The 69,562-nt window shown below is 47.3% G+C and overlaps 1 protein-coding gene across 1 annotated transcript; it reads right to left on the bottom strand.

Moving 5' to 3' along the window:
* Nucleotides 1-10,781: 10,781 nt before the first annotated feature.
* Nucleotides 10,782-59,304, bottom strand: kcnj3a (potassium inwardly rectifying channel subfamily J member 3a). Its single transcript, XM_056289170.1, has 3 exons — nt 58,627-59,304; nt 57,749-57,965; nt 10,782-11,377 (listed from the first exon to the last, which is right to left on the bottom strand). The coding sequence occupies exons 1-3, from the start codon at nt 59,302-59,304 to the stop codon at nt 10,782-10,784; spliced, it is 1,491 nt and encodes a 496-aa protein (XP_056145145.1).
* Nucleotides 59,305-69,562: the final 10,258 nt, after the last annotated feature.

Raw genomic sequence — 69,562 nt, 5'->3', positions numbered from 1 at the left:
TGTCCAGCACCATGCCTGTATTGTCAAGCACCATGCCTATGCTGTCCAGCACCATGCCTGTATTGTCCAGCACCATACCTGTACTGTCCAGCACCATGCCTGTATTGTCCAGCACCATGCCTGTATTGTCCAGCACCATGCCTGTATTGTCCAGCACCATGCCTATGCTGTCCAGCACCATGCCTGTATTGTCCAGCACCATGCCTGTATTGTCCAGCACCATGCCTGTATTGTCCAGCACCATGCCTATGCTGTCCAGCACCATGCCTGTGTTGTCCAGTGTGTTGTGAGCCGTGTGATAATGACGAGCAAGGAAACATTTGTTGTTGACTGACGTTGACAGTTTCTTCTGCACCAAATACGGTGGCTTTTCTCAGCCAGGAAAATGGCAGCAGCTCAGATCCTTTGCAGTTCATCTTGTCAGAGAGCAATATTTTTGGCAAAGGAGGACGACAGTTGCACACTGATCTCAAAATAAACATGAAATGCAAGGGAGCCGATAAAGACGGCATCAGGCAAACAAGCTGGGTATTCCACAGAGAGTGGGCTTGGAGTGATTAGGCTTCACCTCCCTTTCCCTGCGTTGCTGGCGACCAAGGCAGAGATGGGTTCTGACTCAGGTGCAGACAGAGCTGTTTTGCAGACGCCCACACCAGTTATCTTACAAACACAATACACCAGAGAGGAGGCATCTGGTCGGCTGTTTCTGCATGTGTGCGCATGTGTCCCACTCTGTGTGTGTGTGTGTGTGTGTGTGTGCGTGTGTGCGTGTGTGCGTGTGTGTGAGCTTGCATGCTTACAGTCCATGCAGTCTGTAGTCTGTGAGTATGTGTCAGTCAGGACCTTTACATGATGTTGGGAAAAGTGGATTTATCGTGTTCGTGCGACGAAAACTGGACTTTTAAAACACATGTAAACGTGTTGGTCAGACTGAAGTGGGACTAACACACCCAGATGACGCGGTTGGACACGTGTTACGCTTCAATCGGGCCCCGAGCTGGCCCGGGCGTTCTGCGCATGATCCGTAGGTCCCGCGGCGGCGGTCTTTCACCCGGAAGTGGAACAGCGTAGTGTCAACATGGCGAGTGCTGCAGCGAGAACCAGGCGTTCCTGGACAGACGAGGAGACAAACTTGACGTTGTGTCAGCTGGAGGAGCTGAATATCCGGAAGGACATGGATGGAAGGACAACGCGGAATGGCCAACTATTAAGGAAGTGGTGGACAAGTTGGACGAAGCGGGATTTAGAAGAACCCCCGAGCAAATCCGTGTAAGTGACGCAATAGGTCAACCGGAAATAGGTCCAATAGCAACCAGCTAAAAAGAAAGAAAAAAAGAAACCAGCTGAAAGGGGCGTCCGGGTAGTGTGGCGGTGTATTCCGTTGCCTACCAACACGGGATCGCCGGGTCGAATCCCCGTGTTACCTCCGGCTTGGTCGGGGGGCAGCGTCCGAGTGATGTCACAGCCTCGCTGTCGCTATGGACGCGTCACAGGAAGTCAGACATGCGGAGCACGTTAGACAGTACAGCATGGCAGCGTTTACAACACCAACTCACGCTTCTGCTGCCATGTGTCCGGTAATATTAAATTACGCGAAAAAACAAAGAACACGACAACAAACTGCTTACTTCTGATGTAGTCTAGTGCATCCGATGTCTGACTTCCGTTTGCTGCGAAGCTTCCGCTTCCGCTCGGGAAGGGCTAAAAATAGCTCATGGACGCCTATCCGTCTTGCATCCACGAAGTCGGATGTGGGTGTTTGTCCTGGTCGCTGCACTAGCGCCTCCTCTGGTCGGTCGGGGCGCCCCCCGGATCGCTAGAGAGGGGGGCGCCAGATACAGATACAGTTGGGGGAGAAAAGGGGGGAAATTGGGGGGGGGCAGCAACCAGCCGAAAGGAGGCATATCGCCACCTACCGTACCGGGGTGGGACACACTTCCGTCGATAAATCGATTCTCCCCCGGCTCTTGTACACTGGGACACCGACAGCAGTGCAGTCACACGGTGTAATCGAGCCCTAACCGGAGCTCCTCTTCACCGTGCATGTAAACGCAGTCCGTGTGCTGTGCTTGTGTGCGTGCGTGTATGTTTGTGCGCTTGAATGCATCTATTAAAAAGTGCTGTCCACAGACAAACCGATGATGGAGGAATATTCAGCATAATTTGAGCCTTCCTCCACCTTTCTGTTTCCATGCATAATGCAAACCTACACTTTATATAATGTGAAAAATTACAACGCAAACAAGGGACAGTCAGACTTCACCACTACATAATTAGGTTATCGAACCTGTTTATGATGACACAACACGGATGGGCTCAGGGAGCTGGTGGGGAAAAAGTGTAAATGCAAAACAAGCTATGACACATTCTGACAAGAGAGAGAAATACCCCCCCCCACACACACACACACACACACTCGCTGACGTTCCCCGTTACACTCTCTCAGCCATTTTAATCTCCCCCTTAATACCATCAGTTGCAGACGAAACTTTGATCACTGTCATTTTGCAAACTTACAGAAATGGGAGGAATTGAGACGTATGCATTATTCATCCCACAAACCACTTTAGGTCTCCCCTGCTTCCTGTAAATGCACTTCGCTCATCTGCCTGTCAGTTTTACCATTTGTTCGTTTGCTTCGTCATGAAATTGTACGGATCTTTGGGACTGCAAGACTCGAACAAAATCATGTAGTATTATTTTGACAAAAAAAGAACCATCTCATAATATTGAGGCATCATGCAATTATAATCAAGATTAGTTGGCTTAAAATAGCAAAGACTTTTTTTTACCAATTGATCACCATTCAGATAACCACACCACAGTTTCTTCTATTCCCACAAGTGCAGCAGGGCCTTTGTAGTGTGATCAGTGTGTGAACACACTACAAAGGGAGGGGGTGCAGGCTTCCTCTCTGTCCCCAGAGTTAAGAAGAAGTCTGCAGGCTGCAGAGACGTCTCTTACCATGCCCCCTTTCTTTGGAAGAGTCTCCCAGCCACCATTAGAGCGTCTGACTCTGTAGACTCTTTCAAATCTAAACTGAAAACCCATCTGTTCTCATTAGCTTTCAACTAGTTGTCTTATTTCTTCGGTAGCTTGGCTTCCTTCTGAGCTTTGTCACAACTCTCCTCTTTCGGGAGGGTCTCGGTGTATTTATAGCTGTAGGTCTTAGCAGTAATCTCTCGGGTTTATCCTGCTGATGAGAATATTCCTAAACTTTCTGAATGCATCGCATCATCCCCATCTTCTGTTTGAGTCTCTGAGCACATGTTTGCATATGTTGTGCTCCTGTCCTCCCCCCTTTCTTCATTGCTCTCTATCTCAGTTTGAGGACAATATTTCTTCCTGTATGGACTGTCTGATGACCATGGATCATCTCTCTCACTGTCTTTTGAGCGTCTGATGACTTCAGAGCCTGTTCGCACTGCGTCCTGTTTTCCCTTGGTCACGTCTGCCTCGCCTCTTGTGTGCATGTAGAGTCTGTTCTCTCTGCAGGGCCCCACTGAGCAGAGCTGGGTTTGTGGCGCAGGGTCCCGCTGACTCTCGGACTGCATCTGTGGGGTTCCTGATGTTGTCTTGGATGGACACAGATTCAATAAATTTGCCTTGTACGCTTTTACATTTTTACTACCCAGCACTTTGAAATTTGCTTAATCTTATGCATTAACTCCATGTATTCTACATTGCCTCGCTCTGTGTAATCTATGATGCTACATTATAATTCTGTTATTTTTGTGTATTTTATGCATTTGACGCCTGTTGCATGTCTGTCCGTCCTGGAAGAGGGATCCCCCCTCTGTTGTTCTTCCTGAGGTTGCTCCCATATTTTTTTCCTGATAAGAATTTTCTGATTTTTTTTTTACTGGCGCAGTGGTGCAGCGGTTAGCGCGGTCGCCTCACAGCAAGAAGGTCCTGGGTTCGAGCCCCGGGGTAGTCCAACCATGGGGGTCGTCCCGGATCGTCCTCTGTGTGGAGTTTGCATGTTCTCCCCGTGTCTGTGTGGGTTTCCTCCGGAGGCTCCGGTTTCCTCCCACAGTCCAAAGACATGTAGGTCAGGTGACTCAGCCGGACTAAACTGTCCCTAGGTGTGACTGTGCGCCCAGAGGCATGACGGAGCAGGTATGCTGAAGCGCGGGGACGCCCTCCATGGAGGAGGCGGGTAGTGTAATGACCACAGATGACTAGACTCGCTAGCCCTTGGCTAACAGGTCGGACCCTTTAGTCGAGTGGTTAACATTGTCGCCTGTGATGCGGGAAAGCTGGGTTTGCGTCCTGGCTGCGGCGGTTCCCCGCTGGCCCCCTGAATTCGCTACATTGGATTTACATTAGAACAGTGTTAAGTGAGTGTGTGGGCCCTGTGATGGACTGGCGGCCTGTCCAGGGTGTCTCCCCACCTGCCTCCCAATGACTGCTGGGATAGGCTCCAGCATCCCATAACCCTAAGTTGGATAAGCGGCTTGGATGATGGATGGATGGATTTTTCTTGTGGGGTTTTTCCTCATTCGTGTCTCGTGTGCAAGGATAGAGGGTGTCGTATGTCGCATACTGTTGTATATTGTCCTGATTGTGAAGCCCTTTGGGACTAGCTCGTGGATTTGGGCTACACATGACTTGTTTAAGCATAGCGTGTCAGACTCGCCAACCATGCGAAACAGCGGACGACATAACCAACCTCCTAACTCGTCCTTTCTGCAGGGATAACATGCGCTTACGTGCCAGTGCCCATGGCCACCCCTACACCTCAGTAAGTGGTATACAGCATGAATGGTTCACGGATCCTATAGCTGTAGCGCTGAAATAAACACGGCCCTTAACACTAGCTGCAGCCTTTAACAGGCGATTCCATTTCTAGGCCAATGGATTTTACACGTATCTGCACATTGTAAAGTCTCTTGATATTTCCCTATATGAGTAACAGGTGCATGCATGTATGTGTTAAATAAAGGTTCCCTGAAAAGGCATCGGGAGCTAACAGGTCAGCGGGAATTGGCTGTCTAAGCAGGCTGCATGCTAGGCTAAAACTAGGTGTGTGAATAAGAAAACCCGGTCTTCAATACCCCAGCAAACACAAACACATTTACATGTTGCATTTGAAATGGCAGACCACGCAGGTCACATTACAATAGAAAACTAGAAAATGATGGGAGATGTGTGAGGGGTCTTCCTTTTTCTTGCGTCAAAGCGTCTCAATATCCATCCTCTGGCATTTCTTTCCTCGTGGAGGGACATTCTTCATATTTGATGCACCGTGAAACATTCCACGTTGAGGACGATACATGACATGGAGCAGTCGCTTCACTCCGCTTAGAGGAACGTCAATATTGAAGCAATTTTCCAAACCCAAGTGTTTTTTAATCAGGTAATTGGTGAAAAAGGTTTATATTCAGCAGTCATGAAGTGTCTGTTAAGCTGTCAGATGGAGATGTGTGCACACAGACGGTCATCTCAACTCAGCTCACAAATATCGAGCTTGGAATTATTCAGCTGTGTGCCGGCGCCATCGTGGCTGTGTAAACACAGCGATAACATGAATACAAATATCTGGAACCTGTCCGTCTTCTGACACACCAATACTACATGAAGGCGTGGGTAGACGAGCCACCTGGAGCCCAAAGAAGTTCTCTGCAATCAAAGAACGCCAACTTGTCCTTGCCATAGGCCACTTCTGCATCAGATTTTGAATCCGAAGAAGCTTGATGATCAACATAATCATAACATCTCAATTGTCTTCTTTTTTCTCCAACACGGGGTTTCCTCCGGGGGCTCCGGTCTCCTTCCACAGTCCAAAGACATGTAGGTCAGGTGACTCGGCCGGGCTAAATTGTCCCTAGGTGTGTGTGTGTGTGTGTGTGTGTGTGTGTGTGTGTGGGCCCTGTGATGGACTGTCGGCCTGTCCAGGGTGTCTCCCTGCCTGCCGCCCAATGACTGCTGGGATAGGCTCCAGTATCCCCATGACCCTGAGAGCAAGATAAGTGGTTTGGATAATGGATGGATGGATGGGGATCGCCTGTTCGAATCCCCGTGTTACCTCCGGCTTGGTCGGGCGTCCCTACAGACACAATTGGCTGAGTCTGTGGGTGGGAAGGTGGATGTGGGTGGGAAGGTGGATGTGGGTGTGTCCTGGTCGCTGCACTATTGACTCCTCTGGTCAGTCAGGGTGCCTGTTCAGAGGGGAGGGGGAACTGGGGGGAATACATGACATGACATTACATGACATGACATGACATGACATGACATGGCATTACAGTCATTTAGCCGACGCTTTTATCCAAAGCGACTTACAATAAGTGCATCATTTAACGTAGGAGGTCAGGAGAACTACTAGTCATCAGAGGTCATAAGTGCATCTAAACAAGCATCTAAGAGCAAATCCAGTGCTAAAGTAAAAGAACAAGAAAGAGATTTTTATTTGTTTTTAAATGAGTGAATACAATAAGTGGTAAGAACAAGTAACAGGGTAGTAGTTCTTGAAGAGGTGAGTTTTCAACCTGCGGTGAAAGATGGGCAGCGACTCCGCTGTCCTGACATCAGTGGGGAGTTCAGTCCACCACTGTGGGCCAGGACAGAGCAGAACCAGGACCGGGTCAATCGGCAGCAGGGGCCTCTGAGGGACGGGGCAACCAGGCGACCCGAGGCAGCGGAGCCAAGTGGTGGGGCGGGGGTGCAGGGCTTGACCATGGCCTGGAGATAGGAAGGAGCTGTTCCTTTCACTGCCCTGTAGGCCAGCACCAGAGTCTTAAACTGGATGGGAGCAGCTCCTGGGAGCCAGTGTAGGTACATGAGAAGGGGAGTTGTGTGGGAGAACTTAGGGCGGTTCAACACCAGACGAGCTGCAGCTTTCTGAACAAGCTCCAGAGGTCTGATGGCCGACGCCGGGGCCCCAGCAAGGAGGGAGTTGCCGTAGTCCAGCCGGGAGATGACCAGAGCCTGGATGAGCACCTGTGCCGTCTCGTCGGTGAGGAATGGGTGAATCCTCCTGATGTTAGAGAGGAGAAACCTGCAGGAGCGAGCAACCAATGCAACATTCGCAGCAAACGACAGTTGGTCGCCCAGGATCACACCCAGATTCCTCACAGTCCGAGTTGGCGTCATCACGGTGTTGTCATGGTGATGGCCAGGTCTCGATGCGGGCAACCTTTCCCCGGGAGGAACATCAGCTCTGTCTTGTCCAGACTGAGCTTCAGGTGGTGTGTCGCCATCCACTCCGAGATGTCAGTCAAGCATGCAGCAATGTGTGTCTCTACTTGTGTGTCAGAGGGAGGGAAGGACCAGATCAGCTGGTGTCATCGGCATCAGAATAGCGTGATCCTCCCACGCGCTACGTCCCCCTGGTGAAACTCCTCACTGTCAGGTGAAAAGAAGCGGCTGGTGACTCCACATGTATGGGAGGAGGCATGTGGTAGTCTGCAGCCCTCCCCGGATCAGCAGAGGGGGTGGAGCAGTGATCAGGACGGCTTGGAGAGCAGGGTAATTGGCCAAGTACAATTGGAGAGAAAAAAAAGGGGGGGGGTCCAAAAAAAAAAGGCAATTATCTTTTTTTTCCCAGCCAGAATGCAAACGAGACTTAAAAGTGGAACTAAAAATGTCCCTGGCTTGCTTTTCCCCGGAGCGGGCCGATACGGCCTGCTCTCTCTAGTGCGCTGGAGTCCAGCAGGGCGGCAGCGAGATGCTGTCTCTGGGAGGATGGGGAGCGCCTTGCAAGATACCACCGCTCTCAGGACCAACGAGGAAGGCCAAAGGACATCTGGAGCAAGGATCTGCTGGGTGATAAAGGGAGATTGGCTCTGGCGAGGTAAGTACCGGTTTCAGGCGCACTAGAGGGATTTACACGCTCTCTTCAAGACGTCGGGGGAAAACGCCATCAGCAGTTTTAATATTCTGATGCATCCCATCGGTGTGGTGGAGAGCACTCAGAACAAGGGCTTCTCTCTGGATAAAGACAGCACAACCCAGACCTGAGCCAGCTGCCTGGGATACCTGCGGTGCCTGCTCTGACTGGGTCTTCATTAAAAGCAACTCCCGAAACACAGTTCGGTTTTTTCTTTTTTCTTTTTGGACAGCGACAAAGTGTGTACCAGGAAACGTGAGCTGCGGGGATTACACACAGGGTATGATCAAAATAATGGAAACACCAGAAAGGTTTCTCTCGCTGGGACTGGCTCCATAACCGTGTGGGATGGTTCTTCTGGCATGGATTTATTCCCGACTTAGAAATACTGTGGCTCACATCATTCCACAGGCCTGCGTGTCTTCCAAGTGAAGAGCCACGAAAGCACGAAAGAAAATGGTCAAAGCAATTCACTGTGAGTCTTGTCTTTCAGGGTTTTGTGCTGTAAATAATCTGCAGAAGGCAAGACCAACAGAGACTCTCGCAGAGCTCATCTGAGACCATCATCTCTTCTGCATGAAGTCATCCTGACAGCTCTGGTCAGATGTGCACACGGCTGCTTGTCTCACAGGGACATGAAAAGGAGTAAAACTCCTTATCTCACTGTCTGTGACATGCTACTTGGATATGGCTGCTTGCTTTGACTGAGATTTAAATGGTGTCAGTGCGTCTGCTCCTGCCTTGCAAATAACAACAGCGTTGTCCTGGGGGATACCACTTTCAGGGCCTCACAATAGCAACCGCTTCTTTATGTTGGAAATTAGAGTATGCCTTGCTCCACGCAGTGTCTGAACCTAAACCGGGACCAGAAATGCATCCCTAGTTCTTCACAGTGGATGGCTGATTTTTTATTTTTTTTTTTAATTTTGGACCCCCCCCCCCTTCTCTCCCCAACTGTACCCAGCCAATTACCCCACTCTCTGAGCCGTCCCGGTCTCTGCTCCACCCCCTCTGCTGATCCGGGGAGGGCTGCAGACTACCACATGCCTCCTCCCATACATGTGGAGTCACCAGCCGCTTCTTCTCACCTGACAGTGAGGAGTTTCACCAGGGGGACGTAGCACGTGGGAGGGTCACGCTACTCCCCCCAGTTTACCATGGATAAATGTCACCGAGGTGCACAGAACTGTCGACAAACTTTCACCTGCACCTACCAGCACACGGGTGAAAAGTTTCAAGTTGTACACATCAAGTTGATATGTACAACTTGAAACTTTTCGCCCGCATCGTACTCGCCTCGTGTGGTTGACATTTACCCATGGTACATCTTGCAGGCATGGCCAAAAATATGCCCTTGTCAGTAGCACACGCCAACAAACAGGACACTGGTATGACCGCTGCAGTAGAAACCGGAAGTCAGGGGACTACAGTTATGCACAGAGTTGATTGTGTCTGTAGGGACGCCCGACCAAGCCAGAGGTAATGCGAGGATTCGAACCGACGACCCCCATGTCGGTAGGTAACAGAATAGACCGCTACACTACCCAGACACCCGCTGATTTTCATCATGTAGACCACACCCTGCATGAAGCGCATTAGTTCCATTTTATTAGTTAGAGTGGCAAAAGGTTGTGTTACATGTAGTCAAAAGTGGCAAGATGGTCATTAGTTGTCTTAGATCTTTATTCCTGAATAGGTCGAGTATCACACAAGGTCTCTGATGCATTGCGAGGAACCAGATTTCATGGAATGGGCTGAGGAAAGAAAAGGAATATGGGGCCATGGTAGATCCTAGGGCTGTATAAAGATTGTAGTTCTCATATTATTGCTTTCATCGAAGATGAGGGAGCACATAGACTTTTAAGACAAAGGTGATGACTTCTTTAATGCTGCAGGCCCACCTTGAAATCGCTGAGTAATCAAGAAATACTTCACTTAAAATTTTAATTCACATGTTGAAATTAAAGCATAAATCATCATTTTGTGGCTTGTAGCGTTCCGGTCGAATTGCTTCTGTAATGGACCAACGTGAGTGGACAGTACTGAGCAACTGCGCTGAGTCGTACATTTATGATGAAATGCCCATAAATGCATAATAATAATAACAATAATAAGTAATTATATAATGATATTTTTGTGCTTATAAGGCCAAGGTATTATTTTGTTCAACTGAAATGTCTCTTTAATACATGAGTTGCCGCTTCCTGTTTGTCATATGATGTAGACGGTGCATTTATGATTGTAAAATGCATAATCCACCAGCATATGTCAACAAAGAAATTCATAAAATGTGCACATAGTAAAACAACCTATACATGAAAATCCCCAAAATACAGCTGTGAACAAACATGGAAATGGAAACAAGGTAATATAGTTAAGGCTAAACATTGTTGTCTATTACCTTTGTCTAGCTAAGTCAATAAGAGTAGCATGCAATCAACGTAACATTGGCACAATCTTACATTAAACAACAAAAGCAATCAACTCAAAACAAATGCATGTGTCCTTCGCCACCACAAATTAGAACCATGTAATGCAGGTTTTCCACGTCGTAAAACCATATGGCTTTGTGCAACTCTTCACCGTCATTAAATTCACTATTGAAATCATCTTTGTAAAATAATATATCAGTAAAGGTCATGCCATAAATTACTGAGGTTCTGTTCTACATGCGCTAAGTGTTTCTTACATGCCAGATTGTGCTAATCATACATCGTCCTGAAAAAAATATCCGAGGTCTTTTATCGTAGCATGTACACTTACATCCAGGAATAAATGTGCTGTATTCCATCACCCTAGTTTATATAAGGTATATGTGCACATATTCATAGACTACATTTCCTTAGATATAAGAATATTGTCCATTAATAAATTAGGAAAAGTACAAGGGTAAAGGGGGGGAGGCGGGGGGGGTGAGTGGGCGGTGTAATAAGTTAAAATATGCCGGCTGTTTTTACGTGAAGCGGTCCGAATTCATCTTTCTGAGTTTTGGAGGCAGATGTCCATCCATCCTGCCCCCTCCCCCCCCAGCCAGCCGCTGCAGCTTGGGAGGTAAGTCCGCCACCGACTTGCTCATGGGCTCCGTGCCGATCTTGGGTCCCTTGCCGGCCTGCTTGTCCTCGGACACTCCCGGGACGGAGCTGATGCGCTGCAGCTTCATTGGCAGGTCTCCGAGGCTGTAGGTCATCTCCGAGGTGGTGGAGCTCATCCTCAGCAGCTTCTTGGGCAGGCCGTCGCGACCCGTCATCTTCTGGAGCTTGGTGGGCAGCTTGGTGGTGCTCTCCATGTCCTCCAAGGTCTCCAGGCAGTCCAGAGAGCTGTTTTTCTCCCCGCTGTTGCACAGGGATGGTGCCATGAGGGGCGAGGAGAGGAGCAGCGCCTCCTCCTGCTCTTTCACGCTGTACGGCGGGGTGGGCACCTCAAATGTGGCGTGGAATTGAGAGTAGTCCACCTTGAAGAAGCCTTCCTCAAGGGAGATGACAGGAAAGAAACGATGTCCCCAAAGAACCTCGTCCTCTGTGTAAGATGTCCTCGCTTGGCAAGTCATCCCTGACAGAAAAAAAAACATACAAAAAGATCATGCATCACTTGATGAATTGTCTCACTGCTATTACTGCAAATTAACTTCAAGGCTTCAATTTCACATGGCAAATTATGTGTCATTGTCTTGTCACCGTGCAAAATGCAAGAGGCTAAGGTTTTAAGATGAAATATTTGACGAACATAGTATTAAAAAAATGCAGTCCTGATTCAATTATATCCCGGCACGCTGCCATAAAAACTCAACAATGCAATTTGGCCATTTTCAGCAAATAAACAACACCAAATACAAAAGTGCTTTGATATTCCAGCACTGACGCAGCTGCCTAAATGAAAAGCTTAATTTATTTCCAAATTCCAAAAATAAGGCTTATGAGCAAGATCCAGACTAATTGGGGAAAGAATCTGAAGCACATCTGAGTCAGTTGCTGCATCTACAAGGTTTCATATGAATGGCTGATCAGTAAATTAGTCAAATGCACCTTTCATCCAAAAATAACTGTGAAAGAATAGTTCATAAAAAATCCATTAATGTCCAACAATGCCCTTATTAGACATTTGCAAAAGTCACTTTCATATTATTTGGTTGGTTTCATTTTCATAGTGACTGATTTCCCAGATTGTGCACATTGGACCCGTTACCTAGTTAAAGGGAAGGTTTACAAGATGGTAGTGAGACCAGCTATGTTGTATGGTCTGGAGACAGTGGCGCTGATGAAAAGACAGGAGGAGGAGCTGGAGGTGGCAGAGATGAAGATGTTAAGATTTTCACTGGGAGTGATGAAGAAGGACAGGATTAGGAACGAGTATATTAGAGGGACAGCTCAGGCTGGACGGTTTGGAGACAAAGCAAGAGAGACAAGATTGAGATGGTTTGGACATGTGCGGAGGAGAGATGCTGGGTATACTGGGAGAAGGATGCTGAATATGGAGCTGCCAGGGAAGAGGAGAAGAGGAAGGCCAAAGAGGAGGTTTATGGATGTGGTGAGGGAGGACATGCAGGTGGCTGGTGTGACAGAGGAAGATGTAGAAGACAGGAAGAGATGGAAACGGATGACCCGCTGTGGCGCCTCCTAACGGGAGCAGCTGAAAGTAGTGGTAGTAATAGTAGTAGTAGTAGTAGGACCTGTTACCTAGCCTACTAAGTTTATAAATACAATTTAGACCTGGCTTGACCTAATGACCAACAAACAAGGCAAAGAAACCAGTCTTTCAGCATGAAGGTCACCCATTAATAGATAATTTCATGACACTCTCGACTAAAACACTGTAGGAAAACCAAGGCCAAGGAAATGATGGAGAACCTCATCAGGAGGGAAAGTGATAACTTGGTCAGGACCCATAATAACAAAACGTACAGGTTGACTCCACCTCCTTGCAGTTCAGTTCACTGCTGACCTTGCTGAATAAAATACAAAAGCTGGATTAAGATAATCAAATGACTGTAGAACCCCGGATAGCAGGGTGGGCTCTGTGGATCCCCGGATAGCAGGGTGGGCTCTGTGGAACCCCGGATAGCAGGGTGGGCTCTGTGGAACCCCGGATAGCAGGGTGGGCTCTGTGGAACCCCGGATTGCAGGGTGGGCTCTGTGGAACCCCGGATAGCAGGGTGGGCTCTGTGGAACCCCGGCTAGCAGGGTGGGCTGTGTGGAACCCCGGATAGTAGGGTGGGCTCTGTGGAACCCCGGCTAGCAAGGTGGGCTGTGTGGAACCCCGGATAGCAGGGTGGGCTGTGTGGAATCCCGGATAGCAGGGTGGGCTGTGTGGAACCCCGGATAGCAGGGTGGGCTCTGTGGAACCCCGGATTGCAGGGTGGGCTCTGTGGAACCCCGGATAGCAGGGTGGGCTCTGTGGAACCCCGGCTAGCAGGGTGGGCTGTGTGGAACCCCGGATAGTAGGGTGGGCTCTGTGGAACCCCGGCTAGCAGGGTGGGCTGTGTGGAACCCCGGATAGCAGGGTGGGCTGTGTGGAATCCCGGATAGCAGGGTGGGCTGTGTGGAACCCCGGATAGCAGGGTGGGCTGTGTGGAACCCCGGATAGCAGGGTGGGCTGTGTGGAACCCCGGATAGCAGGGTGGGCTGTGTGGAACCCCGGATAGCAGGGTGGGCTGTGTGGAACTCCAGTTGGCAGGGTGGGCTCTGTGGAACCCCGGATAGCAGGGTGGGCTGTGTGGAACCCCGGATAGCAGGGTGGGCTGTGTGGAACTCCAGTTGGCAGGGTGGGCTCTGTGGAATCCCGGATAGCAGGGTGAGCTGTGTGGGATCCCGGATAGCAGGGTGGGCTGTGTGGAACCCCGGATAGCAGGGTGGGCTGTGTGGAACCCCGGATAGTAGGGTGGGCTGTGTGGAACCCCGGCTAGCAGGGTGGGCTGTGTGGAACCCCGGATAGCAGGGTTGGCTGTGTGGAACTCCAGTTGGCAGGGTGGGCTGTGTGGAACTCCGGTTGGCAGGGTGGGCTGTGTGGAACCCCGGATAGCAGGGTGGGCTGTGTGGAACCCCGGATAGCAGGGTGGGCTGTGTGGAACCCCGGATAGCAGGGTGGGCTGTGTGGAACTCCAGTTGGCAGAGTGGGCTCTGTGGAACCCCGGATAGCAGGGTGGGCTGTGTGCATTCCCGGATAGCAGGGTGGGCTCTGTGGAATCCCGGATAGCAGGGTGGGCTCTGTGGAATCCCGGATAGCAGGGTGGGCTGTGTGGAACTCCAGTTGGCAGGGTGGGCTCTGTGGAACCCCGGCTAGCAGGGTGGGCTCTGTGGAACCCCGGATAGCAGGGTGGGCTGTGTTGAACTCCGGTTGGCAGGGTGGGCTGTGTGGAACTCCGGTTGGCAGGGTGGGCTGTGTGGAACCCCGGATAGCAGGGTGGGCTGTGTGGAACCCCGGATAGCAGGGTGGACTCTGTGGAACCCCAGATAGCAGGGTGGGCTCTGTGGAACCCCGGATAGCAGGGTGGGCTGTGTGGAACCCCGGATAGCAGGGTGGGCTGTGTGGGATCCCGGATAGCAGGGTGGGCTGTGTGGAACCCCGGATAGTAGGGTGGGCTGTGTGGAACCCCGGCTAGCAGGGTGGGCTGTGTGGAACCCCGGATAGCAGGGTGGGCTGTGTGGAACTCCAGTTGGCAGGGTGAGCTGTGTGGAACTCCGGTTGGCAGGGTGGGCTGTGTGGAACCCCGGATAGCAGGGTGGGCTGTGTGGAACCCCGGATAGCAGGGTGGGCTGTGTGGGATCCCGGATAGCAGGGTGGGCTGTGTGGAACCCCGGATAGTAGGGTGGGCTGTGTGGAACCCCGGCTAGCAGGGTGGGCTGTGTGGAACCCCGGATAGCAGGGTGGGCTGTGTGGAACTCCAGTTGGCAGGGTGGGCTGTGTGGAACTCCGGTTGGCAGGGTGGGCTGTGTGGAACCCCGGATAGCAGGGTGGGCTGTGTGGAACCCCGGCTAGCAGGGTGGGCTGTGTGGAACCCCGGATAGTAGGGTGGGCTGTGTGGAACCCCGGCTAGCAGGGTGGGCTGTGTGGAACCCCGGATAGCAGGGTGGGCTGTGTGGAACTCCAGTTGGCAGGGTGAGCTGTGTGGAACTCCGGTTGGCAGGGTGGGCTGTGTGGAACCCCGGATAGCAGGGTGGGCTGTGTGGAACCCCGGATAGCAGGGTGGGCTGTGTGGGATCCCGGATAGCAGGGTGGGCTGTGTGGAACCCCGGATAGTAGGGTGGGCTGTGTGGAACCCCGGCTAGCAGGGTGGGCTGTGTGGAACCCCGGATAGCAGGGTGGGCTGTGTGGAACTCCAGTTGGCAGGGTGGGCTGTGTGGAACTCCGGTTGGCAGGGTGGGCTGTGTGGAACCCCGGATAGCAGGGTGGGCTGTGTGGAACCCCGGCTAGCAGGGTGGGCTGTGTGGAACCCCGGCTAGCAGGGTGGGCTGTGTGGAACCCCGGATAGCAGGGTGGGCTGTGTGGAACTCCAGTTGGCAGGGTGGGCTGTGTGGAACTCCGGTTGGCAGGGTGGGCTGTGTGGAACCCCGGATAGCAGGGTGGGCTGTGTGGAACCCCGGATAGCAGGGTGGGCTGTGTGGAACTCCAGTTGGCAGGGTGGGCTGTGTGGAACTCCAGTTGGCAGGGTGGGCTGTGTGGAACTCCGGATAGCAGGGTGGGCTGTCTGGAACTCCAGTTGGCAGGGTGGGCTGTGTGGAACCCCGGATAGCAGGGTGAGCTCTGTGGAACTCCAGTTGGCAGGGTGGGCTGTGTGGAACCCCGGATAGCAGGGTGAGCTCTGTGGAACTCCAGTTGGCAGGGTGGGCTCTGTGGAACCCCGGCTAGCAGGGTGGGCTCTGTGGAACCCCGGATAGCAGGGTGGGCTGTGTGGAACCCCGGATAGCAGGGTGGGCTGTGTGGAACTCCAGTTGGCAGGGTGGGCTGTGTGGAACTCCAGTTGGCAGGGTGGGCTGTGTGGAACTCCGGATAGCAGGGTGGGTTGTCTGGAACTCCAGTTGGCAGGGTGGGCTGTGTGGAACCCCGGATAGCAGGGTGAGCTCTGTGGAACTCCAGTTGGCAGGGTGGGCTGTGTGGAACCCCGGATAGCAGGGTGAGCTCTGTGGAACTCCAGTTGGCAGGGTGGGCTCTGTGGAACCCCGGCTAGCAGGGTGGGCTCTGTGGAACCCCGGATAGCAGGGTGGGCTGTGTGGAACTCCGGTTGGCAGGGTGGGCTGTTTGGAACCCCGGATAGCAGCGTGGGCTCTGTGGAGTTGGCTCTCACTCATTTCTCTTTGAAGAGGACGAACTTTCGGAAGCAACGGAGGTGGATTTAATCCCAAATTACAAAAAGTTACATTATCCTGTTCTGTGAAATCCTGCAGCTTGATAAATGACAGACAAGTGCAAAAATCATTTTGAAAGCATTAATTTAATTTTCCACAAAAAGCCTGTATCCTGATTAAAATTAGAATCTGTTTACTGTGTGTGTGTGTGTGTGTGTGTGTGTGTGTGTGTGTGTCCTCCTTGGTGTGTGGTACTCTGTTAACTGTGTTATAGAAATCAGCACAAGTGGATTATGATGGGCTTGACACAGGGACACTGAATTAAAGTCATGCTTAAACACTCCACTCGCACCCTCATAAACAACACAACACAGCTAGAGAGAGGAGGGCATTCGGTAGACCCCCGCCAGGCATGTCTCCCTTTCTCCGGTGCTTGGACTTCAGTGAAAAACTGGCTGAGGAGTTAGCACTCAATCACGGTACAAAACGCAGTTGAATCAAGTGCAGCTGGACTTGGCATATATCCGTGAAGACGTTTCGCCTCCCATCCAAGAGGCTTCCTCAGTTCCTGCCTTTCTGGCTAGACCAAGCTAGTCTGACTGGCTGCTGATGAGACTCAGAATTTATCCTCTAGGAGTCGTTGTCAGAGCTATAGATGTGAACTAACACCCCCAACGCCCGTCGCTGCTAAACAAATGCAAAGCAACAGCTCCGATGGTGACGGGCCCGGCTGGACATCGGGACACAAAGAGCCATGGACACCTGTGGCTCTGACAACGACTCCTAGAGGATAAATGCTGAGTCTCATCAGCAGCCAGGCAGACTAGCTTGGTCTAGTCAGAAAGGCAGGAACTGAGGAAGCCTCTTGGATGAGAGGCGAAACGTCTTCACGGCTATATACCAAGTCCAGTTGCACTTGATTCAACTCCTTTGGAGAACCATGACGACCTGGATGAAGGGGAACATTCACAGACATGTATAAAACGGGTTTTTCAAAGGTTTTGAATCACCACAACCACAACAGGTCCTTGATCCTGCAGTCATAACTGCACAAATGTCACCTAGCTGACGGGCTCAGCAGTATGCCAGATCAGCAGCGGACAGAGACTCGAACACACGGTGTGGGTTCCATTTCTGCCCGGGTACAATGTCGACTCGGGGTCCTTCCAGTGGCGCCCCCAGAAATTTGTCATGGGGGTGGCCAAATGGGGCCACTGAAAAGCTTGGGGTGGCACACCAAAACCGAAAGCCATGACTGAATTCAGGAGTAGTGGTGTACTGTATAGGCGGGTTGACAACTGTCAATATGAGAGTTAAGTTGAGCTGCTGGCAGAGGCAGACTGTGCATGAGGGAGGGAGTGTGACGCAGTGACGGCTGGCTGGCTGGCTGCCTGGCTATGCATTTGTTATTTCCTTTGACATGAATTATTATGAAAAATATACATGATTGATTTGAATGAACAGCACCTAATGTAAAATATCAGATAGAAGCATATTCTGCATATGCCACTCGTGGCTGGGGGGGGGGGCAGGGATAGTATCAGGGCGGCCGTGGCCACCCCTTGGGGGCACCACTGGGTCCTTCGACTACATATGACGTCACAGAGTATGTTGCTAGCTAGCGTTGTTTAATGCTAGCTTTACAGTTATTTAGCTGTGGGTTGTTTACAACCCGCGTTGACAGAGTTGGTTAGTAAAGGTGCGAGGCCGCAGGCTCAGGACTGGATGAGGCCGAGCTGCGTCTAACGTCAGTCTGCTGTTTCCCGCTGTTCCTAAACTGCACTAGCCCCTACCCGAGCCCCTACCCGAGCTCCTACCCAAGCTCCTTCACGAGCCCCTACCCGAGCCCCTACCCGAGCTCCTACCCGAGCCCCTACCCGAGCCCCTACCCGAGCTCCTACCCAAGCTCCTTCACGAGCCCCTACCCGAGCCCCTACCCGAGCCCCTACCCAATCATAATGCGTGAAGTAGTGACGTCATCGGTAGTGGCAGGACCCCGAGCAGGGCCAGTATACCAAGAGCCGACAGCGGACAGAAAAACCTGTGTTTTTCCTGCAATTATAAGACTTGTGCGCTGCGCCAAAGTCGACTGAACGGGAAATAAGCAACCCGGTATCACGTCTTTTCGGGCCAGAGTCCCGACTGATTAATCTGTGGATTCGTGCTGTGCAGCACGCCAGCAGGAAGTACGCCGGTACTCCAGCTGGAGGGCAGTTTCCTGTCTGCGCCATGTTTCTTTCTCCTGCCAGTCGGGACTCGGGAGCGCAGAAGCCGTGCAGGTTAAGGGTTCGACCGGACAGGGTCGACCTGCGGAGTTTAAAGACATCTTTAACATTTCTCTTTTCTTTTATTTATATATATAAATTTATTTCTGATTTTTCCCTTTTTTCTCCCAATTTAGTGGCCAATCGATCCCTATTTTAATTCGAACACCCACCCTCGTACTGCATCATGCGTCCTCCAACTGCGTCTCTCCGGCCGGCAGTCTGGGAGGAGCCGCCTCCCCACTTCCGGGACAAGGCCACTCCGGGCCGAACCGCTGCTCCAGCGCTAGAGCTGAAACATCTGCCTAATAATAAAAACGTTTAACCTGTCAGTCTGAGCATGTGCGGCCTCCTCGGTGGACCCTCGCGTGTGACCACGTGTGAGATGAACGTGCACTTCCCAAAAAGAAAAGATTTGCTATGCAGCCATTTCGGTCGAACCCTGACCCAGTCTTTACTTTCATAATGTGACAAAGCTGAGTAAAGCGTTTACGCTCACGCATGCGCGACTCACATCTACGGTTGACTCAGATCAGGCAGCGACAAGCATATGCAACACCTCCTGTTTTGACTGCAACCTAGAGGACGTTGTTCCTTTATAACTTTCCCATCTTTTGGATTATCAAAATTCTTTTAATAACTTTTGATCATGTCGCTGCCTGATCTGAGTCAAGCTTAGACGCGGGTCGCGCATGCGCACCGTTGACTCGGATCGGGCAGCGACAGAGAGCAGCGTTGGCGGAGCGAGCTGGAGGGTGACTGAAGAGAGGGAGCGGCGGTAGCGAGAACAAAGGTTTTCAATCACCGCAACCACGAGAGCTTCTTCATCATACACTCATAATAACTGTGCATGAAGCACTTTGGGCTGACGGGTCGAGAAGTGTGTGAGCTTAGCCGCGGACACACACACACACACACACACACACACACACACACACACACACGGACACATCTGACCACACGCATAATTGATCAAATTAGTTGGTATGATTTAATTACATTACATTTACATGACATTCCAGTCATTTAGCCGAGGCTTTTATCCAAAGCGACTTACAACAAGTGCCTCATGTAACGCAGGAGACCAGCAGAACTACTAGTCACCAGAGGTCATCAGTGCATCTAAACAAGCACCTAAGAGCAAAACCAGTGCTACAGTCAAAGTGCAAGAATGAGATTTTTTTTAAATTTAATGAATAACAACATTAATTTGTAGAAAGTTCATGGATTATTAACAAGGGGTAAAGTGATCACTCCTGACCATTATTTGGCAGCCAACGGTCTAAACGTGAGCAACGTGAGCATCTTTATGTATAGCACATCTGTCTTAGCAAAATCAACAGTCTTCAATCAGCATTTATTAAAAATGCTTTGATTGTTCAATTTGCCATTTAGTCGGCATAAAAGAAATCTACAGTCTAGATTTCATCAAAAATAAACTTCTTAATTTGACTCATACTACTGAGATATGGGTCCAGTACACTGCTCACAAAAAGCCCCCTATATTAATTTTACTGTGAACTACAGTCATGGCTGATAGGAAGCTGAGGGCAATCAAGTTGAATTTGGTCGAAATCCACCGGGAGCTGAGCAGCCGCGGAACATTATTACCATATGCTTTAATTAATGCTTTAATACTTTTTCCTGCAGCGGAGAACAAGTCCTGACAAAACCAAAGCACTCGGTCCCAGCGAGGGACCACTGCGGACGGCACATGTATGCTCGTCTTCATCCAAACCAGAGGCATCTGTGTTTACGCAGAATTCCCAAGGTCATGAAATAATTCAGCGATAACAGCTCTGTACACAATCACAGATGTGCAAGAGGACTGAACATCAAGAGCGATTTGGGCATTCAAAGCATTACTTCTGCACTGTCGCTTCAGAGTGCAGCGTGCTTCAGGCATATGGAAGTCTGACGCGACGAGGAAGGCAGGCAGAGCTAATGAGAACTTCAGGCTGCAAAGATTGAGAGGAAGTGTGAATGGAAATTGCATCACATTGAGTCTGCAAGACTCCTTCCAGCCTAAACAATCACCATTTGTCTCCCACCACACGTGTCCTATGCTGAGAGAAGGGTAGTGGAAAACCACGCTTGGTATTTCACAGTGTCACAGCTACTTTTTTTTCCCCAAACATCCATCCATCCATCCATCCATCCATCCATCCATCCATCCATTATCCAAACCGCTTATCCTTACTCAGGGTGGCGGGGGTGCTGGAGCCTATCCCAGCAGTCACTGGGCGGCAGGCGGGGAGACGCCCTGGACAGGCCGCCAGGCCATCACAGGACTTACTGAAGAATAACCACTAAGCTTTATAACGCTATAGCTACAAACATGTAGTACTCTCCATAAAAGAACACAAGGAAGAGGGTGGACGGCGAGTTTCGGACTAATAAACAATCCAAACCGGCCCCAAATATCGGCTGCCGGCCTCCGTAACTTACCAGTGATCGGTATCGGCCCTGAGTAAAACATATCGGCTGACCCCTAACTTATACACAGTTTTTTTCAAACTCCTACTGTATTTTACACCCATGTACAGCTGGCCAGATGTGTCCCTCTTCCCCTGTCTTATGGAATACCAATCAACCATCCAAACACCCTCAACACTGTTTGAAGACCACCACTCTTATTGGGCTGTGAGAAGAGAAACACTGAAAAGCTGAAACCGAAGCCGTGCCCGAGGCAACAGCAACAAGAGAGAGAAGCTCTCGATAATACAAAAATAGCCCCATCCTCCATCAATTAATAATGCTATGTTGTTTCTGCAGATGGTGTGGGAGTTATGGTGCTACTCCTTCCCCTGGATTCACATTTCCCCCCGCTGGCCTGGAATCGACTCCTTCCTGACCCCCACTGATCCCAGGGCACCCCACTGCCTCATTACAGACGAGGAAGTCAGGGTAACGCGCATCCCACTTCCACTCACATTTCAGTCACTTAGAGACGTAGGACTGCTTTCAGAGCACTGTACCCCAAAACAAGCAGTTCCTCCCCTCTGGTAGGCGCTACAGAGCACTGTACCCCAAAACAAGCAGTTCCTTCCCTCTGGTAGGCGCTACAGAGCACTGTACCCCAAAACAAGCAGTTCCTCCCCTCTGGTAGGCGCTACAGAGCACTGTACCCCAAAACAAGCAGTTCCTTCCCTCTGGCAGGCGCTACAGAGCACTGTACCCCAAAACAAGCAGTTCCTCCCCTCTGGTAGGCGCTACAGAGCACTGTACCCCAAAACAAGCAGTTCCTCCCCTCTGGTAGGCGCTACAGAGCACTGTACCCCAAAACAAGCAGTTCCTCCCTTCTGGTAGGCGCTACAGAGCACTGTACCCCAAAACAAGCAGTTCCTCCCCTCTGGTAGGCGCTACAGAGCACTGTACCCCAAAACAAGCAGTTCCTTCCCTCTGGTAGGCGCTACAGAGCACTGTACCCCAAAACAAGCAGTTCCTTCCCTCTGGTAGGCGCTACAGAGCACTGTACCCCAAAACAAGCAGTTCCTCCCCTCTGGTAGGCGCTACAGAACACTGTACCCCAAAACAAGCAGTTCCTTCCCTCTGGTAGGCGCTACAGAGCACTGTACCCCAAAACAAGCAGTTCCTCCCCTTTGGTAGGCGCTACAGAGCACTGTACCCCAAAACAAGCAGTTCCTCCCCTCTGGTAGGCGCTACAGAGCACTGTACCCTAAATTAACCAGACATAAAAACAGTTTCTTTTCTGCGGGCTGTCATTCAAATGAACACTTCACACTGTCAAATAAATCCAACCATGTTGTATATACTGTACTGTACATGTAGTATGTACTGTACTGTACATGTTGTATACTGTACTGTATATGTTGTATATACTGTACTGTATATGTTGTATATACTGTACTGTACATGTTGTATGTACTGTACTGTACATGTTGTATATACTGTACTGTACATGTAGTATGTACTGTACTGTACATGTTGTATACTGTACTGTATATGTTGTATATACTGTACTGTACATGTAGTATGTACTGTACTGTACATGTTGTATATACTGTACTGTACATGTTGTATGTACTGTACTGTACATGTTGTATATACTGTACTGTATATGTTGTATATACTGTACTGTACATGTAGTATATACTGTACTGTACATGTTGTATGTACTGTACTGTACTGTACATGTTGTATATACTGTACTGTACATGTTGTATATACTGTACTGTACATGTAGTATGTACTGTACTGTACATGTTGTATACTGTACTGTATATGTTGTATATACTGTACTGTACATGTTGTATACTGTACTGTATATGTTGTATATACTGTACTGTACATGTTGTATGTACTGTACTGTACATGTATATACTGTACTGTATATGTTGTATATACTGAACTGTACATGTAGTATATACTGTACTGTACATGTTGTATGTACTGTACTGTACATGTTGTATATACTGTACTGTACATGTTGTATATACTGTACTATATATGTTGTATATACTGTACTGTACATGTTGTATGTACTGTACTGTACATGTTGTATATACTGTACTGTATATGTTGTATATACTGTACTGGACATTTTGTATGTACTGTACATTCAATTCAATTCAATTCATTGTCATTAAAAACAATGTGCAGGCACATGTTAAAAATGAAATGAGGGCTGTGGCTTCACCAACCAGTGCAAGACAGACACAGACAAACACAGCAAACACAGTACAAGATATACACACATGAAGACCAGAAGCTAAAATAAGTTAAAAGAGAGCTGGAGTACAAAATATTTAAATATATCTACAGACATTCAGTGGGTAGCAAGGTTCAGGTGGGCAACAGCTTGGGGAAATAAGCTGTTTTTTTCTGGTAGTGGCTCTGAGGCTCCTGTAGCGCCTCCCAGAGTGCAGGGGGGAGAACAGTCCATGGTTGGGGTGGGTGGGATCTCTGCTGATCCTCAGACCCCTTCGAAGGCAGTGTTTGTGATAAATGTCTTTTATGGCCGGGGGCTGGGCCGCCTTGATGACCCGCTGCAGAGCTTTCTGGTCTACTGAGGAGCAGTTGCCGTACCACACTGAGATGCAGATGGTCAGGATGCTCTCTATGGTGCAGTGGTAGAAGTTGGGGAGAATTTGGGGGGGTAGACGGGTGCTCCTCAGCCTCCTCAGGAAATGCAGGCGTTGTTGGGCCTTTTTCACAAGGGCCTGGGTGTTTAATGTCCAGGAAAGGTCCTCGCTGATGTGGACTACAAGGAATTTAAAGCTGGAAACACGCCCCACTTCCACCCCATTGATGTGTATGGGGGAGTGGCTGCAGCTTCTAGACCTCCTGAAGTCCACAATCAGTTCCTTTGTCTTCTGCACATTAAGGACAAGATTGTCCCTGTAGGCCATCTCGTCATTGTTGGTGTTACGGCCAATGACTGTGGTGTTATCAGCAAACTTAACTATAACATTTGAAGGGTGAGTTGGCAGGCAGTCGTGGGTAAAGAGGGAGAAAGGGAGGGGGCTCAGAACACAGCCTTGAGGGGCACCTGTGCTGAGGGTCAGGGTGGAGGATGTGTGGTCACCTAACCTAACAGACTGAGGTCTGTTGGTCAGGAAGTCCAGGATCCAGTTACAGAGGGAGGGGTTGAGGCCGAGGGAGAGGAGTTTGGTGGTTAGTTTGGTGGGGATGATAGTGTTGAAGGCAGAGCTGTAATCTATAAACAGCATCCGGATGTATGTGTTGTTAAGTTCAAGGTGGGTCAGAGCAATGTGTAGGGCAGTGGCAATGGCATCCTCAGTAGACCTTTTGGGACAGTAGGCGAACTGATGTGGGTCGAATGTGGGGGGGATAATGTTTTTGATGTGAGCCAGAACCAGTCTTTCAAAGCACTTCATGGCAATGGGGGTGAGTGCTATGGGTCGGTAGTCATTCAGACATGTGGATGTTGGTTTCTTGGAGACAGGAATGATAGAGGTGGTCTTAAAGCATGCCGGGACTTTAGATTGGGACAGTGAGATGTTAAATACAGGTGTGAAGACCTCAGCCAGCTGGTCGGCACAGTCCCGGTAGACCCAACCCGGTATGCCGTCTGGTCCGGCAGCCTTCCGTGTGTTCACTCTGCGCAGTGATTCTCTGACCTCTGCGACTGATAGAGTGAGCACCTGGTTTTCTGGGTGGCTGGGGATTTTTGTGCTTGGGTCAGTATTGTCCTTGTCGAAGCGGGCATAGAAATGATTTAGCTTGCCTGGCAGGGAGGCATCATGGACCGTGGGACCACGATTAGAGCTTTTGTAGTCTATGATAGACTGAATGCCTTGCCACATTCGCCGAGGATCAGAGTTATTGTGAAAGTGGTCCTCTATTCGTAGGGAATATTTATGTTTGGCTGTTCTGATGCCCTTTTTGAGGTTGGATCTGGCTGCGCTGTAGGCCTCACAGTTACCTTACTTGAATGCTGCATCCCGGACTTTCAGCAGCTGCCGGACCTCACTGGTCACCCAGGGTTTCTGGTTTGGAAAGGTGCGGATTGATTATTTTGTTGTGACACTCTCAGTACAAAAGTTAATGTAGGCTAGTATGGCAGATGTCTGTTCATTAATGTCTGTATGGGAGCCATGGGTAGCTGAATGTGCAAAAATACTCCAGTCTGTGTTGTCAAAACAGTCCTGGAGTTCAGAGACTGCTCCTTCTGGCCGGACAGTGATTGTCTTTACTGCTGGCTTGATCCGTTTTATTAGGGGTTTGTAGGCTGGGACCAGGAACAGGCAGAGGGGGTCAGAATGCCCCAGATGAGGGCAGGGAGTAGCTTTGTATGAGTCCTTGATGTTTGTATAGAGATGGTCCAGGGTGTTTTGTCCCATAGTGGGGCAGGAGACATGCTGATGGGATTTGGGCAATACAGCCCTGAGGTACATGTTGTATATACTGTACTATACATGTAGTATGTACTGTACATGTTGTATATACTGTACTATACATGTAGTATGTACTGTACTGTACATACTGTACTGTACATGTTGTATGTACTGTACATGTTGTATATACTATGTTGTATATGTTGTATATACTGTACTGTACATGTTGTATGTACTGTACATGTTGTGCATAGTGTAGTGTACATATTTTATATACTGTACTGTACATGTCGTATATACTGTACTGTACATGTGTGCACTGTACATGTTGTATATACTGTATATGTTGTATATACTGTGCTGTACATGTTGTATATACTGTACTGGACATGTTGTATATATTGTACCTGTTGTGTATACTGTACATGTTGTATATACTGTACTGGGCATGTTGTATATACTATACATGCTGTATACACTGTACTGTACATGTTGCATGTACTGTACATGTTGTATATACTGTACTGGACATGTTCTATATACTGTACATGTTGTATATACTGTACCGGACATAGTAGGTATACTGGTGCACTCTTGTCATGTACATGTACCTCGGGCATGTATGTCAGTAAGCTGCTAACATGTATTTCAGCATCTCTGATATATTCTCTGCACCACTGCACCTCATCACCTCTTATTTCTCCTGTAGAAGTCAGTCCTTGTGCAGGTTGTTGTGTTGTAGTGTTGTTATTCTATGTTCAGTACACTGAGAAGGTTGTGTTGTAGTATTGTTATTCTATGTTCAGTACACAGAGAGAGTTGTGTTGTAGTGTTGTTATTCTATGTTCAGTACACTGAGAGAGTTGTGTTGTAGTGTTGTTATTCTATGTTCAGTACACTGAGAGAGTTGTGTAGTAGTGTTGTTATTCTCTGTTCAGTACACTGAGAGTTGTGTTGTAGTATTGTTATTCTATGTTCAGTACACTGAGAGAGTTGTGTTGTAGTGTTGTTATTCTATGTTCAGTACACTGAGAGAGTTGTGTTGTAGTGTTGTTATTCTATGTTCAGTACACTGAGAGAGTTGTGTAGTAGTGTTGTTATTCTCTGTTCAGTACACTGAGAGTTGTGTTGTAGTATTGTTATTCTATGTTCAGTACACTGAGAGAGTTGTGTTGTAGTGTTGTTATTCTATGTTCATTACACTGAGAAGGTTGTGTTGTAGTGTTGTTATTCCATGTTTAGTACACTGAGAGAGTTGTGTTGTAGTGTTGTTATTCTATGTTCAGTACACTGACAGAGTTGTGTTGTAGTGTTGTTATTCTATGTTCAGTACACTGAGAGAGTTGTGTTGTAGTGTTGTTATTCTATGTTCAGTACACTGAGAGAGTTGTGTTGTAGTGTTGTTATTCTATGTTCAGTACACTGAGAAGGTTGTGTTGTAGTGTTGTTATTCCATGTTTAGTACACTGAGAGAGTTGTGTTGTAGTGTTGTTATTCTATGTTCAGTACACTGACAGAGTTGTGTTGTAGTGTTGTTATTCTATGTTCAGTACACTGAGAGAGTTGTGTTGTAGTGTTGTTATTCTATGTTCAGTACACTGAGAGAGTTGTGTTGTAGTGTTGTTATTCTATGTTCAGTACACTGAGAGAGTTGTGTTGTAGTGTTGTTATTCTATGTTCATTACACTGAGAAGGTTGTGTTGTAGTGTTGTTATTCCATGTTTAGTACACTGAGAGAGTTGTGTTGTAGTGTTGTTATTCTATGTTCAGTACACTGACAGAGTTGTGTTGTAGTGTTGTTATTCTATGTTCAGTACACTGAGAGAGTTGTGTTGTAGTGTTGTTATTCTATGTTCAGTACACTGAGAGAGTTGTGTTGTAGTGTTGTTATTCTATGTTCAGTACACTGAGAGAGTTGTGTTGTAGTGTTGTTATTCTATGTTCAGTACACTGAGAGAGTTGTGTTGTAGTGTTGTTATTCTGTGTTCAGTAAACTGAGAGAGTTGTGTTGTAGTGTTGTTATTCTATGTTCAGTACACTGAGAGAGTTGTGTTGTAGTGTTGTTATTCTATGTTCAGTACACAGAGAGAGTTGTGTTGTAGTGTTGTTATTCTGTGTTCAGTACACTAAGAGAGTTGTGTTGTAGTGTTGTTATTCTATGTTCAGTACACTGAGAGAGTTGTGTTGTAGTGTTGTTATTCTGTGTTCAGTACACTGAGAGAGTTGTGTTGTAGTGTTGTTATTCTGTGTTCAGTACACTGAGAGTTGTGCTGCAGTGTTGTTATTCTGTGTTCAGTACACTGAGAGAGTTGTGTTGTAGTGTTGTTATTCTATGTTCAGTACACTGAGAGAGTTGTGTTGTAGTGTTGTTATTCTATGTTCAGTACACTGAGAGAGTTGTGTTGTAGTGTTGTTATTCTACTATACAAACTACCCACACCATACACAAACTACCCACACCATACACACAATCTACCCACACCATACACAAACTAACCACACCATACACACAAACTACCCACACCATACACAAACTACCCACACCATACACACAAACTACCCACACCATACACACAAACTACCCACACCATACACACAATCTACCCACACCATACACACAAACTACCCACACCATACACAAACTACCCACACCATACACAATCTACCCACACTATACACACAATCTACCCACACCATACACAATCTACCCACACCATACACACAATCTACCCACACCATACACAATCTACCCACACCATACACAAACTACCCACACCATACACACAATCTACCCACACCATACACAATCTACCCACACCATACACACAATCTACCCACACCATACACAAACTACCCACACCATACACACAATCTACCCACACCATACACAATCTACCCACACCATACACAAACTACCCACACCATACACAAACTACCCACACCATACACACAATCTACCCACACCATAGACAATCTACCCACACCATACACAATCTACCCACACCATACACAATCTACCCACACCATAGACAATCTACCCACACCATAAACAATCTACCCACACCATACACAATCTACCCACACCATACACAATCTACCCACACCATACACAATCTACCCACACCATACACAATCTACCCACACCATAGACAATCTACCCACACCATACACAATCTACCCACACCATACACAATCTACCCACACCATACACAACTCACGGACAAGCAGCAATCAGCAGTGTGTCAGAGACAACAGACAGATCAGTACACTGGCGTAAATATAGGTGGTGCAGCCGGTGCAGTGGCACCAGGGCCCGCCGCTAGGGGGGGCCGTCAATATTTCTGCATGCATTGTCCTAGTCCAATGTTACGTGTGTGTTTTGAGCATGTAATGATAGCTTGTTTAGCGCGCACAATATCATTGACCTATCTAGCCTACCTGAGTAACGTTAGAAAATAAAACCAAGCAAGCTAGCAGGAGTTACACACATGACGGTGGATGTAACAAGAGGAAGGAGAGCAAGGAAAGAAGGGAAAGCTGCAGTGTGTGCTGCATGCATGCCAAGCCATGCAATCTAGCAGGTTGTGAGTGTGATGTGTGCTCCCCTGTTACTGTCTAATGACCAGGCTATTAGCTGTATTACAGCCTAGTGGCTTTGTGGACTTGTTTCATTGCCTTGTCGACTGATGTGGTCTAGAGACCGTCTGTTAGGTTTCCCAGCTCTGTCCGTGGTGCGTCCGCTCTCCGTGGTTCTGAAGTGGAGCCAATCTTTGACGTACTGACCTTTACAATAACCCATCTGTGTCAACTGTGTCTGTTACTTTGATGTTTCTGTTTTATTTGTTATATTTTATGCTGTGAAGCACTTTGTGATTGTATATCTGTGGAAGGTGCTATACAAGTAAATTACTAAAATTACTTACTGAACCCACCTATGGTGGTGGTGGTGCTGTATGTGTGAGCGAGTGAGAGAGAGACGGGGGGGGGGGGTCTACGAGGGTTGCTTGCACCAGGGCCCATAATAAATATGTTACGCCAGTGGATCAGTACATGGGCAAGACATGCACACTGGCACCCTTGTGTGGCCCTGCATGCAGACTCACACGAGGACGAGGTGAAGCACAAAAATTCATATAAGTTAAAAGTGTAGAATAAATAACGAAATAGATGAAGCACCCTAAGAGGCACTGCACGTTACACTCCCCCACTACAGCCTGTGAACACACAGACCCACAAGCCTCGTGGGAAACACACAAGTATAAACCCACTGCTGTGGTCTAAAGCAATGTAAAGCATTTATTCAAAGTGACTACTCTCGGCATTTAACAGCCTGAGAGCAGAACAATGAAGGACCTAGAATAGCGATTTGTTTTCCTAGGGGGCGCTTTAAAGCGCCGGCTTGAGGGCATTACAGTGAATTCACTGGACAGGACGTGCTCAGGTTGGCTAATGATTCCTTTTGCGTTGTGGGCCACACGTTTCTCCCAGAGGAGCACACGTCTCTCTGCTGGACTCCGACTAGCGATACATGCGGAGTCGCCAGCCACTTCTTTTTCACCTGACAGTGAGGAGTTTCACCAGGGGGACGCCAGGAGATCACAACACACAGGGAGGCACTCTCTCTGCTGTCCAGGCTCCATATCCAAAAAAGCTCACTTTAGAGAGGTTTACATTGCTTAAAGGTGAAATCTGCAAATTTTCTCCATTAAAAGGTGGCTCTTTTTTTTGAGGGGGGATCCCCCCCCCCGTTTCTCCCCAATTGTATCCAGCCAATTACCCCACTCTTCCGAGCCGTCCTGGTCTCTGCTCCACCCCCTCTGCTGATCCGGGGAGGGCTGCAGACTACCACATGTCTCCTCCCATACATGTGGAGTCACCAGCCGCTTCTTTTCACCTGACAGTGAGGAGTTTCACCAGGGGGACGTAGCACGTGGGAGTATCATGCTGTTCCCCCCAGTTCCCCCTCCCCCCGAACAGGCGCCCCAACCAACTGGAGGGGGCGCTAGTGCAGCGACCAGGACACATAGCCACATCCGGTTCCCCACCCGCAGACACGGCCAATTGTGTCTGTAGGGACACCCAACCAAGCCGGAGGTAACACGGGGATTCGAACCGGCGAGCCCCATGTTGGTAGGCAACAGAATAGACCACTACGCCACCCGGATGCTCTCTGATTCTGATTGTGAATGAGGGTGCACTACATGGTTGTCTTACTAAACAGCAGCAGCTTTGCACCGCCTACATGTAAGGACCACCACCAGCAGCGATGAGGGAAGCAGCAGCATCCACGACATGCCTGCTCTGGACTGTGGCCGTTCAGAAGTGCAGCTGGAACTCACTGCAGCACAACCAAACCACCTGCAGCCGCAGGCCCGTATCTGCAGCACGCAATTCATTTGTAATGCTTCCAACAACCCTGCTACTTGTGAAAAGAGAAAGAAAGTGAGTGCATGCGTGCGTGCAGACGTCTCGACAACCTTACAATGTGGCTTTTATAAAATCTTATGTAACCGGAAAAAAACAAACACGCCCGGCGCTCAGTGTTTCTATAGAAACCAGACCTGATGCTCTGATGTGTGCATGTGCAACGTAAAACTTTTTCTCTGAAGCTCAATCAAAAGCAGCTGCCAAAACAACGCTCCGGTATTGTCCATCTTTCTACTCACAAGAACGGAAAAGCGCCCATGCCGTTTATTTTATTATGCGCTCCACCCACTCAGTACAGGACAAACCATCCGGCACACCTTCAGACCTTCACCCAAACTGTCTTTGCAGCCATGGCCTTTTATGACAGATGGACCTCGGTCAGAGTGGCATTGTTTTGGCAGAGACACAGAATCGTATATTCTGGTGACTTCTCATCAGAAGAGGCCTGAGTTCATACAGCACATGTCATGTTTCATAAAGCACGCGGACATGTTCTCCAACTGCCTCACACACCACCACTGTTCTCCTGCCATCTGGTCTCTGCTACCATCTTCCTGTAAACAGACATCCAGCAGGCTGGTGTATATGTACTGTGCATTGTGTGCTCACACACAGACATACACACAGTCAGCTGACATGTGTAGTTGGAGACGGGCGGCAGAAAGACATCGTACTCGTGATGAACACCCCACCGGTGTGGAGCATTATCATGATGAACACCCCACCCGTGTGGAGCATTACCATGATGAACACCCCACCCGTGTGCAGCATTACCATGATGAACACCCCAGCCGTGTGCAGCATTACCATGATGAACACCCCAGCCGTGTGGAGCATTACCATGATGAACACCCCACCCGTGTGCAGCATTACCATGATGAACACCCCACCCGTGTGCAGCATTACCACGATGAACACCCCAGCCGTGTGCAGCATTACCACGATGAACACCCCACCCGTGTGCAGCATTATCATGATGAACACCCCACCCGTGTGCAGCATTATCATGATGAAAACCCCAGCCGTGTGCAGCATTACCATGATGAACACCCCACCCGTGTGCAGCATTACCATGATGAACACCCCACCCGTGTGCAGCATTATCATGATGAACACCCCACCCGTGTGCAGCATTATCATGATGAAAACCCCAGCCGTGTGCAGCATTACCATGATGAACACCCCACCCGTGTGCAGCATTACCATGATGAACACCCCACCCGTGTGCAGCATTACCATGATGAACACCCCACCCGTGTGCAGCATTACCATGATGAACACCCCAGCCGTGTGCAGCATTATCATGATGAACACCCCACCCGTGTGCAGCATTACCATGATGAACACCCCACCCGTGTGCAGCATTATCATGATGAACACCCCACCCGTGTGCAGCATTATCATAATGAACACCCCACCCGTGTGCAGCATTATCATGATGAACACCCCACCCGTGTGGAGCATTATCGTGATGAACACCCCAGCCGTGTGCAGCATTACCATGATGAACACCCCAGCCGTGTGCAGCATTACCATGATGAACACCCCACCCGTGTGCAGCATTATCATGATGAAAACCCCAGCCGTGTGCAGCATTACCATGATGAACACCCCACCCGTGTGCAGCATTATCATGATGAACACCCCACCCGTGTGCAGCATTACCATGATGAACACCCCAGCCGTGTGCAGCATTACCACGATGAACACCCCACCCGTGTGCAGCATTACCATGATGAACACCCCAGCCGTGTGCAGCATTACCACGATGAACACCCCACCCGTGTGCAGCATTACCATGATGAACACCCCACCCGTGTGCAGCATTACCATGATGAACACCCCACCCGTGTGCAGCATTACCACAATGAACACCCCAGCCGTGTGCAGCATTACCATGATGAACACCCCAGCCGTGTGCAGCATTACCATGATGAACACCCCAGCCGTGTGCAGCATTACCATGATGAACACCCCACCCGTGTGCAGCATTACCATGATGAACACCCCAGCCGTGTGGAGCATTATCATGATGAACACCCCAGCCGTGTGCAGCATTATCATAATGAACACCCCAGCCGTGTGCAGCATTACCATGATGAACACCCCAGCCGTGTGCAGCATTATCATGATGAACACCCCACCCGTGTGCAGCATTACCATGATGAACACCCCAGCCGTGTGCAGCATTACCACGATGAACACCCCACCCGTGTGCAGCATTATCATGATGAAAACCCCAGCCGTGTGCAGCATTACCATGATGAACAGCCCACCCGTGTGCAGCATTATAATGATGAACACCCCACCCGTGTGCAGCATTACCATGATGAACAGCCCACCCGTGTGCAGCATTATCATGATGAACACCCCAGCCGTGTGCAGCATTATCATAATGAACACCCCACCCGTGTGCAGCATTACCATGATGAACACCCCACCCGTGTGCAGCATTACCATGATGAACACCCCAGCCGTGTGCAGCATTACCACGATGAACACCCCACCCGTGTGCAGCATTACCATGATGAACACCCCAGCCGTGTGCAGCATTACCATGATGAACACCCCAGCCGTGTGCAGCATTACCACGATGAACACCCCACCCGTGTGCAGCATTACCATGATGAACACCCCACCCGATTGCAGCATTACCATGATGAACACCCCACCCGTGTGCAGCATTATCATGACACGTCAGCCGTGTTGGGAACATCACTGAACACATGCTGCACACTGTCCCTGTCATGTACACACGAGCACACAAACAGCTGGGCATGCATGGCAATGGAAAAACTCACACACTTGCGCTACTGCTTTCAAAAACACGCACACGTGCGCACAAAGAAGCAGGAGTTATTTGTCCATTGAACAGATCCCCAGGCAGCAGTGTGATAATATGCCTACAACAAGAATAAACACAGGAATAAGACTAATGACAAAAACAAAGAGACGAACAAATTTGTGGCGCTACTTGAAACTTGTTAATGCACAAAAGGAAAGACACACACACACACACACACACACACACACACACACACACACACACACACACACATAGAATCAACTGCTATTTTGCATGAATAAATCCCACTGAACACAAACACTTAAAACAAACTGAACACAAACACTTAAAACAAAAGACTTTAAAAGCTGCACTCAGTAAGAAAAACAAATTAAGAGGAACGGCATCACTCATGTCTGTAAAACCACACGTTAAGACAGTCATGACAACATGATTTGACACAGGGACAACACTTGTAAATTTTTTGGCAACACTTCATAATAACTACACAAATGAAGCATTAGTTAAGTATTAGTAACAAAAGTCAGTAGGAGCAAGATGGAATACATATGCGTGAATGAGAGAGAGGACAGTGGAATGGTCAGGATGCAAGGAGTGGAGGTGACGAAGGCATATGAGTTTAAATACTTGGGGTCAACTGTCCAAAGTAATGGGGAGTTCAGAAGAGAGGTGAAGAAGAGAGTGCAGGCAGGGTGGAGTGGGTGGAGAAGAGTGTCAGGAGTGATGTGTGACAGAAGGGTACCAGCAAGAGTTAAAGGGAAGGTTTACAGGATGGTTGTGAGACCAGCTATGTTGTATGGTTTGGAGACAGTGGCACTGATGAAAAGACAGGAGGAGGAGCTGGAGGTGGCAGAGGTGAAGATGATAAGATTTTCATTGGGAGTGATGAAGAAGGACAGGATGAGGAACGACGAGTTTATTACAGGAACAGCTCAGATTGGATGGTGTGCAGACAACACAAGAGAGGCAAGATTGAGATGGTGTGGACATGTGTGGAGGAGAGATGCTGGGTATATTGGGAGAAGGATGCTGAATATGGAGCTGCCAGAGAAGAGGAGAAGAGTAAGACCAAAGAGGAGGTTTATGGATGTGGTGAGGGAGGACATGCAGGTGGCTGGTGTGACAGAGGAAGATGCAGAGGACAGGAAGAGATGGAAACGGATGATCTGCTGTGGTGCCCCCTAGCAGGAGCAGCCGAAAGTAGTAGTAGTAGTAGTAGTAGTAGTAATAGTAGTAGTAGTAGTAGTAGTAGTAGTAATAGTAGTAGTAGCAGTAGTAGTAGTAAAGTATTAGTAACTACTGAATTCATCATTTGTAAAGCAAGACATGCACCAATGGTCAGTGAGTGTTAATAGATGTTTTTAAATACTTATTAATACTGCAGTTCATGATTAAGTCAGGTAGTTACTAGTGTTAGTGCAGTATTTTGTATGAGCTCATGTAAAGTGAGGACTATCTATGTCTTACAAAGCATTTACACTTGAGACTGAAAGACCAGCAGCACCTTGAGACTCACAAAAGTCTAAAGGATCATGAGGTCCTTTAGAAAGTTAAGTACATGATTAACAAACTATTTACATGTACATTTGTGCATGAATTAATCATGAACTGCAGTATTAATAAGTACTTATAAAACATCTAATAACACACTAACCATTGGTGCATGTCTTGCTTTACAGAAGATGAATTCAGTAGTTACTAATACTTAACTAATACTTCATTTGTGTAGTTATTATAAAGTGTTATCCATTTTTTTATACTTCACACTGTTCCTTGAACAGTTTTCAGCTTTTCCACAAAAAGGTTGCCTGTTCTGGGCATACAGTAGGAATGACAGGGATCTGGACTGACTGGTCCATGTGTCTTCAACTTGCACCAAATCTTGCAAAGCGTGAAATCCCGTCCCCGCTTGCTTAAGTTCACACAACAGTTTAAAGCCCCTGTTTCCGTATGCAATCCCATATGACAGCATGAGCGGTATTATTATAATCCACTGCTGAATCCACAAAATTCAAGACAGCCTTATGAAAAAGCACCTCAGCGATGGAAAAAAAAAGAATAAAGTTTATGGGTCCAACAACACAGGAATCAGCAAACAAGTGGCCTGTATCAATTACACAAGATAAAACCACCAACACCAGAACTTTCTTTGCCCTCTCGGCATTGCTCGTGTTCATGTTTTTACATTTGAGAAACATAAGGTGATACAAACTCTTACAACAAAAGAGAACTTGGATAATTCATGGGAGATGAAATGACAACAGTGTGCCGGCCTTGAGATTTCATGTCGTAGACATTATCGGTGCAGTGGACATAATATAAAGTACAGTAAGCGGCACTCTTGCATTGTGAAACTAAAGAAGGTCCCCCCATCCCCCGGGTAGACAACAATTGTGTCTATAATGAACTTTAGGCTTTAGAGGCCCAGAAACCATCTCAGTTTGTGACTCTAAATAAATACACTTCTGCTTTGATAACGCAGAGCTGGCTGCTTCTCTTGTCCAGCATAACAAAGTGAAGCGACAGCGGAGTCAGTGGACTGACAGCTAAGATAAAATGAATGCTTTGGTTCCTGGGACAGAAAGGCACTGTAAGCTGGCTGTGAGACAGCCTGTCAGTGCTTGGTGATAGTACCTGAGAAAAGCCAGACTAGTATCCACAGATTAGGCAGGCAAGAAGAACCTTTTGCTGGATTTAGACACCAGTTAAATCATATCCATATGCTGCCTGCCTGGGTTATATACTGTAATAATAAGCTGTAGCTGACACAAATAACACATATAGATCCATTTTTCTCCAATTCTGTCAATCCATCTATGGAGATATTGAACTCAAGATTATGAAAAGGCTTTGTTATTGTAAAATCCAACAATGCATAGCCATCTGGAGCCAGACAGGACTCGAAAATTAAGGCCTGAAAAAATAAAGGACAATTCAGATAAGCATGATTGTCTAAATGCAACCTGGTCACCAGAATAAAATGTTGGCATTTTACATTTCTGCCAATCATGGATACGTTAAATCTCGATGTTTCTAAACAAATAATGTTTCATATCAAGATTTCAATTCATAGCCAATATTGGCGGAGCATGCATCGTGTCACATGACTGTCAAGTTTCTGTCTGCGAAAAAAAATGGCTCACATTCCTTTTATTCTCGGTGGAAATGCAATATTTTAAGATACTTTTGGCATTAACATGGGTTTTGATAACATTTCTAGCAAGAACTGTGCATTTTATTTTCACAATCTTCACTCAGTGAATGTATAAGATCTTTAATTTGTTAGTTATCATGAAGATTCTTTCAGGTATCGCCAGTTCCCCAAATTGCTGGACTGCAACGTTTCCAACATTGAACAGTTCAATGTTGGAAACGTTGCAGTCCAACAATTTTGTATTTGGGGTTGTGCTCAATTTGAACACAAGATATTGAGATAAGATAAGATACGCATTTCTACAATAATAATAATAATAAACTTTATTTATATAGCAAATTTCTTAAAAATGTTACAATGTGCTTTACAATAGAAATGAAACCAGATCAGGCAAAAATGAGAATAAGACCAAAGGACAGGAGCACAGAGGAGGTAAAGACAATAAACGAATAAGACCAAATAAGTAGGAATAAAAATGGTATAAATAAATTAAAACAAATATCAACAACAAGCATTCACAAAGAGAAAAGTTTTAAGAAGTGATTTAAAAGAAGCTAAATATTCGAGTTCAATAGGGTGGGGGCTCTAACAGCAAAAGCCCGGTCACCCTTTGTCACAAACCATGACCTCGGAATAACCAGCAGGGCTCCATCTGTGGATCTTAATGGTCAAGAGGGTGCGTACCAGGTCAATAAATCAGAGCTGTATTTAGGAGCAAGACCGTTTAAGCCATAAAAGTGAGCAATAACATTTTAAAATCAATTCAAAGGAGGAGAGCACTTGTGTGATGTGATTATGTGTCTTTGTCCTGGTAAGTCAAGCAGCGGCATATTTTCCCAACTGGAGACAATGGAGGGAGCCCTGGCTGATACCTGAGTAAAGTGCATTGCAATAATCAAGCCAGGAATAGATTAAATCATGCACACCTTTTTGTAGATCAGCAATTGATAAAAAGGACCTTTTAGCAATTATCTTGAGCTGGAAGAAACATGACTGAACAACATTTTTGACTTGATTAGCAAAACAGAGGTTAGCATCGAATACTACCACTAGATTCCTAGCAGCCTGCCTAATACCATTTGACAGACCACCAAGAATAGTATCAAAAGGATTGATGGAATTTGGGGGACCGAACAGAATGACCTCAGACTTGTCATTAAATTGAAGAAAATTTTGGGACTATCAGAGAGGCAAGTTGTGAGATTTGCTAGGCTGCTATCTGTGGGCTGTAGTGGCAAGTATAACTGAGTGTCATCAGCATAAGCTCCTCTGGGAGAAACGTGTGGCCCACAACGCAAAAGGAATCATTAGCCAACCTGAGCCTTGAGGGACACCACAACTCAACTGAGCCATTGAGGAAGTAGGGTTACCCAAAACAACAGAAAAGGTTCTGTTGGAGAGGTATGAGCTTAAAAACTAAGCTGAGCCCTTGATGCCTACCTAAGTATTCAAGTGATGTAAGAGGATACTGTGATCGACTGTGAAAAAGGAAGCCCTGAAGTCTAAAAGAACTAAAATCGAGCAGTCACTTCTGTCTGCAGTCTGCGGTAGGTCATTAATAACCTTAACAAGAGCTATCTCGTTACTATGAAGTGCTCTAAAACTAGACTACTACTACTTTCAGTTGCTTCCGTTAGGGGCCACCACAGTGGATCATCAGTTTCCATCTCTTCCTGTCCTCTGCATCTTCCTGTGTCATACCAGCCACCTGCATGTCCTCTCTCACCACATCCATAAACCTCCTCTTTGGCCTTCCTCTTCCCTGGCAGCTCCATTTTCAGCATCCTTCTCCCAATATACCCAGCATCTCTCCTCCACACATGTCCAAGGCATCTCAATCATGCTTCTCTTGCTTTGTCTCCAAACCATCCAACCTGAGCTGTCCCTCTAATATACTCATTCCTAATCCTGTCCTTCTTCATCACTCCCAATGAAAATCTTAGCATCTTCAACTCTGACACCTCCAGCTCCGCCTCCTGTCTTTTCGTCAGTACCACTGTCTCCAAACCATACAACATAGCTGGTCTCACAACCATCTTGTAAACCTTCCCTTTAACACTTGCCAGTACCCCTCTGTCGCAAATCGCTCCTGACACTCTTCTCCACCCACTCCACCCTGCCTGCACTCTCTCCTTCACCTCTCTTCTGCACTCCCTGTTACTTTGGACAGTTCCCCAAGTATTTAAACTCATACAACTTCATCTCCTCCACTCCTTGCATCCTCACCATTCTACTATCCTCCCTCTCATTCATGCATATATTCCATCTTGCTCCTACTGACTTTCATTCCTCTTCTCTCCAGTGCATACCTCCACCTCTCTAGGCTCTCCTCAACCTGCACTCTACTCTCGCTACAGATCACAATGTCATCCAGAAACATCATAGTCGATGGAGACTCCTGCCTGATCTCATCCGTCAACCTGTCCATCACCATTACTGGAAATCGTTAAAACACTAAGTATTCATAAAAGATATCAGTTGAGATGAAATTACTTTCTCGAGAACCTTAGACAAAAAAAAGACAATTTGGAGATTGGTCTGTAGTTACTTAAGGACCGGGGCTCAAAATTAGATTTAAAAATTAAATTAAATTCATTAACTAAATTAGAATTAAAAATAAAATTCTGTTTAGCACTGGGTGACCAATGACATGCTTAAAACTGTCTGGAAAAGAACCAAAAATCTATGGCTCTGTTAGCGACAGGCATTGGTAAACATTGGGACACAAAGAGCCATGGACATCTATAGCTCTGACAGCGACTCCAAAGAGGATAAATTCTGAGTCTCATGAGCAGCCAGTCAGACTAGCTTCGTCTAGTCAGAAAGGCAGGAACTGAGGAAGCCTCTTGGATGAGAGGTGAAACGTCTTCACGGCTATATACCAAGTCCAGTTGCACTTGATTCAACTCCTTTGGATAACCAAAAACCAGAGAATTATTTAAGTGATTATATAAAAATTTGCACAATAACAGGGCTAACAGTGGAAAATATCTCCTTGAGCAGCTTAGTGGGAATGATGTCTAAGATGCAAGAGGAGGGGTTCATATGGAAGACTGTACTCTCTAACACTGAAATTGTAATGGGGTGAAACTGGGTAAAAGAGGCGGAATTAACATCGGGAATGTAAGACATTCAAGGGTCAGGCTGGATTTGGGACCTGCTATTCTCCACCTTATTTACAAAATGAGCAAGAAAATTTTCAGACACCTCAACATCAGATAAAAAAAAAAGAAGTAGAGGGACCATTAAAGAGAACTTCAGGATTGTGGTTATTTCTAGATGTCACTTCAGAGAGGTAAGCTGATCTTGCATCCTTAACTGATTTCTGGTAAATTAACATTTGGTTTTGAAGGGTGTTGTGTGCTATTTCAGACTTGATAACCTCAATTTTCGTTCAGATTTTTTTACGGAGTCTTTTAAGGCCTCGAGTGTGATCATTCAGCCAAGGGAGGTTATTTAATATTTGTTTACTAATTCTAAATGATGCAATTTGGTCGAGGATGGATAGGCACTGATCATTGAATGAATTAAACAGAGCATCTGGATTGAGAGATAATATAGTGGAATTAAAGGATGATGTATTAAAAACAAAACAGAATTTAACTGCAGAACCAGCATAGAGAATGTGAGTGTGTTGTAGGGTAGAGACTAGGAATAGAGAGTTGTAGTGGAACTTTAAAAATGACAGCTTTAGGTCAGTTACAGGCATATCCATCAGATTAAGACACTCGAGAGAGAAACTAGATGTGTGTACAATGTCTAAAATGTGACTTTTAGAATGTGTGGCCCCTTTAACAGATTGAATGAGGTTAAAAGAGTCTATAAGATCTAAAAAATGTAAGGTGAGGGAATAGGAAGGACAGCTACTACTATTTCAGCTGCTTCCGTTAGGGGTCGCCACAGCGGATCATCCATTTCCATTTCTTCAGGAAGGACAAGATACATGAAAAATAAAATCACTAAGAATAAGCACCCTGTCATATTTAGGCATGACAATGGATTGAAGCTCAGAAAACTCAGGAATAAAACTAACTGAATTAGGGGACATATAGATTAAGATGCAGAGTAAAGGAGAAGGGCCAGCAATTAAGAAACTTAAAAACTCAGACGACATTAAATTACCAAAAGTCACAGGATGGCACTTAAGACCCAACAGCTAGGCCCCCCCCCTTTTCCAGAGGGCCTGGGAATATGAAAATATGCAAAATCAGGGGGCATAGCCTCAATCAGGCAAACAGTGTCCCCTAGGGACAGCCATGTCCCAGTAATCATAAAAATGTCCAGATCATTAGAAACAATAAAATCATTAATGATAAAGGACATTACCAAGAGATCTAACATTCAAAAGGCCAAATTTGTTCGGTGTCAAAGCAGAGAGAAAAGAAATGGGAATACAGCAAATAGGATGTAAATTGCAAATATTTGCTCCAAATATTAGGTTGTTATTGTTTCTACCATTAGATATGCATGTGGACTAGAGGCCCTATGCCTAGAAATAGTTTGTATGGGGAAAACTCGCGGTGAGAGGATTAGTGACAGATGAGGCGATTTGGGGGAGCTAGTGAGGGGAACAGTACTGTGGGGTGCCACCACAGGCAGAGATGGAGGTTCCAGGAAGAGAGTGTGGAATGTAAACAGTCAGTCACATGGAGAGGACTGTACGACGTGCTACGAGTTGGCCGCTAGCATTCGGCTACCGAGCCTGTTAGGGTGGACTCCATCAGTCCTGAAGAGGGAATAACGATCCCAAAACAGATTAAAATTGTCAATAAAGAACTCTGCAGACAGACTGGAGCCAAGTGTAGAGGCTGAGAATTCTTCTGAAATGCCCTGCTCCACGGGCCAGTGTGGGAATAAGACCAGAAATTAAAAACAGATTTTCTGTAAGTACTTAAAAAACTAAAAAGGTAATTGAAATCCTTTTTGGTCAGCTCAGACTGCTAACGAGCTGCATCGTTTGTCCCCACATGAACAATCACTCGATTGGTGGTGGATGGGAGTGAGCGCAGCAATGCCAGGAGCTTATCTAAGATATCAGGGATCATGGCTCCAAGGAAACAGTATGTGGCTGGGTTGAAGAAACAGATGTCCCTGATTATGGAATCTCCAACTATTAATGTGGCTGGGGAGAAAAGAGGATGAGGACATATCAGCTGTGGGTCCTCATGGCAGGAGAGTGCACGATCGCCGACTGGGGATGGGATGTCCAAGCAGGTGGGTGTTGTGGTGAGGCAACAGTATCAGCTCTGAGAATGGATTTCCCTGCCAGCTCAGGGCAAGGAAGACTTCCAGAGCCTCTGATCGCAGCCTCTTTCAGGATGTTATGATAGGAAGAGGAGGTCATTACCTAGGATGAAGGCTGTTGTTTTAGCTTCACAGTGGGATGGCAAGCCACCTGAACACTGCTTACCGCTAGTGGTGGGGAAGCTGCAGTGTCGGCAGGCAATGTTTTCATAGAGGAGTCTAGATCAGGATGAGTTGGAACCACAGGAACATCAGCTGGCTGGACCAGAGTGTTGTAAGACAGGGTCACGTAGTGGTTGGAGAGGCTTAGGTGAGGGGGTGAGGCAGCCCCTTCCGAGTCTCTCTTGAGCCCGCAGACCACCACTTCAGTGTCGAGCAGGAGGAAAGCCATGGACAAGTGGAGGGGTCCCACAGAACTGTGTCCCGGATGGTTACGCTGGGAGAGGAAATCTGTTTGGACTGCCCAGAAGCCACACCCATGAAGCTGGTCAAAAGGGAACCTTTCTTATGCAGTTCATCAGAAAGCCGTCGAATATCCTCCTTAAAGTCAGCAATCTTTCTGTTTGCTTTCTTGAGTAGCACACAGTACTCACAGGGCAAAGTTGGCATAATTGTTTTGGTTAGCTTAGCCATCAGGCTAAAAACAAGTTAAAAGTTAAAGTTAAAAGTAAGCAGAGCAACAAACAAACAAACTGTCAGCCGGGAACTGGAAACACCTGACACCTTTTGTACCTTTTGACTATAGCCATATGGGTATAGACACATAGCTGAAGTCAAGAGCTCTATATAACAGTTGGTCCCATGTCTGTAGCCCCTTCTCTTGCTGAATGACAAGCTTTCCAACATGCACTGTGGTCAAGGTTCAGAGGTCAATATTTCAAAGCAGGAAAATTTTACAATCTTAACACTGACATAATGTTACTCTAAAGGTCGAGACCTTTCCAACGATGTATTTGGTTTAGTCCTATGATAAAGTTTTAATTTTCACATTTTATGGACACAGGTTGGCCCAGGTCGAAGAAGGTTGAATCAGTTCATCTGGATACAACGTTTATTGACAGAATTATTCTACAGGCCTGTAGGATAATTCTGTCTGTCAGTTCATCAACCTTCTTTGATTTTCTTACCTGGATTACTGAGCATGCATCAAGACAGGTTGGCCATGCTTCCTTTCAGAGAGCCCTTTGGAGGCCCAACACATGAAATGAGAGGTCTTTAGTTTGTTTTGTTTTTTTTGTTTTGTTCTGTTTTTGTGGAAATAGTGATATATCGTTTAAGGTAATCGTTTTTACTAATTTACAACCAAACTAGTAATTTTGGCCTACTTTGTAGCTTATTTTCCTGATGAAATGCAAGCACTTTCTTTTCAGACCTAACCCTAACCCAAGCAATTCAGGCCCTATACCTGTAGTAATGCCCTGGATGGTCAGCAGGACTGCAACATGTAAAGGTGACTTATTTTGAAAACAAACACGAGTCCTTTGGAGGCCCAATACATGAAATGAAAGTTTGTTTGTTTGTTTGTTTGTTTTTTAAATAAGTCACCTTTAGTTGAAATGTTAATATGAAATGTATTTTTGGTTCAGAAACGTCGAGATTTAACGTATACATGGTTTGCAGACACATAAATTGCCAACATTTTATTCTGGCGACCGGGTTGCTAAATGAACTCCCGCTGCAGTAAGGTGGGTTCTGAAGGGTTCTTCATGACCACACGCCACGATCACAACAGTAAACGTCCTTGTTTACCGTTTTCCTGTCTCTCCCTCATTCATTAAGTCACTCAAATACAGCCACAACCAGACACACACACACACACACACACACACACACACACACACACACACACACACACACACACACACACACACACACACACACACACACACACACACACACACACACACACACACACATATTTACACACATCCATGCTCTGAAACACATAAACAAACCCACTCACACACAAACCTCCTCCATGCAGCCTCACTCACCATTGCACTACTGTCAGAAAAGTCCCCTGACAGTCTACCAGGGCTGGAGAAACAGCCCAAGTGTTACGTGTGAGAGAACCGCCAGCAGAAACAAGGACGAGAATCTGGATGGTGAATACAGAGAACGTCACGACACAACACCAACCCAGATTCATCCTTTTATCCAAGTCCTGTTTCTACTGTATTGTCAGGCATTCACGGTGGCCAAACGTATCAACAAAATACTTGGCAGTGGCAATCACGAATGCCGTTACCGCAAGGCTAAATGGTGAGGGAGGAACAATTAAATGCTAGACAGATATCCCATTCTTCATTCTGAAAAAGCGAGAAGAAAGGATTCCCTATTGTCTACCTTTAGACTCTGTGATATGAAATATTAAAAGGCTGCACTGAATGAGATCAGTACTGCTGAGGCAAAAGCTGAAGCTGAGGAGAAAATAAGTATGCTGGTTAATGTGCCCTGGCTTATTGAATAGAGGCCACTTAAATTGGCAAGTCAGGGTAACACAGTTACACGTCGTCTGGCTCATTTACAGCTGAGTGGTCACCTTTTTCAGTAAATTGCTGAAAGGAAAGAACAAACTGAGTCAATATATATATATCATTCAAATCTGATAATCTGTTTCTATGGTGACCATCATCAAATGCTAAACGCATCGAAAAACCCAGAGGCTTTTGGCGATCTGTTTCCCCTCTTCCTGTACCCAGAGATGGAAATAACCCCCCCCCCCACACAACGACTACTGATTTAGCGATCAATCAATTTGCAAAGGTTACTTTGTGCTTCTTGCAGCCCTGATGTTTATACCCAGCAGTACAACAACAGGATGAGCAGCGAGTGCAAGGAAAACGGAGAGGAGGAGGAGGAGGAGGAGGAGACTGCCTGGTGGAGGGAAAAAGCTGGAGAAGAGGACGCTATGGGGGAGGGGTGCTAGGAGAGTTGCATCACTAAGGCAAACGCATGTGGAGGTAGGTGGGAGGGAAGGAAGGAAAGAAGGGAAGGGGATTTAGGAGAAGAGGCTGCCAAAGTGCTCTACACAGTGGGGTGACATGCTGACCAGAGGAACATATGACTGTATGCCATCACACAGCACAGCCAAGTGCATGTTACCAAGCTAAGGCAGAGCTGAAAGCTACTGAAAAGAAGCCAGTTTAGCAAAACGACAATCGATGGAATTGCCTTTAGGCCAAAGACTCCCTAATGGCCATAAGAAAAATGGCATCGGTGTTGCGTCCATTTAAACTGAGACAATTGGTGTCTTTCTCTCATTACAATTATCCTAGATAGGAAAAAAAATGTTATTACGCTTACCTAAACTAATTTGCCTGACCTTAGGAATCCAGTTAAAAGCAACAGTATGATCTCCATTTGATTTCCCTTATTAAATCCACTTCAATCATGGCAAGTAGTTGCAGGCGAAGTTGGGTAGGCTGGTTAACTGGGATTTTTGAGTCTCGCTAAAATAGACGTGGATTTTGTTCATGTCAACATTAGGAGCATTTTGCTAACCCAAGGGCCGCCACTGCAGCTGGAGGAACCTGGTGAAATATAAACCAAAGCCTGTCTGATTGACAGAAATAGACACAGATATCCCAGCAGAGGGTCTTACTAAAAGACTAGCCTAGGGAGCAAAATTTCATGTGGCTGCATGTTTAGGCCGTGGATCAATTCACCTGCACTTCAGGGACAGCCGAGGCACCTCCGATCAATAGTGCCAGTGACCAAAACACTGCAAGAGATCATAGCCTCGAGGACAACCTTCTAAACAGGAGGAGCCACTACATTCTCATGTTCCAGTGTCCTCAATGCATCCCTCCTCCATTGCGAAAGGAGTTGATGCTGAAACGCCAGTTAAGGGGGGGGATTACCAAAATAGTAGAGCGCCGGTCTTAGAACACTGCAATGTCTTCTGAGACACAGACAATTATTTCTAGTCAATTATTTCCAGCTCTGCATTGCATGACGAGGGGGCTGAGGCGTCCACAGTGCTCGGTGTGTCTGCACCCTAACATGGATGCCTTCATCACCAAACAGGTTCATACCAGGTCTGCCACCACACTGTCTATACCGATGATTTATTATCGTCCAACAGAGACTTGACGAATCCCTAAAGACACAATTACCTTGTTCCCCCCTGGGAAGCCAGTGCAGTCCATCGAAAGGGGATAATGAATCCTCGATGTCATAGGGGGTTGGACACAATGCCTATTCCGGGAGTTCAATCCCAGTGCAATTTTATATATATATATATATATATATATATATATATATATATATATATATATATATATATATATATATACTACCAGAATAGCCTTTCTTTCTTAGTGTGAAATTAGTGAGGTTATATCCAGTGTTGTTTGCCAAGTGTGTGTGAAAGCAAGGCAAAAGTGACCACGGTTGCCAGAAGATTCCTCAATGGTAATTTACCTGTGACAAGTATCTAAATTGTTATTATGAATAAGATCATGCTGCCCTTCCAGTTTTATACAAATTAATGAATCCAATTAGGGTTTAAGCATGAAAAATGTGGAACCTTAAAAAAGATGCAACATAATGATCCAGCAACATAATGTAATATCTTTTGTTTGTAACAAATCAATAGATGTTGTTTTCAAAAACCTTACCAGGGAAATATCTCATCATCTCATTGCACCGTGTTCCAGACTTGTGCATCATCGCACACCTTAATGACGCTGCAAATATCATCTGGCTTTTTATCACAGTAAGACATTCAAGGCAGGTAGTTGAAAAGTCCACCATAAATGAAGTTAAAAAGAACAAAAAACAAATGAAGAGACAAAAGACAAACGAGAGCTACGAGCTAGTAAACATGTGGCTTATGGGACCGGCTCAGCAACACAGCCCGCTCTCAGCAGGGCGGCCCGCTGCTCTCCTGTGCTCTGACCCACAGCACATTAGATTTAATTGGAGACTCCTGCTCGCACCTGTTACGAGGCCTGACTTCCCCACTGAACTGGCGTTAACCCTCTGAACCACCGGGCTGTGGAGGGGAGGACAGCACGGGGGAGAGGGGCCATATCCAAGTGTAATCATTCAGAATGAATCACGCTCACTTCCTCTGGGGGCCCGTCTCCACCTCCACGTTTGGCTGGGATCGAGGCTCCACTTGTGCCAGTATTTACCTTAGTTCTGTGGCTTCTGGCTTGCAGTCACCCCCCCCCCCACACACACACACACACACACACACACACACAACCGCCGTCCCACATCCTCCGGGGCTACGACCTCTTACTCGTATGCTTCAAACTATCAGACGTGCAGCACGGCAGAAAGCTTTCCGTTCCCATTTCAGTTTTAATGATAGAACACAGATCATGCCATCCCATCGGCTGCTCGGCTCATCCGTGGTAATAGATGTTGCTAATTAAATATGCCGCTTGACATTACTGGATGCTCTCCATCAAGGCGGTTATTAATCTCAATTTCACAATCTAAGTATATATTGCTCCGTGCAGCATTTGTTGCAGGGTACTAGTTACAATAACTTTAACAAGTCAAGTCAGTGTTATTTGTGTAGCCCATTATCACAAATTACAGACTGACCTCAGGGGGCTTTACAGCAACACGACATCCTGTCTTTAGGCCCTCTCATTGGATAAGGAACAACTCCCTAAAAACCTTTAACAGGGGGAGAAACAACAGGAAGAAAGCTCAGGGGGAGCACCAGAGGAGGACCTCTCTCCCAAGACGCACAACGTGACATGATGTTGTGTTTACACAACTTACACAATACAACACTGAAAGAGGATAACGCAGTTGTGATGGACTTATAAAATGTATGAAGAATATGATGAGGAGGATGCCAAGCAGTGTCCAGACGCCACCGGAACGACCCAAGACCCGAACCACAAGACCAGCATCACCACGTAGAAAAAAATAATAATAAAAAATAAATGAAAAACAAAAAACACACACGTCATAATGACATTATGATGCAAAATGATAACTCGGTTCCCCCTTCACCCCACAGAGAGAAGTAGGTGCTTTTGTTATCTACACAAGCTAAATATGATTCACTTCGATGGGGGGGGGGGGGGTCCAAGAAAACAGGGTGAATTCATATGCTAGATTAAACGTAAGCTGCCTTTTCCCAAAAACACAAAGGAGAAAACCATTTTGGTCGTGAAAAAAGTGCACCGTTTCTCCGTACGTGTTTCTTATCTGGAAAACCAGCGTCAAAAGTGGTCCGTGCATACAAGAGGCTTTGTTATTCGAACCCATTTCATCCAAATCCACACAACACACTGCATTTCTGTACACATGTCAGCGTAGACGGACATTAACAACACACCAGGCTTTCATGCAACCGTCTCCTCTCTCCCACACACATCTTAACGATGAGCAGAGAGCTGCATTTCAGTAACGGGGATGTTCTATTTTTTCACTTCTATGGCAGTGAATCATGAAAAAGCCTCGAGGCAGTAAAAAGAGGGGGCCGATCAGATCTATGGAAACGGTCCAAATCAATGTTCAACTTTATCACACAAACTGCTTCTTAAGCACTTCTACATAATCAAAGGGAAGCAGATCAGATGAAAAGTCTCCACACGGCATTTAGTCAATAGAACACATGAAATGCGGCGCATTCGCTGTGATATTTCCCATCAAAAGGAAGGTTACTCGTTGGTTTATGGCGGTAATTTTCTCATACAAATGTGCCGCGTCCCCATAAAGCCGATAAGACATCGGAGTCTGACCCAGCCAATTAGTGTGCAGAGAATTACAGGAAGTGCAGGAATCTAAACAAATGCTCACACAGCTGAGTTGACCGTTCCAACAAGTGGTTGAGCTGCCAGCTCAGGGGGACCGACCGGTCCTGATGAGGCCACCATGAGCCACATCTCCAGCTGCTCCTGCACGCTGGTCCTCAATAACATCATGTCAGCTGCACAGCACTTCCCCAAAAGCACATCCATCCCTTTCTTGCATCTGCATTAAAAGTCACAGCACGGGGGCGTCCGGGTAGCGTGGCGGTCTCTTCCGTTGCCTACCAACACGGGGATCGCCGGTTTGAATCCCCGTGTTACCTCCGGCTTGGTCGGGCGTCCCTACAGACACAACTGGCCGTATCTGTGGGTGGGAAGCCAGATGTGGGTATGTGTCCTGGTCACTGCACTAGCGCCTCCTCTGGTCGGTCGGGGTGCCTACTTGGGGGGAGGGGGAACTGGGGGGAATAGCGTGATCCTCCCACGTGCTACGTCCCCCTGGTGAAGCTCCTCACTGTCAGGTGAAAAGAAGTGGCTGGTGACTCCACATGTATGGGAGGAGGCATGTGGTAGTCTGCAGCCCTCCTGGATCAGCAGAGGGGGTGGAGCAGAGACCGGGACGGCTGGAAAGAGTGGGGTAATTGGACAGGTACAACTGGGAAGAAAAAAAGGGGGGGCCCCCAAAATGAATGAATGAATTAAAGACACATCACCGGGGCGCCCTGGTAGCCAAATGGTTATGGTACACGCCACAACTGCAACGTTCCTGGTTCGATTCCAGCCAGTGACCTTTGTTGCACGTCGTACCCATCGCTCTCTCCCCTTGGTTCCTTTCTGCCACTTCACTACCCTCTATCCAATAAAGGCAAAAATGCCAAAAAATATTTTTTTTAAAAAAGACACCCCCGTCGACGGTAGTTTATGCTGAGGAATTGTTAATTTTCCCAGTTTCCACAATGAATGGAAGAGAAAACCCCTTTTTCAAAACTTCTTCAGCCCTGCTGCAAGGTGCTGTGCCACTGCAGCCGGCCTCTAACGCTGCGTCCTCTCAGAGACCGTCCCGGCTGTACTGCCAGGGAACAGCGCCTCCCCTGGCCCATCACACATTCTGCACACGCTGATCATGAGTCTAAAACCTTCCTAACAGGACTTCCCTAATCCCAAAAGTAGTGCAGCAAGGCCTCAAAGAACAAGAGTGCGTGTTTGATCCACGGGATATATTTGGTTCGGCATTTAGACAGGTGTAACTGCCTTCTGTGCAAATTCAGCACACCAAATTATGAAATGAATTCAATTGTGGCACCGTGATTGGTTTCACGGTTGGAGGCACCCAAACGGCTGTTTACAGGCTGCCATGTCCCGGCTCTAAAGCTGCTAATGAATAAATCACTCGTGGCTCGGTGCCTTCACTGCACCGCACTTATTGGTGACATTAAGATGCTTTTCTAAGCTTGAGATGTACTGTCCCGAGCGGAGCTACCGCACTTATCGCAGGGGTGTCAGAAAATATCGATACACTCCAGTATCGCAATATTATCTTGTGTGATACTCTATTGATTCTCAAAACCACTCTATCGATTTTTAATTGTTTGCATGTAAAGGATCGTGACAGATATGTTGTGTCGTGTGTAACCCCACGACCGCCAGGTAAGTGTTGTTGTAATCTATCTTCAGCCACTGACTCTTCCCCTCCAACCCAGCAACACCACGTGGAACAGGAAGTAGCATAAGCACAAAGAACATTGCAGTATATGCCCTTTCCTACAGTATCGCAATACACCGTGATATATAGTGAACCGTGGCCCTGCATGGTGACACTACCACGATATATAGTGAACCGTGGCCCTGCATGGTGACCCTACCGTGATATATAGTGAACCGTGGCCCTGCATGGTGACCCTACCGTGATATATAGTGAACCGTGGTCCTGCATGGTGACCCTACCGTGATATATAGTGAACCGTGGCCCTGCATGGTGACCCTACCACGATATATAGTGAACCGTGGCCCTGCATGGTGACCCTACCGTGATATATAGTGAACCGTGGCCCTGCATGGTGACCCTACCGTGATATATAGTGAACCGTGGCCCTGCATGGTGACCCTACCGTGATATATAGTGAACCGTGGCCCTGCATGGTGACCCTACCGTGATATATAGTGAACCGTGGTCCTGCATGGTGACCCTACCATGATATATAGTGAACCGTGGCCCTGCATGGTGACCCTACCGTGATATATAGTGAACCGTGGCCCTGCATGGTGACCCTACCGTGATATATAGTGAACCGTGGCCCTGCATGGTGACACTACCATGATATATAGTGAACCGTGGCCTTGCATGGTGACACTACCGTGATATATAGTGAACCGTGGCCCTGCATGGTGACCCTACCGTGATATATAGTGAACCGTGGCCCTGCATGGTGACCCTACTGTGATATATAGTGAACCGTGGCCCTGAATGGCGACCCTACCGTGATATATAGTGAACCGTGGTCCTGCATGGTGACACTACCGTGATATATAGTGAACCGTGGCCCTGCATGGTGACACTACCGTGATATAGTGAACCGTGGCCCTGCATGGTGACCCTACCGTGATATATAGTGAACCGTGGCCCTGCATGGTGACACTACCATGATATAGTGAACCGTGGCCCTGCATGGTGACCCTACCGTGATATAGTGAACCGTGGCCCTGCATGGTGACCCTACCGTGATATATAGTGAACCGTGGCCCTGCATGGTGACCCTACCGTGATATATAGTGAACCGTGGCCCTGCATGGTGACCCTACCGTGATATAGTGAACCGTGGCCCTGCATGGTGACCCTACCGTGATATATAGTGAACCGTGGTCCTGCATGGTGACCCTACCGTGATATATAGTGAACCGTGGCCCTGCATGGTGACCCTACCACGATATATAGTGAACCGTGGCCCTGCATGGTGACCCTACCACGATATATAGTGAACCGTGGTCCTGCATGGTGACCCTACCGTGATATAGTGAACCGTGGCCTTGCATGGTGACACTACCGTGATATATAGTGAACCGTGGCCCTGCATGGTGACCCTACCGTGATATATAGTGAACCGTGGCCCTGCATGGTGACCCTACCGTGATATATAGTGAACCGTGGCCCTGCATGGTGACCCTACCGTGATATATAGTGAACCGTGGCCCTGCATGGTGACACTACCGTGATATATAGTGAACCGTGGTCCTGCATGGTGACACTACCGTGATATATAGTGAACCGTGGCCCTGCATGGTGACCCTACCGTGATATATAGTGAACCGTGGCCCTGCATGGTGACACTACCGTGATCTATAGTGAACCGTGGCCCTGCATGGTGATACTACCGCGATATATAGTGAACCGTGGCCCTGCATGGTGACACTACCGCGATATATAGTGAACCGTGGTCCTGCATGGTGACACTACCGCGATATATAGTGAACCGTGGCCCTGCATGGTGACACTACCGTGATATATAGTGAACCGTGGCCCTGCATGGTGACCCTACCGTGATATATAGTGAACCGTGGCCCTGCATGGTGACACTACCGTGATATATAGTGAACCGTGGCCCTGCATGGTGACACTACCGTGATATATAGTGAACCGTGGCCCTGCATGGTGACCCTACCGTGATATATAGTGAACCGTGGCCCTGCATGGTGACCCTACCGTGATATATAGTGAACCGTGGCCCTGCATGGTGACCCTACCGTGATAAATAGTGAACCATGGCCCTGCATGGTGACCCTACCGTGATATATAGTCAACCGTGGCCCTGCATGGTGACACTACCGTGATATAGTGAACCGTGGCCCTGCATGATGACACTACCGTGATATATAGTGAACCGTGGCCCTGCATGGTGACACTACCGTGATATATAGTCAACCGTGGCCCTGCATGGTGACACTACCGTGATATATAGTGAACCGTGGCCCTGCATGGTGACACTACCGTGATATATAGTGAACCGTGGCCCTGCATGGTGACCCTACCGTGATATATAGTGAACCGTGGCCCTGCATGATGACACTACCGTGATATATAGTGAACCGTGGCCCTGCATGGTGACACTACCGTGATATATAGTCAACCGTGGCCCTGCATGGTGACACTACCGTGATATAGTGAACCGTGGCCCTGCATGGTGACCCTACCGTGATATATAGTCAACCGTGGCCCTGCATGGTGACACTACCGTGATATATAGTGAACCGTGGCCCTGCATGGTGACCCTACCGTGATATATAGTGAACCGTGGCCCTGCATGGTGACACTACCGTGATATATAGTGAACCGTGGCCCTGCATGGTGACCCTACCGTGATATATAGTGAACCGTGGCCCTGCATGGTGACCCTACCGTGATATATAGTGAACCGTGGCCCTGCATGGTGACCCTACCATGATATATAGTGAACCGTGGCCCTGCATGGTGACCCTACCGTGATATATAGTGAACCGTGGCCCTGCATGGTGACACTACCGTGATATATAGTGAACCGTGGCCCTGCATGGTGACCCTACCGTGATAGATAGTGAACCGTGGCCCTGCATGGTGACACTACCGTGATATATAGTGAACCGTGGCCCTGCATGGTGACCCTACCGTGATAGATAGTGAACCGTGGCCCTGCATGGTGACACTACCGTGATATATAGTGAACCGTGGCCCTGCATGGTGACACTACCGTGATATATAGTGAACCGTGGCCCTGCATGGTGACACTACCGTGATAGATAGTGAACCGTGGCCCTGCATGGTGACACTACCGTGATATATAGTGAACCGTGGCCCTGCATGGTGACACTACCGTGATATATAGTGAACCGTGGCCCTGCATGGTGACACTACCGTGATATATAGTGAACCGTGGCCCTGCATGGTGACCCTACTGTGATATATAGTGAACCGTGGCCCTGCATGGTGACCCTACCGTGATATATAGTGAACCGTGGCCCTGCATGGTGACACTACCGTGATAGATAGTGAACCGTGGCCCTGCATGGTGACACTACCGTGATATATAGTGAACCGTGGCCCTGCATGGTGACCCTACCGTGATAGATAGTGAACCGTGGCCCTGCATGGTGACACTACCGTGATATATAGTGAACCGTGGCCCTGCATGGTGACACTACCGTGATAGATAGTGAACCGTGGCCCTGCATGGTGACACTACCGTACCGCCACATTCCAACCAACACACTGCCGGACTTCCTCAGTGACCTTTAAAAGATGCTTTGTTAAGCTTGAGATGTTCTGTGAGGCCGTCCCAGGCGGGCGGGCCTACAGCAGGATGACTCAACGTGGGCTCATCCAGGCCTGCAGCGGCTCGCAGACAACAAGCAGGCTACCCGTGATTCTCTTAGCATTGTTATAATAAACACTACGCATGTGTATGAACACTTCGTGATCCGAAACACCCGAACACACTGGAGAAGACCGTAAAAACAGACACGTTGAACTACCAAGGCCAATATCTCTCGCACCCGGTCTGTTTCTTAAACCTCAGCCTTTTTTTTGGGGGGGGGGTGTTAGTTGATATGCAGTGAAACGCAGTCAAAACCCTGTTTATTCTCCAAGAAAGTGAAAGGCACGCGGTCGTTCTGTGCTGTGCTTGGAATCGCGTGGAGCAAATGAAACAGCACTTCCGGGTTCTCCCCGTGCGGCTTGTGCACGTTTCCGGTCCCAGACGCACGACGCCATTTAACGCGCACTCACCTTTACAACGTTCACCAGCTTAGTGCACTGCGGTTGTTCGTCATCATGGTCGTTGTTGTGACCAGAAATGACCCGTTTAACGGGGCTTCCGGGTACATAGCGGTCTATTCCGTTGCCTACCAACACGGGGATCGCCGGTTCGAATCCCCGTGCTACCTCCGGCTTGGTCGGGCGTCCCTACAGATACAATTGGCCGTGTCTGCGGGTGGGAAACCGGATGTGAGTATGTGTCCTGGTCACTGCACTAGCGCCTCCTGTGGTCGGTCGGGGCGCCTGTTCAGGGGGGAGGGGGAACTGGGGGGAATAGCGTGATCCTCCCATGTGCTACGTCCCCCTGGTGAAACTCCTCACTGTCAGGTGAAAAGAAGTGGCTGGTGACTCCACATGTATGGAGGAGGCATGTGGTAGTCTGCAGCCCCCCCCCCCGGATCAGCAGAGGGGGTGGAGCAGAGACCGGGATGGCTCGGGAGAGTGGGGTAATTGGCCAAGTACAACTGGGGGGAAAAATTAAAAACAAAGAAAAAAGACATGACCCAGGGACAGGATGTTGTGTCACTGTAAAGCCCCTTGAGGCAGATGTGTAATTTGTGCTACTGGGCAAAACAAACAAAATGGACTTGACTCGACCCATTTAGTCCCAGTTAACCCGGCTACAATCTGTGGGGTTTGCTGTTTGTGCGTTGTGATTCTGTGGTAGGGTTTTTAAATGAGCATTTCCGCCAGTGTGCGCTGGACTTTTATGCAGGATGTATTTGTCGTCTGAGTAAATACCGCAGTGAGGAATCAGATATCCTCTGCAGTATACTAGTGGATCCCCCGTCTTATTTCACCTGTCAGCTTCCCCAAGTGAAAATGTCTTCCTGCAGACGAGTAAGAAGCGACGCCTTGGCAGAGCACAGCCTCGGTGTGCTGCTACGAAGCCACCAGCGGTGTGTCTCTGCTGGACTGTTCCTCATGGCTGTGATCAGGAAGGGTCCTGATCCTGAATCCAAAGGGGAACAACTATACAACTCATACAGTTCATACAATATCAGCACATTTGACAGCTGTCTCTGGAAGATGGAGCACTTCTGGGATCTCAAGTGTTGCAGTTCAAAGTGGACTCACTCATAAGTTGGTCTACTTTATTTTATGTTTTCATGTGAATGACGCACTTCGGGTTGAAATACGTACGTAAGACAAATAAAAAAGGTGTTGTCGACTAAAAAAAGGGAGGGTTGCATCTACTGACGTAGGTTACCTCTAGAGATAAGTGTAAAATTGATGAAAGCATGCGTTTTATCTGCAGTATTTCAACTTGTGTTGCAGACAGAGATTTTTCAACATGCAAAAAATAAAAAACAAAAAAACAACATGGACCCGGAGAGTCGGGCAGCTCCTTCACAAGTAAACAGCAAGCCTCATACATATTTCATCTTATTCTGTCTCGGCTGTATCACCTGCTCTGGCAAGCCGCGTACTTCATGGTACAGTGTGCTCCCCAGAGTTCCCCCTGTTATAGTTCACACGAGATCCCTCTTAATGCCCCGTGATGCTGTCAGTAAACCCTTTTCACTTTCATGTTTGCCATGCCACATTGCCAGTGTATTACGAAAAGTGTATTATGATTCCTATATGAATAAAAATCTAAGTTTAGGTGCAGTGCTGCAATCCTGGATGCTCAAGGAGGGGTTGCCATGGAAACAGAGTTGCATTGGCCAGAAATGAAAGCGTCTGAGGATTTAGAGTTACACTGTACATCAATTTTTAACTATAGATTGTTTTTACATCAGCCTCTCCACCAACTTGATACGACCACGAGTGCTCACTCCATGCAGAAACGTCTGACAGCAGGAAACTTGTGCAAAAGGGACTCCAAAGTTTTCAGATTTACAGAAGATACTGCGCATTCGTAAGGGCAAAAGTCACTGTAAACATCTAATCTATTTGATTTAATACTTGTTAAAGCGTGCCGTCCCTCTAAAGTACTTGCATGTTACTACTACTAGATCTCTATTACTGTTTGCATTTTATTACTGCTACATTAACTTTGTACAGCATTGGTAGATGCTGGTGCAGCAAACTAAAAAAAAAAGAAAAAAAAGTGGACTTGCTGACCACAAAATAATTTGCACAATGACCTCTGCAAAGTTTAACTCTTCATGATTATTATTCCACATTTTACATAGCAAGAAAAACTGGGGTGCACACGTTGTGCGTTGTATAGACAAAAAGAAAGAAAGAAAGACAAACAGAAGTATAAAAGCAAATAAAGGTGGGGTGAAGGACAGAAAGAAAGCATTTCAGTTTAGAGAAATTAGCCTGTAAGTAGCTAATTTGTGCAGCAAATTTACTTTTATTGACTTGTACACTTAGCGAAGGCTCCATATGATGAGCTGTGGTGTCAACATCCAAGAGCTGGGAGAACGATGATGAGACTGAATCCCAGTATATTTTGCATGAAATGGGCCAAATCTTGTTAAGTGAATGGAAACGACAACAAAATCTGATGCCTATCAATTATTGACACATCACACATCAGTCGGGTCAGAGCTGCAAGACTCAGCAATGGCATTACAGTTATTACGGGTGTGTCAACACCATCTTTAAAGAATTCATCTGCCCTCAGCAAGACACACTTTCTGCAGTGCAGCCCATTACCACTGCTGTGTGGTCAATGGCAGAATCCCACTGAGCCAGCCCTTCACCGAGCAGCTCAGCTCAGTCAAATTTAGTTCTGAACTGGTAAATGCTTATTATCACATTAGACAACTTCACCCATGGCATGCATTCTTCAGGGAAATGCAAAAAGACACTAAAGCGCAAATTATGATACCCCCTGTATATCGTAGCCATGAGGTGAAAATGTGTCATTGTGAAGGCACAAACACACCTCAATAGAGGGAAAAAAACAACCCATACAGGCCCGGCAAAACTCTCAAGTGGCCTACATCAATATGCACCGAACATAAGCAAAAAATTAAATTATATATTCAGCAACTCATGTTATAGAACATTTGCAAGCTCGCCACACTGCCCAAAACCCAGAGAGGCTCAACACGAGGATTATTATTAACGGTGTCATGCAATGTCCACTGCATGCAATCAGTTTATACAAGGCAAGCTCGACCATGTGTCGTCAAATACAGGTTTGCCCGGGAATTAGATCAATAAAATGCAATCAAGAAGACATCCTGAGGTCAACCAAGAGCCCATTTTGGATGTGGACTCTTAACTCCTTCAAAAAGCCACTCAGTTATTTGTCACGCGGTATGAATAAACAGATTTCCTGATGTCCTAAAACACATTCGTTTTCTTTCATCATGACACAGAAGATTTGCTACTGTGTGTGATATATCCACATTATGTGTACTTGTGTCCTGCTGGTCAGCAAGCCACTATATGGGGGCCTCTTGTTCTACATGTGTGTGAGTCTGTGTTGTGTCTGGGATGATGTGTACTCGCTCACCTGTGGTCTCCACGATCCCTTCTAGTATCACCACAATTTCAAACTGCTCCGTTTGCATGGACCTCTGGGAGAGTTCGTAGAAGGGGCTTTTGGTGTCAATCACATGGCAGATCGTGAGTGGCGAGACGAGAAAGAGCTGGTCTGCCCCGGTGCTGAAACCCACATCCAACTCCAACTGATCCAGCGGAAGAAACTCGCCCTCGGGCGTCTGGCGAGACTACGGAGGGCGTTCAGAGAGGGGGGGGGGTGATGGGGGGCAATGGGAGAACGGTTTAACCACAGCTACAAAGTGAGCCATAGTGACAGCCCTTCTCATTTTGTGAGCAATCAAAGCGTGCAGTCGCCAGTGAGGAGACAGCCTAGGAGACTCAAACTGTGAGGCCCTGCTATAGTGAGGGATATCACATTTAAAACCCAGCAATAAGCCACAGAACACACACACACACACACACACACACACACACAAAACCATATACAACGTAATTCTAAGTGTTACATTAGGTGCAAAATGAGCAAAGAGAAACAACACTGCTCTCCAGGCCTCGTTTAGAAAGGACCTGAACATTTCCTTCAAACTTACCTTGTGAGGATTTTTTCCCCACAGCCAGACAGAAATTTATCAAATAATACATAAAGGGGTGTGAGTTTGGGGGGGGGGGTGTTCCTAAATAAATGAGGTAACAGCAGAAGGCATAGAGTCAAAACAGGACGGGTTAGAGTTGTGTGGAGAAGGTGCTGGTGTGCAGGGCACACCGTGCGTGGTGTTGGTGCAAGTCAGGGCACATGTGGGTGCTTTAATGAAGGATGAAAGGTGAGACAGGCAGTAAGCCCATAAGAGATGCTGGCCACCCCGGGCCAGGGAAGTGCCGTGCACTTACTTTCAGCAGTTTGCAGCGGATCTGTGCGGAGACCATGTGGCTGTTGCGCAGGTTGCCCACCCTGAACATGAGAGTTAGTTTGCCGTCTCGCATAGAAATAGCTGCGTGCTCGCTGAACATCAGGGTCTCGGCCCTTTTCTTGGGCTGAGACATCTTAATGAACATGCAGCCGATCAGAAAGGCATCAACGATGGAGCCCAGAATGGACTGGAACAGGAAGAGAATGATCCCCTCGGGACATTTGTCCGTGATGTACCTGTAGCCGTACCCTATGGTGGCCTCGGTCTCTATGAAGAACAGGAACGCCGAGGGGAAGTTGTAGACGTTGGCCACACACGGGGTGTACTTCTCATCGTGGGCTCTGTTCAGGTCTCCCCGGATGTAGGCTATGACCCACCACATGGAGGCCATGAAAAGCCAGGCCACTGTGTAGGTGAGGATGAAAATGAAGAGATTCCACCGCCATTTCAGGTCTACCAGTGTGGTGAACAAGTCTGAGAGGTATCTGCTGGTCTCCCCGCCCAGGTTCCCATGCTGGACGTTGCACCGCCCGTTCTTGTCCACGAAACGCTGCCTCTTCTTCTTCTTCTCCGGGGGAGGCTGGCTGAACCCGGACCCGCTGGATGAGGTGGTCACTACCTGGTAATCGTCCCCAAATTTCTTTCGAAGTGCAGACATACTACGATGGCAGGAGCGGGAGAGACGGGTACGGGGTCCGGGGTCCGGGGAGAGGTGTCGTGCAGGACGCGGTCGTGGTCGCTGCAGCTGTGTCCTTACGGCCGTGCGCAATAGTGATAATGACACTTCCTAATTGGAAAGAAGGGCGAGAAAAAGTGCGCCGTCTTCACTTAACTGGTCGTGCACCGTCCTCCCCCCCTCTCTCTCTCTCCTTGCACGATCTGTTGGCACACTCCACAGCCATGTAATATCATGTAATAACATGTAATAACATGTAATATCAGAGATGCACCAGCAGTTCACGAACCCCGAGGAGAGCCATATGAAAAACAGGCGACGCACCCGGATAAGGGGTCCAAACGCGCCAGTCGCAGTCCGGGTCTTTCCACTTTGATTATTTGGTATGGCGTAGATTACTCATCGCCCATGGAGACTCCAGCTACGCAAAAATGCAACAACAACAAAACAACAAACCAAGCCGAGCCGAGCCGAGCCGAGCCAAGCCAAGCCAAACCAAGCCAAGCTGTCCTCGGTAAGGGTTTCTTTCAGAGAGCAGAGCCCGGTAATGTCCCGTGAACAACGACTACTTCTCTGCGTAATAAAGGCTTGGCCACGGTTTCCACGATGAAGCGGCTCCGTGCGCACGTCCCGCCGCGGTGACTTGGAGAGGATCCGCTGTCCACACCGTCTTTGTTCACATCTGTACACATCTGCACGCATCTGTACACATCTGGGCGACAAGCGCGTTCAGGCGCAGGGTTGTAAGAGACCATGGACCGAGGAGATCACCGTCCCGTCGTCATGTTGCCCCGCGCAGGAACACGAATCGCCAGATTTCCCCCTCGCTCCTTTCCCCTTCACCTCCGACTCCACGGAGCTGGGAGGATAAAGATCCAGAAGAGACTCTCGGCTCCCGGGATCCGCGTTCCCTTCGGTCGCCCTGCACGGCTCCTGCAACGGCTCCTGCGCGGTTCCTGCAACGGCTCCTGCGCGGCTCCTGCACGGCTCCTGCGCGGCTCCTGCAACGGCTCCTGCACGACTCCTGCAACGGCTCCTGCACGGCTCCTTCGCGGCTCCTGCACGGCTCCTGAACGGCTCCTGCGCACTTGCACGTTCCGTGTGCAGCGCTGCACTGCCCACTGCCTGGTGGTACAAAGCCAGTTTGAAGGGGGAGGGACGAGGTTCCTGATACTTCCACCGTGTTTTTATGATGCGCAGTGAAAGCTGTGAAATTACACTCCCACGACGGCTTAATTAGTATTAGTAAATCAAACTTTTATTTAATCAAATCACATATAGGCTATAAAAGGAACGGGGATATTTATTTGTTCAGATTTTCTGGGTGGTTAAGGGGAAGTAGCCTAACTTCAGTTTTTGGGGAGCTTCGAGAATAATTCAGTGTTATATGCAATTAAAACAACCCCCCCCCCAGTCTGATTGGGTCTGCCGAGGCTGCGCTCAGTCTGTTGGATCAAAAGCGACGCCAAGGGCGGATCTAGGGGTGGCCAAGGGTACCTGTTGTGTGAAAGACACAGGCGGGTCCGTTTTGCGGATCTGCGCCGGATACTGTTGTTACGTCTGCACGCATCGACGGTGCTGCATTTGATTTGGCGCTGTTTTTATTGCGCTGGGATCGATTGGTGGAGCCTGCGGGCTCTGGGTCGTCTGGTCGGGTCTGCCTGTGACGCTGCGCCGGTCAGAATGAACGAGGCGACGCAGAGGCCGCGTAGAGCGGCGGCGGCGGGGGCGGGGGCGGGGGCGGCGGCGGCGGCGTCCTGGCCTGCTTTCTGAACACAACACAACAGCGGTGATATGTCCGCCCAGTTTCCTTTGCTTTCTTCTGTATATCAATGACCTTCCCAGTAGTCTAATTGTCTACTATATGCCGATGACACTGTACGTTTTCTTTTATTCTTTCATTTAAATGTCTATGAATTAGTTGTTAAATCCCTTTGTATTGCATAATGTTTTATGTGAGGCCCATTGAGTCTGCCTCTTGTATAAAATGTGCTATGTCAATAGAGTTGCCTTGCCTTTGCTCACCCTCCGTAAATACACGGCCACATTACCCCCCATCTTCCAAACAACAACACGGCCGGATTTTGTGTGAGTGTGGCTGAGTCGACACGGTGTTCGTGTTATCTTTATTTTAGTTTCTCTCTCTTGGCGAACATTCCCAAAACCTGTGCGTCACATTTTCTGTTGTAGTCTGTATATCACCAACCTTAACGAATGAATCTTAGTTCCGGGTTACCTTGTTGTAGCAAGGGGGACTTCAATTAGTGGCACACACGTGACGCAGGAGTGACGTGCTGCGAATTCGCGGCGAAAGTTGAGCAGCTCTTACACGCAGCCTTATTTGCTTCCATTTCTGCAGTTTTATGTGGTTTATCGCTGTTAATAATTTCCTGTAAATAAATGTTATTCATAGTTAAACTTAACCCCCCCAGCTTTGTTCAGTTTGTAACTCGCTAGCCGCGCTAGCTCCTTATTTCCTGTCCTCGAAACCTGTCTTCTTCTTCCCTCTCGATTACGCAGGTGTACTATAGCTCACGAACCACAGCGACACCTACAGGTCGGTGATATATATACCCGATCTATACAGCATCGTTGTCATTACACCTGCCACTGTGTGTGAATTGACTGTGCCCCATGCTACTTTCTGTAGAACAAATGTGCAAATTCTGATTCCTGGTGTGAGCGGTGTCCTTCAGTCTGTGAGCAACCATCTGACAGTTCAAATGACAATAAACACTTTATAATAGTTCAGATCAGCATTCCTACAGTTCTCACAAGAAACCTTACAGTTATAGACCCTGGGTTGGTTTGTAGATACTTCATAACTTTAACATAGTTCTGTCTGCAAATACTGCAGTAATAAAGAGGGAGCCTGCAACAGTGGCTTGAGCACAATGCTATGACTTCATACAGGATCATTAATTCCATTATATCGAAATGTGCATTTACAATCAAACAATTTAGTGCCAGTCCCTGAAAATCATTGCCCAGATAGCATCTGGATGTGGGCCACTTCAGGCAATGATGCGGCACTGATGGCCTTCCTCTGGCCCTGACAAAATGGATGTTAGCCTGAAGTGGCCCACATGTATAATAGCAAATATGGCCCAAATATGCCAAATCAAATGTGGGCTTTTTTCTTTTTTGGCAAAGATGCGGTGCTCTGGGCAACATGTGATCTGGATGTGATCCTGAAGTGTTCACAAATATGGGCCACTTTTGGCAAATATGTGGCACATGCGGCATTGCTATGGCTTGGTTCTGGCCCAGATCTGGCAAACAGGAGTGGACCTCCCAAGTGCCATCATTCCACGTGGTATGTGGGCTGGACGAAGTGTCGGGTGTGGGACGGGTCCGGGCCACAGCAATTTTGCTATCTGGGTGGGCCTGCTTTGCCCCCACCCCCATTCATTTTTTTTCTCAGGTGCCACTGATAACAGTTTTGTTTCCATAATCGTGAGGACAGGTTTATTCTATTTGTCTGATGGGGAACTGCGTATAAAAGATACGATGCGTGACCATGTTATTGCAATTGTTTGGCTGTTGTGAAAAACAGCATGTCTGCAGACCAAGCAAGACACCCCACACGTGTTGTAGACAGTTATAGATGCACCTTCTTTACTCGCCGTTCTTCTGGGTCAGCTCTGCTAACAGCCACTGACAACCCACTTCAACTCCACGGATGGGTGCACCTGCTTTATTCCCTGAATGCTTTTCTTCCTCCCTGCAAAGGAGAATATCGCTCATCTGCGCAGAGGAACAGGTTATGCAGGAGAGCTGCTGACAGTTGCTACCATCCGTATGTGATCTCAAGGGGTACAAGGAGCTCTGATGGAGCTGCGATCACGATGCACCACCCCAAACCCACTAATATTACCAAGAGCACCTGCCACCAAGGAATACACCCACACAATAGCTGCCCCAGCATGCACACCTTCTCTCTCCAGCACACGTATGAGGCCATATGAACACTCTCTCTCTACACACACACACACACACACACACACACACACACACACACACACACACACACACACACACACATCATTTGTCTCCGTCTCACTCGCTTTCATGTTCTCTACCTCCTGACATGCTGTCTATTCTTAAATCAATAACCGCAGGCAACAGTATCACTGCAATTTAGCCACTTTTAGGTTTTAATCATATTATCTGTTGATGATTAGTTTAATTATATTATCTGTTGATGATCAGGGTTTAATCATCATATTATCTGTTGATGATCAGTTTAATTATCATATTATCTGTTGATGATCAGTTTAATCATCATATTATCTGTTGATGATCAGTTTAATCATATTGTCTGTTGATGATCAGGGTTTAATCATCATATTGTCTGTTGATGATCAGTTTAATCATCATATTATCTGTTGATGATCAGGGTTTAATCATCATATTGTCTGTTGATGATCAGTTTAATCATCATATTATCTGTTGATGATCAGTTTAATCATCATATTGTCTGTTGATGATCAGGGTTTAATCATCATATTATGTGTTGATGATCAGGTTTTAATCATCATATTATCTGTTGATGATCAGTTTAATCATCATATTTATCTGTTGATGATCAGGGTTTAATCATCATATTATCTGTTGATGATCAGTTTAATCATCATATTATCTGTTGATGATCAGGGTTTAATCATCATATTATCTGTTGATGATCAGTTTAATCATCATATTATCTGTTGATGATCAGTTTAATCATCATATTGTCTGTTGATGATCAGGGTTTAATCATCATATTGTCTGTTGATGATCAGGGTTTAATCATCATATTATCTGTTGATGATCAGGGTTTAATCATCATATTATGTGTTGATGATCAGTTTAATCATCATATTATCTGTTGATGATCAGGGTTTAATCATCATATTATCTGTTGATGATCAGTTTAATCATCATATTGTCTGTTGATGATCAGGGTTTAATCATCATATTGTCTGTTGATGATCAGGGTTTAATCATCATATTATCTGTTGATGATCAGGGTTTAATCATCATATTATCTGTTGATGATCAGGGTTTAATCATCATATTATCTGTTGATGATCAGTTTAATCATCGTATTATCTGTTGATGATCAGGGTTTAATCATCATATTATCCGTTGATGATCAGGGTTTAATCCTCATATTATCTGTTGATGATCAGGGTTTAATCATATTATCTGTTGATGATCAGGGTTTAGATGAACTCAGATCAGCATGGAATCTGTGCTTGTGTCTAGCGTCACTTAGGTTCACTTCAAGTAATTCAAGAGCAAATTTAAAAATGCTATGCAATGATTTAATTGTTAGTATTCGTTGCAAAAATGCAAAGCTTTGACATGCCTTAATTCAAGAAGAGGAAAATAAAACCAATTCGCTCACAGTGCGGACTTCCTTAGTCCACTGGGAGGATTTGCCCAGAAAGCTGTTTTCGGCCGTGATGACCTCCCACAAGGTGTGGTGTCAAACATCTGGCTCTTCTGCTCTGCCCTGGTGCTATGACGCATTCCTATGCTGAAATTTGCCTCACTAATTGATTTTTCATCCAATTTGATGACTTTTGGATGGGGATGCCTTCGCCCCCAGGGATCAATTGGCCAATACGTCAGTCTGGTCCTTGGTGAAGCCTACCAGCCTCATTAAAACTCCCTGACCACATCTACTACACCTGAGTCTGACATGTCCTACTGAACAAGCGGACGTCTTCTCAGATGGCTAACATGACCATTTCCAACGGAATGACTGCGTAACAGCACAGCTCTGGGCTGGCACTGGTGTCAGCGCACACACTTAGTGTGACTCTAGCTGCTGTCTGTGAAGCTCCACAATGCCATTTCTAAAGGCCGGCATACACTGTGCGACTTGGGCCCTCTCAGATGAAAGATGACTAAACGTGGCGATGTCTTTGGTCGTGGCTCCAAAACGCTGTTCCTATGTCGCACTGTGAGACAGGTTCAAAGACGGCCGTCATTACGGTCTTGCAACCGAAGATAACCCGGCAGTGTCAGAAATTCAGGATGACCATCTCACAATGTGACTGCTGCTGCCACCTACTACGTCTACCGACCAACCAATAGGAATGCAGCAGGAAATGACGCACTGATCAACGCGACGCAGAATCTTTGCTGGCGCTAAACACAAATAGACTGTTAGCATCTGTGACCCAAATGCCATGGGTTCAACCAAACGAGCAAAACGAGCTGCGGCGACTATAGGGCTTTGACATATGACGTCACACACACGCGTGCTCTGAGTCAGCCGCCATGTTTCTGGTGTTTCTGTGGTAAACGCTGTACCCTACTCGGAGCATTTCCTTTCATTCACTTTCTTTTTTATCGCTAAAATGGTAATAAAAGAAGACACACACATCTGAGAATCCACGTTGAAAGGGTCATCGGAAATGTTTGTCAGAAGTATAAAGTCTTAACAGGAACCATACCCATCAACATGATACTTGCATGTGAAGGTGAGGCAGTCACATTTTAGATAAGACTGTCACCGTCTGCTGTGCGCTGACAAACCAATGTCCAGCTCTAGTTTAAAAATGTGATGTGTGCTGACGTTAAGCTCAGCCTTTAACTGCACCATTCAAATGAACGCAGCTGTAATAGCAATCAAACATGTACATATTCAAGTAAAGGATCTGAATACTTGCACCATCATCACCAACAATAAAGTTGAATAAGTTGACTTTTCATAAACGTGTTCTTGACTCTTTCCTTGTTACCAACATTTTCACAGCCAAATGACATAAGGAAACCAAATGTTATCCAAAGTGCATGTATTGAAGTTCATTTAATTATGTATTTACAAGTATCTGAAGTTCATCGGCACAATACAAACAAATAAGTACAGTACATGCTTCCGCAACATAAGCAACGTACATAAGTTTTTCTAAACATCTAAGCATCTTTTGTCCTGTATGTATCGGCAGATGTGTGTGTAAGAGAGACATAAGTAAAAGAAAGAGCGTGTCTTCTTTGGTCAGTCAACTTGCATCAGAAGGCTAGTCCATGTCTAAATAACGCAAAATAATACAGCAATTCAGATAAAAGAAGACACACAACTAACCCTAAACCTCCGTGTCGGATGCTTGGCGTGTTCTTTTCTGATTCCCTGCAGGAGTAGAAATCCCTTGAAGTGGCATCTGTCTTGCACCCTGAGTGAAGTAACAGCCTACAAGTTCAGGGAGACGCACGTGCTCAAAGAAGTGATGTGCCTTTTTCAAAAGAGCACTCCAGAGCTGTGGGTCAGGCGCAACACGCAATACAGCGCAGTCTTTCCAAGTCCACAAAACAAAGTCCCAGTACTCTAGATCAGCCACAAACATTTGTGCCTGGACCTGCTTGTAGTATGGACTACCCTTCTTAAGCTGTAGCTCTCCATCCACTACTTCCAAACAGACGTGTCTGTCACTGCATGCCTCCTTCACAGTGCTCTCACAGTGCTTGTATGGTCACTTTATCTCAATGCAGCCTCTTCCATAGCAGGTGCACTGCACCATCCCGTCTGGCGATGCCCCAACCTGAGGACACTTTGGGTTTACGATGAAGCTACACTCAGTCATCTCTACATCACAGTGATGTTTCTCAGCCTGCACTCTATACTGTGTTCTTGCATTCTCCTCATTTCGTCTCCCCCATGCAGTAGCAGAACATTTGTTCAGAGGATCGCTGTTGGGATAACAAACTTTCACTGTGGACAGTGCAGGCTTGTCCAAGTCAGACACAAAGACTGAATGCATATTTGATGCAGTTATCCTTCCAGTGCGGAAGTGATGCCAAGATGAGGATTGGGGCTGCTTTCTGATCTGTCTTTCAATGAAGTGTACCTGCTCAGGTGAAACGTCTACCTTACTTGCCAAGGTTTTGCAGTGCAGGCTCAAGACAGAGAGTTCACTGTCATCCATTTTCTCATCACGGAGACAGCGCAGCGAATCTGGTGCTGAGAATGGCTGCACAGGGTCTGCACATGCGTCACAATAACTGGGCAAATTTGACAGAATTGCAGCTTTCGGGGATACTTTCTGCAGTTGTGCAAGATATGACGCCCACTGCTCCTGTGTAGCAATGCCGAACTTGCAGGTGTTTGAAGTCCTTAGAGCAGGCGTGCTGTCTACCTCACCATCCAGGAGTCTATTCACAGACTTTCTTTTCGCTTTGGCAGAGGTGAAGTCCATTCTGTGTCCTGCCTCTGCTCCCACCTTTGTGATGTTGCTCGGTATCATCCAGTATGCAGGTTGGCCAGTCACTGTTTTGGTCTCCCTGCATCTGACTACCGCCTCCACCTTGAACAGCATAGCTGCCACATGTGTGCGTGTCTCGGCTATGCCAGCCATAGATGTGCAGTGACCTGATGTTATAGCCCCGGATGAGTTGATGATGGCCCATGGCTTGAGCGGCGTGTCACTCAGGCGTTGTGAGTGCAAGTCCTGTAGACAAGACAAGTAGACAGAGGACAACAGGATTAGCTCATTTTTACCTCCTGTTTGACATTTGTCCATGTTCAAAATAAACAAAACATAATCAGGCCTCGAAGATAGTATAACATGACTAGATCCTCATTATTACAGCCATGGGCATAATTTCCTGTGCGTCCCCCTTCTCCCCCAACTTGTTACAGTCTGAAATCCTAAACTAGTCAGTGTTTGTGCTAGCTATTTTGCACAAATAGCTAGCTAGCTAGCTAACGTTACCTCAGCCATCGTCTGGTAGACGAAGTAAATGCAAGCTAATGGCAGCGGACCTTAAGTTAGCAAGCCGGTAACGTCAGCTAGCTAGTGAATGTGGTCCTCGGCAACCCCGAACGAGCCCAAAAATGTTCTGAAAAAGTCAGATAATTACCCTCCCTCCCTCCCTCAAGTTTGGCCCTTGATAACGCTCTAAATGCATAATACGTTTGTAATGGCTTACTTGAACGGGAGGGAAATGGAGGTTAAGGCTACTGTGCTAAGCGCAAGTGTCCCTGATTTAGAGCAGGGGTCTCAAACTCACCTTACCTGGGGGCCACTGGAGGTGGAGTTTGGGTCAGGCTGGGCCGCAAGTATTCCAAAAAAAAAAATACAACCGATCCAATGTTCTCAATCTTTTTTTAACATTTTTTATTTATATACACAGGTGATCAAAACAAGACAGGTAACAGTACAAGTGCAGGAACAACAACGAACAGTGTGAGACAAAAAGGGGACACCAGGTTCTGTTATGACAAGATGGAATACTAATAAGCTAATAAGCTAAAAAAAAAAACAACAACAACAAAAACAAACAAGCTATCAAATAAGCTCATATGAGCTCCATTTGAAGCACAGGAGGGGCATCTTGCACATCACAGGAGAAGGGGTCAGCAAAAATTTGAAAAGTGGCTCTGTGTGTCTTGAACTCTGCAAACCTGTGATCAAATTGCTCCTGTAGCTTCACAATGGCATCAGCATACTTCTCACCACTGAATGGTGTGCCTGCATCCATGAGTGCCTTGCATGCTGGGAAATGGCAGAGGTTTGTCTGAGAGAGCTGGGCTTTCCATAACACAAGTTTTGTGGAGAATGATCTCACGTTGTCATAGGCAGCACTGACAAGCTGCCCCTGGTTTTGTAATTTCTTGTTCAGTACATTCAGCTCATGTGTGATGTCAACAAGGAAAGCTAAGTCCATGAGCCATTTGGGATCACTTAGCACAGGAACAGCCATCCCAGCCTTCTCCATGAAGGCTTTCACTTCTGCTCTCAACTCAAAAAACCTCTTCAAGACGTTTCCCCTGCTGAGCCAACGTACCTCAGTGAAGTAGAGGACATCCTCATATGCTGACTCTATTTCCTCCAAATTGGCGCGGAACTCCCGGTGCTTTAAACCCCTGGATCTGATATGGTTGATGCATTTCACAACGACAGACATCACATTGTCAAACTTCAGGCATTTGCTGCAAAGGGCCTGCTGATGGATAATGCAGTGCAGAGCAATGGCCCGCTCCACACCCTCCTCTTCCAGTTTTTTTGAACAAGTGCCACCACTCCATTTCTCCTCCCTGTCATTGATGGCAATCCGTCAGTTGTTATTCCAGCAAACCTCTTCCATGGCAAACCCGCATCCACCATGGCATCACACAGCTGGCGGAATATCTCCTGAGAGGTGGTCTGGCCATGCATTGGAATCACTGTGAGAAACTCCTCCACCACTTCACAACTGTCGTCAACACCACGGACATAGATTGCGAGCTGCGCAGTGTCAATGATGT

Source organism: Lampris incognitus, chromosome 11 (assembly GCF_029633865.1).
Source record: "Lampris incognitus isolate fLamInc1 chromosome 11, fLamInc1.hap2, whole genome shotgun sequence".
In the NCBI taxonomy this organism is placed as follows: domain Eukaryota; kingdom Metazoa; phylum Chordata; class Actinopteri; order Lampriformes; family Lampridae; genus Lampris; species Lampris incognitus.
The sequence above is the reverse complement of the archived record's forward strand: the minus strand, read 5'-3'. Positions and strand labels throughout refer to the sequence as shown.

What these genes read in the sequence shown, in the direction of transcription:
- kcnj3a (XM_056289170.1), bottom strand. Translation starts at nt 59,304, where the DNA reads ATGTCTGCACTTCGAAAGAAATTTGGGGACGATTACCAGGTAGTGACC. An exon ending in TCCGCTGCAAACTGCTGAAA is followed by an intron (nt 57,966 to 58,626) that starts GTAAGTGCACGG and finishes CGCCCTCCGTAG; the next exon opens with TCTCGCCAGACGCCCGAGGG. An exon ending in AGGGATCGTGGAGACCACAG is followed by an intron (nt 11,378 to 57,748) that starts GTGAGCGAGTAC and finishes TTTTTCTGTCAG; the next exon opens with GGATGACTTGCCAAGCGAGG.